General features: G+C 43.0%; 4 protein-coding genes and 2 long non-coding RNA genes across 14 annotated transcripts in view; 3 read left to right on the top strand and 3 right to left on the bottom strand.

Moving 5' to 3' along the window:
- Nucleotides 1-234, bottom strand: part of LOC115173136 (uncharacterized) — a 5,381-nt gene extending 5,147 nt beyond the window's left edge. The window contains exon 1 of the mRNA XM_029731071.1: nt 1-234. This exon is cut by the window's left edge and continues 349 nt beyond it. The gene's annotated coding sequence lies outside the window, so the exon portion shown is untranslated.
- Nucleotides 235-18,205: 17,971 nt separating this feature from the next.
- Nucleotides 18,206-24,660, bottom strand: LOC115173354 (uncharacterized). Of its 4 annotated transcripts, XM_029731357.1 has the most exons (9): nt 24,233-24,660; nt 23,925-24,029; nt 23,704-23,770; nt 23,340-23,493; nt 23,019-23,055; nt 22,601-22,911; nt 18,908-21,911; nt 18,639-18,720; nt 18,206-18,473 (listed from the first exon to the last, which is right to left on the bottom strand). In XM_029731357.1, exons 1-9 carry the CDS (start codon nt 24,248-24,250, stop codon nt 18,325-18,327), a joined length of 3,927 nt encoding a protein of 1,308 aa, XP_029587217.1. In that variant the 5' UTR covers nt 24,251-24,660; the 3' UTR covers nt 18,206-18,324. The 4 variants fall into 4 exon arrangements, with proteins under 4 accessions (XP_029587217.1, XP_029587214.1, XP_029587215.1 ...); XM_029731354.1 differs by having other exon boundaries at nt 23,925-24,660; XM_029731355.1 differs by having other exon boundaries at nt 23,710-23,770; nt 23,925-24,660.
- A 5,337-nt stretch (nt 24,661-29,997) lies between these two features.
- On the top strand, nt 29,998-30,535 carry LOC115173361 (uncharacterized). The gene is made up of 2 exons (XR_003871594.1): nt 29,998-30,054; nt 30,184-30,535. It is a non-coding gene; the product is annotated as an uncharacterized LOC115173361 (long non-coding RNA).
- Nucleotides 30,536-41,536: 11,001 nt separating this feature from the next.
- On the top strand, nt 41,537-47,564 carry LOC115173355 (uncharacterized). 6 transcript variants are annotated; one of them, XM_029731361.1, is made up of 7 exons: nt 41,537-41,880; nt 43,462-43,566; nt 43,721-43,787; nt 43,999-44,152; nt 44,437-44,473; nt 44,581-44,891; nt 46,175-47,564. In XM_029731361.1, the coding sequence occupies exons 1-7, from the start codon at nt 41,863-41,865 to the stop codon at nt 47,547-47,549; spliced, it is 2,067 nt and encodes a 688-aa protein (XP_029587221.1). In that variant the 5' UTR covers nt 41,537-41,862; the 3' UTR covers nt 47,550-47,564. The 6 variants fall into 6 exon arrangements, with proteins under 6 accessions (XP_029587221.1, XP_029587222.1, XP_029587220.1 ...); XM_029731362.1 differs by lacking the exon at nt 41,537-41,880 and adding an exon at nt 42,707-43,258; XM_029731360.1 differs by lacking the exon at nt 41,537-41,880 and having other exon boundaries at nt 42,707-43,566; nt 43,721-43,781.
- Nucleotides 47,565-49,025: 1,461 nt separating this feature from the next.
- Nucleotides 49,026-49,886, top strand: LOC115173359 (uncharacterized). Its single transcript, XR_003871592.1, has 3 exons — nt 49,026-49,158; nt 49,346-49,427; nt 49,619-49,886. It is a non-coding gene; the product is annotated as an uncharacterized LOC115173359 (long non-coding RNA).
- A 4,476-nt stretch (nt 49,887-54,362) lies between these two features.
- Nucleotides 54,363-63,965, bottom strand: LOC115173135 (uncharacterized). Its single transcript, XM_029731070.1, has 9 exons — nt 63,840-63,965; nt 62,153-62,257; nt 61,932-61,998; nt 61,567-61,720; nt 61,246-61,282; nt 60,828-61,138; nt 55,062-58,065; nt 54,793-54,874; nt 54,363-54,625 (listed from the first exon to the last, which is right to left on the bottom strand). Exons 1-9 carry the CDS (start codon nt 63,855-63,857, stop codon nt 54,477-54,479), a joined length of 3,927 nt encoding a protein of 1,308 aa, XP_029586930.1. The 5' UTR covers nt 63,858-63,965; the 3' UTR covers nt 54,363-54,476.
- Nucleotides 63,966-70,992: the final 7,027 nt, after the last annotated feature.

Here is a 70,992-nt window from a genome sequence, read left to right as displayed (position 1 = left end):
TCATTCATCACCATGCACAAAAACGTAACTCGCTGCAATCCATTAGCTATAATTCTGAGGTTGCAAAGCTGCAAAACTAGGACATGCAATAAATTATAACCACTTGCACTTAGAATAATTTAAAATCAATGACGTTCTAGGGGGCTTTAACTATTTCAGCATTATGGAGCTGTCCGCTGCATAGAGCTGACACGTTTCTAGGCGTCAGGGGAACGTGCCATGGTGCTGAAATGTTTCGAGCCTGGGCAGGACCTGGTGCTGAAATGGAGCAGGGCTCAGTTCTATGGGTATCTCATGCGGATTTTCTTGCTAGCCTATGTATAACGATACTATAATTACATTATTTTCATCCATCCGTCAACAAAAAGGGCATGTCAACGTTTCCCAAGCAATAATGCAATGAAGCCAAGCCGAGATGTATAGTTCTTCATCCAGAGGACGAAGTTCCACTGTATCATCTAAAACCTTCAGAGAGATCCCTTAAAACTGCAGAATAAATTCTCCACAGCTGTTATGGTAGCTAGGTTAATTTAGCGAGACATGGACAAATCCAACACATAGCGTTTCTACTGAGTCCTGCTTAGAGGTGACTGACTGTCATGTTGCTAGTTGGAGCGAGCAGTCGCACTTCGCTTCGCTCCACAGGTAATATTACACTTCTTTATATTACAACGGTTTGATTTGTTTGATCTGAGTAATTTTCCCTATTTAAAATGCAAATCAATTTATAACATTTTTGACATGCGTTTTTCTGGATATTTTTGTTGTTTTTCTGTCTCTCACTGTTCAAATAAACCTACTATTAAAATTATAGACCGATCATTTCTTTGTCAGTGGGCAAACGTACAAAATCAGCAGGGGATCAAATACTTTTTCCCTCACTGTAAATAGAGTTGGAGTCGAAGTGTGTGTGCACACAGCCACCTCTTTAACCACTCTTCAAAATATTTGGCAGCCTTTGAGATGGAGAGGCAGGAGAATGAGTGACAGAAGAAGAGTCTAATAAAAGCATGGCTTCTCTCCCACTCCTGCTCACAGCAGCAGTGCAGTGGAGTAGCTTCAACAGCCATAGGCCCAGGGGTTTCACATCACATTCCATGATGCAATGCAGAATACGGCTTCACACAGAACAATCACCAAACCCATTAGATAACACTTCGCACATCACAGCCAAACATCATGTATCACATGAAGAGGCATGTGTGTTCTCCGGACGTGATACTTTGTCATGGACCTTCAGTTTCGATCTTCGCTCTCTCTCTTTCCCTCTCCCCCACCTCTCTCTCTCCCTCTCTCTCTCTCTACCAAACCTGCTGTCTCGACCTCTGAATGTTCGGCTATGAAAAGCCAACTGACATTTACTCCTGAGGTGCTGACCTATTTTACCCTCTATAACCACATTATTATTTGACCCTGCTGGTCATCTATGAAGAACGTTTGAACTACAGTACTTGAAGAACAATCTGGCCTTAATGGCCATGTACCCTTATAATCTCCACCGACACAGCCAGAAGAGGACTAGCCACCCCTCAGAGCCTGGTTCCTCTCTAGGTTTCATCCTAGGTTCCTGCCTTTCTAGGGAGTTTTTCCTAGCCACCGTGCTTCTAAATCTGCATTGCATGCTATTTGGGGTTTTAGGCTGGGTGTCTAAATAAGCACTTTGTGACATGTGCTGATGTAAAAAGGGCTTTATAAATAAATTGTACTGATTGATTGACGATTGATTGTATGAAATGGAGTAGCATATATCCATCATGTAAAATGAACAATGAGCACTGTCTCCATGGAGTATAGCACTGCAGCCTTAGGCAATGTATATTTGCGTGGTGCATAACATTATCTCATATCACATGCATGGCAAGACATGATTGATGTAATTAGATGCTCTGGAGAGATCCCACCCTCCTTCCCCAACACATGTAGAATGCTTAGAAACCACCAGAAACCTGTGAAATGGATCAACAGATGTTGTTTTATCTCCTCTCAAGGTCTGTTGATTTACAGTATCTCAGAATCAGGAACTGTCATATCCCATGTGATATGTCAAAACAAGTTGATGCATGTATTATCATGGTGCATTGGGTTTGTATTTGTATTTATAATGGATCCCCTTTAGCTGCAGCAGCTACTCTTCATGGGGTCCAGTAAAATGAATGCAGTTATACAATTGTAAAAACATTACTATACATTCACAACAGATTTCAGGGGCTAGGCTGTCAACAGCACGTACTGTGACACTATGATATGTATTCTGATTAAGTCAACAATACCTCTAGGCATATCTGACGTCATGTATTTGATATCTTATGTGAAGGTTAATGTCCATATTGACATCAGTTCATTGTGTTTGAGGACGGTTCACTGACGGGTTTTCAACGGATAAGATTAGATTAGACTAGTTTAACAGTTACAGAGCAGCTACAGTAGCCTATCAGAACAGCTGCAGTATCAGAGGCGCATAGCCTTAATTAACGGGCTACACATAATGGCTGACGACAGCCAGGTAAGGTTCATTTTAGCCTACGTTTAACGAGCGTTAGAGTTTTCCTAATTCCATCTTGTTCTAATTGCAGGTCTGCCTTAAGTGCAGAAACTATGGTTGATATTAGAAAATAAGTGTGATTGGAAGTTTAGGCAAGTAATTCCAATTGTGGAATTGTTGTGGGATGTTAGCATACCATACTGCGCGTGTAACATTAGTGCCATGGAGGATTGTGCAGGTCGGCAGGTTGCTACAGTAGCCTAGTAGCATGTATTTTATAGGGATCAGATCTGGCTGACTTTTTCACCTGAGCTGCTCATTGGCTGTCCATAATGAGCCCAGCGAGCAGGATGTGTAGCTGGACTCTGCAATAATTAGCTCCCAGAGCAATTACAAATAACTATTCTTGTTTTAAAAGCGTCATTACAACTAGCAACATGACATTCAGTCACCTCTAAGCAGGACTCAGTAGAAACGCTATGTGTTGGATTTGTCCATGTCTCGCTAAATTAACCTAGCTACCATAACAGCTGTGGAGAATTTATTCTGCAGTTTTAAGGGATCTCTCTGAAGGTTTTAGATGATACAGTGGAACTTCGTCCTCTGGATGAAGAACTATACATCTCGGCTTGGCTTCATTGCATTATTGCTTGGGAAACGTTGACATGCCCTTTTTGTTGACGGATGGATGAAAATAATGTAATTATAGTATCGTTATACATAGGCTAGCAGGAAAATCCGCATGAGATACCCATAGAACTGAGCCCTGCTCCATTTCAGCACCATGCCGCAGTCTCAGGTGCTGCCCAGACTCGAAACATTTCAGCACCATGGCACATTCCCGACGCCTAGAATGGTGTCAGCTCTATGCAGCGGACAGCTCCATAATGCTGAAATAGTTAAAGCCCCCTAGAACGTCATTGATTTTAAATTATTCTAAGTGCAAGTGGTTATAATTTATTGCATGTCCTAGTTTTGCAGCTTTGCAACCTCAGAATTATAGCTAATGGATTGCAGCGAGTTACGTTTTTGTGCATGGTGATGAATGAGGATGCTTGATAAACCATAAATTAAACGCAAAAACGTGCACTTACAAATATTTTCGTTTGGCAGAACTTTGACAAGCTATGATCTGTTTTCTAATGACATTGACAATTCATATAGACATTAGACTTAGACCTAATTGTGACATCATGTGTGTAGGACATCTCTGAGGAATGCCCTTGCTTCAGCCAATCGGAATCGAGTATTCAACAAAGCTTTGGCATAATTCAAGGACGTTCATATTCATGTAACCCTCTCACCAGGCTCGAATATGACTCTCACAATATTAACCTCTATAGGGTCGGCGGGACGAAATCGTCCCACCTACTCAACAGCCAGTGGAATCCCGTGGCGCGTTATTCAAATTCCTTAGAAATGCTATTACTTCAATTTCTCAAACATATGACTATTTTACACCATTTTAAAGACAAGACTCTCGTTAATCTAACCACACTGTCCAATTTCAAAAAGGCTTTACAACGAAAGCAAAACATTAGATTATGTCAGCAGAGTACCCAGCCAGAAATAATCAGACACCCATTTTTCAAGCTAGCATATAATGTCACATAAACCCAAACCACAGCTAAATGCAGCACTAACCTTTGATGATCTTCATCAGATGACAACCCTAGGACATTATGTTATACAATACATGCTTGTTTTGTTCAATCAAGTTCATATTTATATCAAAAACCAGCTTTTTACATTAGCATGTGACGTTCAGAACTAGCATACCCCCCGCAAAATTCCGGTGAATTTACTAAATTACTCACGATAAACGTTCACAAAAAACATAACAATTATTTTAAGAATTATAGATACAGAACTCCTCTATGCACTCGCTATGTCCGATTTTAAAATAGCTTTTCGGTGAAAGCACATTTTGCAATATTCTGAGTAGATAGCCCGGCATCACAGGGCTAGCTATTTAGACACCCACCAAGTTTAGCCCTGACCAGTCAGATTTACTATAAGAAAAATGTTATTACCTTTGCTGTTCTTCATCAGAATGCCCTCCCAGGACTTCTACTTCAATAACAAATGTTGGTTTGGTTCAAAATAATCCATAGTTATGTTCAAATATCCTCTGTTTTGTTCGTGCGTTCAAGACACTATCCGAATGGTAAAAAAGGGTGACGCGTATGACGCATTTCGTGACAAAAAAATTCTAAATATTCCATTACCGTACTTCGAAGCATGTCAACCGCTGTTTAAAATCAATTTTTATGCCATTTTTCTCGTAAAAAAGCGATAATATTCCGACCGGGAAAGCGTGTTTACGTTCAAAGAGAGAGAAAATAAAAACATGGGATCCCCTCGTGCACGAGCCTCAGTCTGATGGTACTCTGACCGGCCACTATCCAAACGTGCTAATGTTTTTCAGCCAGAGGCTGGAATTACATCATTCAGCTTTTTCCCGGGTTCTGAGAGCCTATGGGAGCCGTAGGAAGTGTCACGTTACAGCAAAGATCCTCAGTTTTCAATAAACAGAGCCAAGAAGAACAAGAACTTGTCAGACAGGCCACTTCCTGTAAGGAATCTTCTCAGGTTTTTGCCTGCCATATGAGTTCTGTCACAGACACCATTCAAACAGTTTTAGAAACTTTAGGGTGTTTTCTATCCAAAGCCAATAATTATATGCATATTCTAGTTACTGGGCAGGAGTAGTAACCAGATTAAATCGGGTACGTTTTTTATCCGGCCGTGCAAATACTGCCCCCTATCCCCAACAGGTTAACTTATGCAAATTATCTCAGTAGTATGAGATGTTAGGTGAGAAGGACATCTCCAATAAGAATTCCTATTGTAAACTATCTAGGGTTATGACAATAGGGTATTACTTCAGATTAAATGATTATAGGTTTCTGTTATTGAATCAGGATAAACCATCCCATGCATTAAATGAAATTGAAACAATCAATGACTCCACCAAGACAATATACATAATGTTCCATATGTGTATTAAAACATTTTTACACACAAATACATTTTCAGACACATCAAAAGAAAAAAAAAATAAACCCCAATGAGTCCAAATTATTTCAAGTTTGCTTAAATCGGGGGTCGGCAACCCGCGGCTCTAGAGCCGCTTGCGGCTCTTTAGCGCCGCCCTAGTGGCTCCCTGGAGCTTTTTCAAAAATATGAAAATGGAAAAAGATGGTGTGAATTTATTTTTTGTTTTAATATAATTTATTATCCAATGCTGTAAAAATGTGTATAATAAATATTTAATTTCAACATTTCTGTCAACGAAGATTTACGTCATAGCCTGCGACACACGTTTCTTTCAGCTCGGCGTAGTGCCAGACAGGTGGCTGTTGCAAACAAACCGGCGGGTGTGTCATGGGCCATGGATCCCAAAGGGAAAAAGAGAAAGATAGCTGTGGAGAACAGAGGATTCCACAATTATTGGACCGAATCATTTGCTTTCATTGCCAATGCGGAAGGATTGCCTGCATGTTTGCTTTGTAATGAGAAGTTGTCAAATAACAAAAAGAGTAACGTGGAAAGACATTTCCATTCTTCCTGACAGTTATAGGAACATGAAGAAATATGCATTTGGAGTATTATCCATCTTTGGATCAACATACCTGTGCGAGCAGATATTCTCAAACATGAACTACATAAAATCCAAATACCGCACCCGCCTCACAGATGAGAGCTTGCAGTCCTGCGTGAAGATTAAAGTTACATTTTACATGCCCGATGTTGAGAAGCTGTCCAGTGATGTCCGAAAACAGAAGTCACATTAAACGGGTAAGAACACAATCCTGTCATAGGCACATATTTAGTAACAAAGTGGCTGTTTTTATAAAGTGATTTCTAATTTTTGTCAGTATATATTTGGAATGACACATAGGGATATTATTGTGTTTTGTTGCTCAGGTCTGAGGATGGCTGCATTGTATTGTGCGTGTCAAAAGAGAAGAGGGTGCTGCTGCATTTTACCCTTGCACATTTGCACAAAACTAAAGAGAAGAGGATAATGCACAGAAATCGAACTTAAACTGTATTATTTTAATTTTATATACTTTACCTTTTCAAAAGGATGCTGTTTTATTGCACTCTGTCTGTTGCCCAGATAAGGGGGAAAAGAGAAGAGGATTGTATCGTATTATTGAGGATTGAAAAGGACTGCATTTTATTTCCATGGGGAGGTCTGAAATTACAGGAGGTCTATTATGCACGTTGCACATTTTGTTGTTGTTTTTTCGAATCCTAAAATAAAAATGACATCAAAAATCTGATTTATCTATTGTATTTCTATAATTTCATCAATGCAACGAAACATAATACATTAATATTATAATGGAAGTTAAACTTAAAGCACCATCGTACAGCAGAGTAGTCACGTGGTGCGTCATTCTCTCCAGGATGCGCTGCAGGTAAAATAAACGTTTAATCATGAATGCTCATTATGTATTTATAGCCTACTTATCATTTTGATAGTAGGCTAATATAGACACTTACAGCATGTGTTGCCTTCATTATAAGGCTTATATAAGGCTTTTCATTTTTTGCGGCTCCAGACAGATTTTTTTGTTTTTTTTGGTCCAATATGGCTCTTTCAACATTTTGGGTTGCCGACCCATGGCTTAAATGAACCGTTGGCGCGCGTTGGAGCTCAAAAAAAATGACGACACCCAAAAATATCCTGAAGCACCTCACGTTGTGGTTACTCACTGCTTGGTTGATATTCCCTCAGCGAAGTATGGCAGTTCCGTGCAGGTTTCCTCACAAAGTCCAAGGCAAGCACAGCTACCCATGCAGACAGTACTCCTTAGCCGTAACCGATTACGCATGGGAACACGAACTCGTTAAGTTTCCCAAGCAATTATCTCCCGGTGTCACGCGATGCTAGGCTAACCTCAATGCTTGCAAATACCTCCACGACGAGACGGTAGCTTCAGTCTTTACTAAGTTTTAACAAAATTATAACAACTCTTTTATAAAATAAAACATGTCTTAGTAAGTATGGGTTTTGTTCTAGTTCTGTCGTCTTCTTTTATAACTTTTCTTTACCAACCGTTGTAAGGTAAAAACGTCCATCCTTTCATCAACGTCTTTTTCCCTCTCCTTTCTTCCCAGGCCTCCCGCTCACCAGGTCAACTCCCATTGGCCACAACTTAACAGGCGACCTTATTGGTCAAAACTTACACTTCAAAGTAAAACGAACTATACACTTATACATTAAATAAATATTTCTACAAAAAACATAATGCATTAACAACATTACAGTTTAGGAGCAATTCAATCATCTTTTAAATATATTACCAATTAATTATAACAAATAAACTCAATACCTGCTTCAAACAAGGGTATTACATTCACTTCAGTTGTCTACCGATGATTCACTGACGTTTTTTCAAAGGAGATATTAGTATTACCTATAAATAGCCTACAACAATAAGCTACACATCATGTCAGACAACAGCAAGGTATGGTTCATTTAGCCTATTTTGAGTTTAGAGGAGAAATTATTAACAGTATAGTAGGTCACTACCACAGCAATAGGTCTCACTGGTTTGATCCATGGACTGAAATCTGACCACTATTGCCATTTTGTTTAAAATAGGAGCGAATAAGTTGTTTTATGAAGTCACAACCTAAGACTGCTATTGACCTCTCATTTATCCACCAGAGCGTGAAATGGGAGGATTCCCCGGATGATCAAAATAAAGTTGTGGAGAATATGAAGGATGAAACAGAGACACATGAGAACAACAAGAACAGGACTGGAGGCAAGGTAAGAAATATGCTGTCCTTTACACATCCTCTGCCTACTTAGGCACAGATCTAGGATTAGTTTACTATCACTAAATCCTAACCTTAAAGCATTAGGAGGAGACGCTACACTGACCTTAGATCTGCTATGAGACCTATAATCTGTTGTCATGTAGGCTAAACGTAAGTCCAGTGGCAGTGCCAAGAAGACTTCCGTGGAGGAGGACAGCAGCATTGGTGCAGGTCCGAGATTACTTCATGTTGGGTGCAGGTTGTGTTCAAATTCATCAGCACTGATCTGAGAAGATAGTATCTATATAGGTGAAAGCAATATAGTGGAGGCCCGCAGAGAGATGTGCTTTTACCTGTCCAGTGCAATCAAATCACTAAAGGTGAAGGAAATTAGATATAAAGTTCAGATTCAACTTTAGATTTCTCTTTGCGGATTCCCAGAGTCTTCTCAGACACCCGGGTGTGGTTTCCGGGAAAGGGGATCTATCATTGAGCAGCTGGAGAAGGAGGCTCAGAGGACTCTAATGCCTTCTCTCAAGATTGGGACATGCTGTGCCCCAATCCTCCTCTCCTTCCTGAGGAGTCTAACTGATGAGCAAGTCCCATGTCTTTCTCCAACCTCACATACAACAACTCTGAATTTATAGTCATAGTGCACCTTCTAACCACAAATGCGATTTCAAACACTACACCTAACCCTAACATCACCGTAACCACACCCCTAACTCTTCCTGTAAATCAAGAACAAAATGGCTCATGTACTTGCTAATAGCTTAATTAAATACACTTTTATTTTCCCTAACATGGCTATCTAGTGACTCCACTAACTCAACACCAGTGTGCAGCTAAAATATGTTTCCTTTCTTATCTTTTCTCTAGCCAATGGAGAGTGATTCAGCATGGCATGAAAAATAACGTAAGTCTCTCCACATAAGGTTCTGGTCAAAAGTAGTGCGCTATATAGGGAATGGTGTCATGGAATTGCTTGATTGACAAAAACATTACTCTGTTTGTTGGCCATAGCTCACATTCGAGCAGCTCTCCATGCTGTGTCTGAAGATTGTTAAGGTCGTGACCCAGACAGCCCTCCGCATTCTCCTACCAGCGCTAGCTCGTATCATGGGTGTGGACCTGAGGAGTGGGGCAGCCTCCCCAGAATCCCAGTGCTCTCTGACAGGGTCTGAGGATTCCTTAGGCAGTCTGGATGAGCGAGAGAAAAGGCTGCTGATCAGTGAGATGAACTACTGGACTAAGGAGAGGAGGAGGAATGGCAGTGCAGGGTGCCTCCAAAAATCCACTCGCAGAACCTCATCACCATGCTGGTCGCCTAAGAGGTATGTTCACAGCAATATTTCAACTTAATAATTGCAAGACCTGACCCATACTTATCATAAATTATTAAACTTGGAATTCATACCTTGTAGTTTGAAGTTCTGGTCAGAAATGTTGCCCTTGAGGGGGTGGGTCCAGGTGAAAGTAATTTTTAACTGGGTTAGCCATAAAAGTAATCTATGAATAAATAGTGTCAGTTGGCTTTAGGCTTCTAGAACTACGGTGGTATGAGAAGTAAACCATCATTGCTCTCATTTGATTTTCAAGCTCACTAATGACCCAGATTAGATACCAGCTGGCTGGTCACATTTGCATGGCATAAGTGGTGATTGTGTGTTTATCTTCAAGTTCCCAGACCTCATTGCAGAGTTTGCCAGCAACTAGAGAGGCTCCCCTCATGGAGGAGCCTCTGAAAGCTCTCTTTGGGGTAACGGAAGAGAGCCTCCTGATATCCCTGGTTGAGGGTCACTCCAACCCCACCTCCTCCAGCTCTTCCGAGTTGAGCTATGCTATCGCGGGGGAGGTAGTACACCAGCTTAACTCTGGCCTCTCAGTGGCCATTCAGGCCAGCTCGGGGAGTTGCCCCCCTATGGACAGTCAAGACATAGCAGCAGGCAAGGAGGTCATTCGGGTAGCCTCGGTGCAGATCCTGGCCGAGCTACAGAGCCAAACGTCTGAGCCAGAGTGGGTAGGGTTTATCGAGCCCCTCATGGACCCTGTGACCGATGATGTGCTGAATGCCATTGTCGGCACAATGGACAAAATGGCACAGGACTACAACATCCTATTGGATCTGGCCAAGAAGATGACAATCTTGGGGTCTAAATTTCTGACCAATCTTCAATGTGACCTTGATGTTGAGTGTCCATCTGGGAAAGAAGGGACCACTCACTTTCTCAAAGAGACTGGATCCTCTAGCAGTGTGGTGTCCAGAAAGCTTCAGACCCTCTCTAGCCCCGACTTTCAGTCTAAAGCCCTCAAGGCGGTGAGCACCATCCTTACAAGGAAAGTCAGCAACTCTTCTGGCGTGGCTCCTTCCTCTAGGCCTTCTAGTGCTGCTCCTAGCCTTACTGAAGCTCCCCTGAATACCAGCTGCACAGCCCTGACATCTGTAAGCTCCACTGCCACAGTGATTGTTAAGGCATTTGTGGGAGGCATGGAGACGATAGCATCATTTGAAGGCAAATGTGAAGCAGTTGATTGGCCAGTTCCTGTAAATGACCACAAAACAGGGTTTTCACAGAAGATAACCTTCTCTCCAGCCCGCACACTCTATGGCCTTATACGAGCAAAGCTGAGGGACCTTTTAACTCTATCCGCTCGAGAAGAAGGTGTGGCTAAGGATGCTTCTCTTCAGGAGTCTTCAGACACCCTGGAAAAGGCAACTGTTTCAACTGTTGAGGTCCAGTTACCCAGCACCAAACTTAGTAGAGTTCCCAGTGAGAGCCAACCAATACCAGCTCTCTGTCTCTCCAATCTGGATAACAGCACTCAAGAAGTTCTTAGCAGTGTTTTTTCCATCTACAAGTCAGAGTTATCAAAAGTGGAGAGTAAATGCTTGGCCGTTGTCAGTTCATCTGATGAGTCCCTAGATGCTTGTTGGCTTGTTGATGGTGTCCTATCAAAGCTTGATGACTATACTATTTCCCAGTCACCCTCACCCAATGAAGACTTGAGTGTGAGTACTCAATGTTCTCAACTGAGCTCAGAAGAGAGTGTCAGAATCACACAGTCCTCTACTAGTCTGATTCAGAGCATTAAGAAGCTCTCTAGCAATGACTTTCAGACTCAGGCAGAAGAGGCAGTGAGTAAAGTGCTGATGAGATCCAGTCATTCCTTTATCACACAGATCAGCCATACTGGTCTTCAGAAAAGTCTGCAGGCTGGCTTATCATCTAGCTCGCCATCAGAGATTGCCTCCATGTCCTCTCAGAATACAGCCCCTGGATTAGTGGAAACCTTTGTCAAAGGAATGGCGACTATTTTCCAGAAAAATGAGTCCACTGACACTGTGCTCCTGGAAAGAAGTGGGAGAGTTTTGCAGTGCTCCCACGGGGGCTCCCAACTGGATGATACTGAATTGAGTGTTCAAATATCAGAAGAGAAGCTTTGGTCAACAGCTAAGACCATCTGCGTCAATATGAAGAACATACTTAAGGATTTCTTCACAGGGCTGAAGCCATCCGGATCCGAAAGGACAGAAAATGCTTCTTCCAAAGAGACCCTTGGGGAAATCCTGGTTGCTATCCAGAGTGAAATCTCAAACTTAGGGCGAATTAAGGATTCCAGGGAGCTCCTTCAGATCAACGATATGGTAGGAACTATGCTGAAGGAGGTTGAGAAAAGTGAGGATGACAGTGAACAAGTCTGCCAAGACATCCCTAGAACCTGTTCATCTTTGTCCACTTCTTTAAAGGGTCGTAGTTCCTTGTCTAGCTCTTCAAAGGGTCCTAGGTCAGAGTGTGAGTTAGAGATCAACCTCCCTGGCACTCCCATCCCTGACGAAGTGCCTTTTGATCTGACCTGCCCCATCGTCAGGAGCTCCTGCATCGACACCAGGGACTCTAAAATGCCAGAGATTTCTACAAGTGACCTAAGGACAAAGATGATGGCACACACAGATGAACCCCTGCATCGTAACAGTCCAATGACTGACAGCAGCCGACCACCGAGTGCTAAAGCCTCTTTTCGATCCTCCACTACTCCATCTTTCACCAGCAAGGGAACCTCTTTGGTACCAAAGGGAGATGGGATTGACATTGAAGAGAAGGAGGTGAGCATCCCCAGCAGCTCTGGCCATCTGAGGGAGCTCTTAATCAGCCCAGACATCAGCAGTGCCACTGCATTCCCACTGCAGTACTTGATGGACTCCAGCAAAGATGATGTCATCTGTTTGGTCACCGTACTGGTGATAAGGTTGCTATCGAAGATCAGACCCTCAGCCCTAGATGGACCCTTCCAACAGGCACCAGACATGACAGAAACATCTCAGCAACTCATCAGACAAGTCCTGTCTGAGTTCTGTGCTGCATCCAGATTCTCCAGGACACAGGAATATTCCCAGAACCTGCACATCCACAGGGTGTTCAGAGGTGTACATAAAAACTTGATGGAGGAGTTTGGCTCTTATAACACCCTGCAAGCAGCTATTTCCTCCCAGGGCCCTGCATTTGACAGAGTCCTGGTAAAGTCCTTGACCCAGCAGCTGGTACAGGGACGCAAGGAGGCGTCAAGACCAGCTTCTGCTGCAACAAGCCCAGCAGACCAGGCTGAGACAGAGAGGGGGGCTGAGCAGAAAGCAAGAAGGAGCTTCCTTTGCTTTTCAATGACCAAACTCAGGATCAACTTCAAGGTATAGCAGGGAGTTAGCATTTGTTTTTTGTTCCAGTTAGGTGCTGATGTTATTGATGTGGCTATGATAAGACAAATATATGAGATAAATATGTTTTTATTCATCACTAAATTGATGCCTTGGATTCAGAAGTGTTCCATTTATTTATTATTCATTCTCTGTACCATTCTCTTTACCTTTCTCCTGTTAGCGTTCCAAGAGAAGAAACAAAAAGGACTGCCATTCAGTCCAGGAACAGAATGAGATTCCTTCTACTGATGGACATTGCATAGGTAAGGATGTTTTAGAGCTCTGCTATAGCTTGTAGTTTTGTTTAGGTGTGTGCTAGAAACATAGACTATGCCTACCAAACTCATTGCACTGTTATTTATCAAAGTTATTGTACTGTATTTCTCTCTCTCTCTATCTCTCTCCCCATCCATTTCTCTTGTGTTTCTAGCTCCACACATTGAGGCTCATGGTGCTGAATCTCCAGTTGGAGAGGTTTCTCCCTCCATATCTCAGCCTATCAAAAAACAATCCTTGATTGTCAGGGTCTTTTCAGCAATGATGAAGCCATTCAGGCGCTTCACCAAGAAGAACCTGTAACCTGTTACGCTGCATGAAGAACTACTTTTGTAACAGCAAGACTTTTGACAAGAGGAATTTCTGCATGTCTACCCTTTCAAAGTCTATTTGATCAAATAAATGCAAATTGTTTTACAAGTGTTTTGGATGATTGGTAGCACTGAAGCAGCTTTTCTCAGAGAAATGCACTAGTTCCCCCTTGGTTACACATTTATTGTGCAGTTTTTGAGTTGGCAGGACTTGGGGCGGCAGATAGCCTTGTGGTTAGAGTGTTGGGTTAGCAACCGAGAGGTTGCTAGATCAAATCCCTGAGCTGACAAGGTAAAAATCTGTTGTTCTGCCCCTGAACAAGGCAGTTAACCCGCTGTTCCTAGGCTACCACTGTAAATAAGAATTTGTTCTTAACAACTTGTCTTGTAAAATAAATCAAATAACCAGAGCTTGTCTCTAATACAATAGTTGCTGCATAGAATGTCAGATAACCAGATGTTCTCTATTAATTTAGTTAGATTGATAAGGGCTTATTAGCAGCAAGGGGAAAACACATAGAGGAGAATTAGCTATCTGCAGCTAGATCAACCCCTGAGATGTTTTCTGTATGTTGAATATATAAGCTCCAGCAGTTGAGAGTGTATGTCAGAGCAAAAACCAAGCCATGAAGTCGAAGGAATTGTCCGTAGTGCTCAGAGACATGATTGTGTCAAGGCACAGATCTGGTGAAGGGAACCAAAACATTTCTGCAATATTGAAGGTCCCCAAGAATACAGTGGCCTCCATCATTCTTAATCGGAAGAAGTTTGGAACCACCAAGACTCTTCCTAGAGCTGGCCGCCATGCCAAACTGAGCAATTGGGGGAGAAGGGCTTTGGTCTGAGAGGTGACCAAGAACTTGATGGTCACTCTGAGCTCCGGACTTCCTCTGTGGAGGTGTGAGAACCTTCCAGAAGGACAACCATCTCTACAGCACTCCACCAATCAGGCCTTTATGGTAGAGCGGTCAAACAAAGCCACTCATGCTATAATGTGGATAAACAGTTACTTGTCTAACAGAAAACATAGGGTGTTCTTTAATGGAAGCCTCTCAAACATAATCAAGGTAGAATCAGGAATTTCCCAGGGTAGCTGTTTAGGCCCCTTACCTTTTTCAATCTTTACTGACGACATGCCACTGGCTTTGCACTGTAAATGTACTCTATAAAATATAAGAATACTACATTTCCTGAACGTATTCTTCTGGTAACATGTTGTAGCCTGCATAGGAACTAGAGGCCCAAGTAGCACAACACTCCACAGCAGCTCAATCTGCCATGCTTTAGATCTTGATGCATGCCCCTTATATTACATAATAACAAACATAATTAGCAATTCAAAAATGCTCTATTCTGAGAACTACTTTTAATCACAGAGTGGAAAACATAGAACCCTACTGTGTGGATCACAATTATGGGTGTATTCTGGAATAAGACAAACCTATACAGTGAGGGGAAAAAGTATTTGATCCCCTGCTGATTTTGTACGTTTGCCCACTGACAAAGAAATGATCAGTCTATAATTTTAATAGTAGGTTTATTTGAACAGTGAGAGACAGAATAACAACAAAAATATCCAGGAAAACGCATGTCAAAAATTTTATAAATTGATTTGCATTTTAAATAGGGAAATAAGTATTTCACCCCCTCTCAGTCAGAAAGATTTCTGGCTACCAGGTGTCTTTTATACAGGTAACGAGCTGAGATTAGGAGCACACTCTTAAAGGGAGTGCTCCTAATCTCACCTTGTTACCTGTATAAAAGACACCTGTCCACAGAAGCAATCAATCAATCAGATTCCAAACTCTCCACCATGGCCAAGACCAAAGAGCTCTCCAAGGATGTCAGGGACAAGATTGTAGACCTACACAAGGCTGGAATGGGCTACAAGACCATCGTCAAGCAGCTTGGTGAGAATGTGACAACAGTTGGTGCGATTATTCGCAAATGGAAGAAACACAAAAGAACTGTCAATCTCCCTCGGCCTGGGGCTCCATGCAAGATCTCACCTCGTGGAGTTGCAATGATCATGAGAACGGTGAGGAATCAGCCCAGAACTACACGGAAGGATCTTGTCAATGATCTCAAGGCAGCTGGGACCATAGTCACCAAGAAAACAATTGGTAACACACTACGCCGTGAAGGACTGAAATCCTGCAGCGCCCGCAAGGTCCCCCTGCTCAAGAAAGCACATATACATGCCCGTCTGAAGTTTGCCAATGAACATCTGAATGATTCAGAGGACAACTGGGTGAAAGTGTTGTGGTCAGATGAGACCAAAATGGAGCTCTTTGGCATCAACTCAACTCGCCGTGTTTGGAGGAGGAGGAATGCTGCCTATGACCCCAAGAACACCATCCCCACCATCAAACATGGAGGTGGAAACATTATGCTTTGGGGGTGTTTTTCTGCTAAGGGGACAGGACAACTTCACCGCATCAAAGGGACGATGGACGGGGCCACGTACCGCCAAATCTTGGGTGAGAACCTCCTTCCCTGAAAATAGTTTGTGGATGGGTATTCCAGCATGACAATGACCCAGAACACACGGCCAAGGCAACAAAGGAGTGGCTCAAGAAGAAGCACATTAAGGTCCTGGAGTGGCCTAGCCAGTCTCCAGACCTTAATCCCATAGAAAATCTGTGGAAGGAGCTGAAGGTCCGAGTTGCCAAACGTCAGCCTCGAAACCTTAATGACTTGGAGAAGATCTGCAAAGAGGAGTGGGACAAAATCCCTCCTGAGATGTGTGCAAACCTGGTGGCCAACTACAAGAAAGGTCAGACCTCTGTGATTGCCAACAAGGGTTTTGCCACCAAGTACTAAGTCATGTTTTGCAGAGGGGTCAAATACTTATTTCCCTCATTAAAATGCAAATCAATTTATAACATTTTTGACATGCGTTTTCCTGGATTTTTGTTGTTGTTGCTCTGTCTCTCACTGTTCAAATAAACCTACCATTAAAATTATAGACTGATCATTTCTTTGTCAGTGGGTAAACGTACAAAATCAGCAGGGGATCAAATCCTTTTCACTGTAAATAGAGTTGGAGTCTAGGTGTGTATGCACAAAGCCACCTCTTTAACCACTCTTCAAAATATTTGGCAGCCTTTGAGATGGAGAGCCAGGAGAATGAGTGACAGAAGAAGAGTCTAATAAAAGCATGGCTTCTCTCCCACTCCTGCTCACAGCAGCAGTGCAGTGGAGTAGCTTCAACAGCCATAGGCCCAGGGATTTCACATCACATTCCATGATGCAATGCAGAATACGGCTTCACACAGAACAATCACCAAACCCATTAGATAACACTTCGCACATCACAGCCAAACATCATGTATCACATGAAGAGGCATGTGTGTTCTCCGGACGTGATACTTTGTCATGGACCTTCAGTTTCGATCTTCGCTCTCTCTCTCTCTCTCCCTCAGCTCTCTCTCCCTCTCCCCCACCTCTCTCTCTCTCTCTCCCACCTCTCTCTCTCTCTCTCTCCCACCTCTCTCTCTTTCTCTCCTCCACCTCTCTCTCTCCCTCTCCCCCACCTCTCTCTCTCTCTCTCTCTCTCTACCACACCTGCTGTCTCGACCTCTGAATGTTCGGCTATGAAAAGCCAACTGACATTTACTCCTGAGGTGCTGACCTGTTTCACCCTCTATAACCACATTATTATTTGACCCTGCTGGTCATCTATGAAGAACGTTTGAACTACAGTACTTGAAGAACAATCTGGCCTTAATGGTCATGTACGCTTATAATCTCCACCGGCACAGCCAGAAGAGGACTAGCCACCCCTCAGAGCCTGGTTCCTCTCTAGGTTTCTTCCTAGGTTCCTGCTTTTCTAGGGAGTTTTTCCTAGCCACCGTGCTTCTAAATCTGCATTGCATGCTATTTGGGGTTTTAGGCTGGGTGTCTAAATAAGCACTTTGTGACAACTGCTGATGAAAAAGGACTTTATAAATAAATTGTACTGATTGATTGATGATTGATTGTATGAAATGGAGTAGCATATATCCATCATGTAAAATGAACAATGAGCACTGTCTCCATGGAGTATAGCACTGCAGCCTTAGGTAATATATATTTGTGTGCTGCATAACATTATCTCACATCACATGCATGGCAAGACATGATTGACGTAATTAGATGCTCTGGAGAGATCCCACCCTCCTTCCCCAACACATGTAGAATGCTTAGAAACCACCAGAAACCAGTGAAATGGATCAACAGATGTGGTTTTATCTCCTCTCAAGGTCTGTTGATTTACAGTATCTCAGAATCAGGAACTGTCATCTAACTAAATTAATAGAGAACATCTGGTTATCTGACGGTCTATGCAGAAACTATTGTATTAGAGACAAGCTCTGGTTATTTTTCTTTTTTTACAAGACAAGTTGTTAAGAACAAATTCTTATTTACAGTGGCAGCCTAGGAACAGTGGGTTAACTGCCTTGTTCAGGGGCAGAACAACAGATTTTTACCTTGTTAGCTCAGGGATTTGATCTAGCAACCTCTCGGTTGCTAACCCAACACTCTAACCACAAGGCTATCTGCCGCCCCAAGTCCTGCCAACTCAAAAACTGCACAATAAATGTGTAACCAAGGGGGAACTAGTGCATTTCTCTGAGAAAAGCTGCTTCGGTGCTACCAATCATCCAAAACACTTGAAACTCTTGTAAAATAATTTGCATTTATTTGATCAAATAGACTTTGAAAGGGTAGACATGCAGAAATTCCTCTTGTCAAAAGTCTTGCTGTTACAAAAGTAGTTCTTCATGCAGCGTAACAGGTTACAGGTTCTTCTTGGTGAAGCGCCTGAATGGCTTCATCATTGCTGAAAAGACCCTGACAATCAAGGATTGTTTTTTGATAGGCTGAGATATGGAGGGAGAAACCTCTCCAACTGGAGATTCAGCACCATGAGCCTCAATGTGTGGAGCTAGAAACACAAGAGAAATGGATGGGGAGAGAGATAGAGAGAGAGAAATACAGTATAATAACTTTGATAAATAACAGTGCAATGAGTTTGGTAGGCATACTCTATGTTTCTAACACACACCTAAACAAAACTACAAGCTATAGCAGAGCTCTAAAACATCCTTACCTATGCAATGTCCATCAGTAGAAGGAATCTCATTCTGTTCCTGGACTGAATGGCAGTCCTTTTTGTTTCCTCTCTTGGAACGCTAACAGGAGAAAGGTAAAGAAAATGGTACAGAGAATATATAAAGAAATGGAACACTTCTGAATCCAAGGCAACAATTTAGTGATGAATAAAAACATATTTATCTCATATATTTGTCTTATCATAGCCACATCAATAACATCAGCACCTAACTGGAACAAAAAACAAATGCTAACTCCCTGCTATACCTTGAAGTTGATCCTGAGTTTGGTCATTGAAAAGCAAAGGAAGCTCCTTCTTGCTTTCTGCTCAGCCCCCCTCTCTGTCTCAGCCTGGTCTGCTGGGTTTGTTGCAGCAGAAGCTGGTCTTGACGCCTCCTTGCGTCCCTGTACCAGCTGCTGGGTCAAGGACTTTACCAGGACTCTGTCAAATGCAGGGTCCTGGGAGGAAATAGCTGCTTGCAGGGTGTTATAAGAGCCAAACTCCTCCATCAAGTTTTTATGTACACCTCTGAACACCCTGTGGATGTGCAGGTTCTGGGAATATTCCTGTGTCCTGGAGAATCTGGATGCAGCACAGAACTCAGACAGGACTTGTCTGATGAGTTGCTGAGATGTTTCTGTCATGTCTGGTGCCTGTTGGAAGGGTCCATCTAGGGCTGAGGGTCTGATCTTCGATAGCAACCTTATCACCAGTACGGTGACCAAACAGATGACATCATCTTTGCTGGAGTCCATCAAGTACTGCAGTGGGAATGCAGTGGCACTGCTGATGTCTGGGCTGATTAAGAGCTCCCTCAGATGGCCAGAGCTGCTGGGGATGCTCACCTCCTTCTCTTCAATGTCAATCCCATCTCCCTTTGGTACCAAAGAGGTTCCCTTGCTGGTGAAAGATGGAGTAGTGGAGGATCGAAAAGAGGCTTTAGCACTCGGTGGTCGGCTGCTGTCAGTCATTGGACTGTTACGATGCAGGGGTTCATCTGTGTGTGCCATCATCTTTGTCCTTAGGTCACTTGTAGAAATCTCTGGCATTTTAGAGTCCCTGGTGTCGATGCAGGAGCTCCTGACGATGGGGCAGGTCAGATCAAAAGGCACTTCGTCAGGGATGGGAGTGCCAGGGAGGTTGATCTCTAACTCACACTCTGACCTAGGACCCTTTGAAGAGCTAGACAAGGAACTACGACCCTTTAAAGAAGTGGACAAAGATGAACAGGTTCTAGGGATGTCTTGGCAGACTTGTTCACTGTCATCCTCACTTTTCTCAACCTCCTTCAGCATAGTTCCTACCATATCGTTGATCTGAAGGAGCTCCCTGGAATCCTTAATTCGCCCTAAGTTTGAGATTTCACTCTGGATAGCAACCAGGATTTCCCCAAGGGTCTCTTTGGAAGAAGCATTTTCTGTCCTTTCGGATCCGGATGGCTTCAGCCCTGTGAAGAAATCCTTAAGTATGTTCTTCATATTGACGCAGATGGTCTTAGCTGTTGACCAAAGCTTCTCTTCTGATATTTGAACACTCAATTCAGTATCATCCAGTTGGGAGCCCCCGTGGGAGCACTGCAAAACTCTCCCACTTCTTTCCAGGAGCACAGTGTCAGTGGACTCATTTTTCTGGAAAATAGTCGCCATTCCTTTGACAAAGGTTTCCACTAATCCGGGGGCTGTATTCTGAGAGGACATGGAGGCAATCTCTGATGGCGAGCTAGATGATAAGCCAGCCTGCAGACTTTTCTGAAGACCAGTATGGCTGATCTGTGTGATAAAGGAATGACTGGATCTCATCAGCACTTTACTCACTGCCTCTTCTGCCTGAGTCTGAAAGTCATTGCTAGAGAGCTTCTTAATGCTCTGAATCAGACTAGTAGAGGACTGTGTGATTCTGACACTCTCTTCTGAGCTCAGTTGAGAACATTGAGTACTCACACTCAAGTCTTCATTGGGTGAGGGTGACTGGGAAATAGTATAGTCATCAAGCTTTGATAGGACACCATCAACAAGCCAACAAGCATCTAGGGACTCATCAGATGAACTGACAACGGCCAAGCATTTACTCTCCACTTTTGATAACTCTGACTTGTAGATGGAAAAAACACTGCTAAGAACTTCTTGAGTGCTGTTATCCAGATTGGAGAGACAGAGAGCTGGTATTGGTTGGCTCTCACTGGGAACTCTACTAAGTTTGGTGCTGGGTAACTGGACCTCAACAGTTGAAACAGTTGCCTTTTCCAGGGTGTCTGAAGACTCCTGAAGAGAAGCATCCTTAGCCACACCTTCTTCTCGAGCGGATAGAGTTAAAAGGTCCCTCAGCTTTGCTCGTATAAGGCCATAGAGTGTGCGGGCTGGAGAGAAGGTTATCTTCTGTGAAAACCCTGTTTTGTGGCCATTTACAGGAACTGGCCAATCAACTGCTTCACATTTGCCTTCAAATGATGCTATCGTCTCCATGCCTCCCACAAATGCCTTAACAATCACTGTGGCAGTGGAGCTTACAGATGTCAGGGCTGTGCAGCTGGTATTCAGGGGAGCTTCAGTAAGGCTAGGAGCAGCACTAGAAGGCCTAGAGGAAGGAGCCACGCCAGAAGAGCTGCTGACTTTCCTTGTAAGGATGGTGCTCACCGCCTTGAGGGCTTTAGACTGAAAGTCGGGGCTAGAGAGGGTCTGAAGCTTTCTGGACACCACACTGCTAGAGGATCCAGTCTCTTTGAGAAAGTGAGTGGTCCCTTCTTTCCCAGATGGACACTCAACATCAAGGTCACATTGAAGATTGGTCAGAAATTTAGACCCCAAGATTGTCATCTTCTTGGCCAGATCCAATAGGATGTTGTAGTCCTGTGCCATTTTGTCCATTGTGCCGACAATGGCATTCAGCACATCATCGGTCACAGGGTCCATGAGGGGCTCGATAAACCCTACCCACTCTGGCTCAGACGTTTGGCTCTGTAGCTCGGCCAGGATCTGCACCGAGGCTACCCGAATGACCTCCTTGCCTGCTGCTATGTCCTGACTGTCCATAGGGGGGCAACTCCCCGAGCTGGCCTGAATGGCCACTGAGAGGCCAGAGTTAAGCTGGTGTACTACCTCCCCCGCGATAGCATAGCTCAACTCGGAAGAGCTGGAGGAGGTGGGGTTGGAGTGACCCTCAACCAGGGATATCAGGAGGCTCTCTTCCGTTACCCCAAAGAGAGCTTTCAGAGGCTCCTCCATGAGGGGAGCCTCTCTAGTTGCTGGCAAACTCTGCAATGAGGTCTGGGAACTTGAAGATAAACACACAATCACCACTTATGCCATGCAAATGTGACCAGCCAGCTGGTATCTAATCTGGGTCATTAGTGAGCTTGAAAATCAAATGAGAGCAATGATGGTTTACTTCTCATACCACCGTAGTTCTAGAAGCCTAAAGCCAACTGACACGAGTTTTGCCAGATTTTGTTGTTTGTATGACATCAGAATATGATTAATTCTGAAAGGCATGTACCTACCTGATCTATGTATTCATAGATTACTTTACATTTACATTAGATTTAAGTCATTTAGCAGACGCTCTTATCCAGAGCGACTTACAAATTGGTGGAAAGGGGGATAACTAGTCAGTTGTAAAGGGAAAGGGGGATACCTAGTCAGTTGTAAAGGGGGATACCTAGTCAGTTGTAAAGGGAAAGGGGGATACCTAGTCAGTTGTATAAGGAAAGGGGGATACCTAGTCAGCTGTAAAGGGAAAGGGGGATACCTAGTCAGTTGTACATTTACATTTAAGTCATTTAGCATTTATTTTACTTCATGGCTAACCCAGTTAAAAATTACCTTCACCTGGACCCACCCCCTCAGTGGCAACATTTCTGACCAGAACTTCAAACTACAAGGTATGAATTCCAAGTTAATAATTTATGATAAGTATGGGTCAGGTCTTGCAATTATTAAGTTGAAATATTGCTGTGAACATACCTCTTAGGCGACCAGCATGGTGATGAGGTTCTGCGAGTGGATTTTTGGCGGCACCCTGCACTGCCATTCCTCCTCCTCTCCTTAGTCCAGTAGTTCATCTCACTGATCAGCAGCCTTTTCTCTCGCTCATCCAGACTGCCTAAGGAATCCTCAGACCCTGTCAGAGAGCACTGGGATTCTGGGGAGGCTGCCCCACTCCTCAGGTCCACACCCATGATACGAGCTAGCGCTGGTAGGAGAATGCGGAGGGCTGTCTGGGTCACGACCTTAACAATCTTCAGACACAGCATGGAGAGCTGCTCGAATGTGAGCTATGGCCAACAAACAGAGTAATGTTTCTGTCAATCAAGCAATTCCATGACACCATTCCCTATATAGCGCACTACTTTTGACCAGAACCTTATGTGGAGAGACTTACGTTATTTTTCATGCCATGCTGAATCACTCTCCATTGGCTAGAGAAAAGAAAAGAAAGGAAACATATTTTAGCTGCACACTGGTGTTGAGTTAGTGGAGTCACTAGATAGCCATGTTAGGGAAAATAAAAGTGTATTTAATTAAGCTATTAGCAAGTACATGAGCCATTTTGTTCTTGATTTACAGGAAGAGTTAGGGGTGTGGTTACGGTGATGTTAGGGTTAGGTGTAGTGTTTGAAATCGCATTTGTGGTTAGAAGGTGCACTATGACTATAAATTCAGAGTTGTTGTATGTGAGGTTGGAGAAAGACATGGGACTTGCTCATCAGTTAGACTCCTCAGGAAGGAGAGGAGGATTGGGGCACAGCATGTCCCAATCTTGAGAGAAGGCATTAGAGTCCTCTGAGCCTCCTTCTCCAGCTGCTCAATGATAGATCCCCTTTCCCGGAAACCACACCCGGGTGTCTGAGAAGACTCTGGGAATCCGCAAAGAGAAATCTAAAGTTGAATCTGAACTTTATATCTAATTTCCTTCACCTTTAGTGATTTGATTGCACTGGACAGGTAAAAGCACATCTCTCTGCGGGCCTCCACTATATTGCTTTCACCTATATAGATACTATCTTCTCAGATCAGTGCTGATGAATTTGAACACAACCTGCACCCAACATGAAGTAATCTCGGACCTGCACCAATGCTGCTGTCCTCCTCCACGGAAGTCTTCTTGGCACTGCCACTGGACTTACGTTTAGCCTACATGACAACAGATTATAGGTCTCATAGCAGATCTAAGGTCAGTGTAGCGTCTCCTCCTAATGCTTTAAGGTTAGGATTTAGTGATAGTAAACTAATCCTAGATCTGTGCCTAAGTAGGCAGAGGATGTGTAAAGGACAGCATATTTCTTACCTTGCCTCCAGTCCTGTTCTTGTTGTTCTCATGTGTCTCTGTTTCATCCTTCATATTCTCCACAACTTTATTTTGATCATCCGGGGAATCCTCCCATTTCACGCTCTGGTGGATAAATGAGAGGTCAATAGCAGTCTTAGGTTGTGACTTCATAAAACAACTTATTCGCTCCTATTTTAAACAAAATGGCAATAGTGGTCAGATTTCAGTCCATGGATCAAACCAGTGAGACCTATTGCTGTGGTAGTGACCTACTATACTGTTAGTAATTTCTCCTCTAAACTCAAAATAGGCTAAATGAACCATACCTTGCTGTTGTCTGACATGATGTGTAGCTTATTGTTGTAGGCTATTTATAGGTAATACTAATATCTCCTTTGAAAAAACGTCAGTGAACCATCGGCAGACAACTGAAGTGAATATGAACGTCCTTGAATTATGCCAAAGCATTGTTGAATACTCGATTCCGATTGGCTGAAGCAAGGGCATTCCTCAAAGATGTCATACACACATGATGTCACAATTAGGCCTAAGTCTAATGTCTATATGAATTGTCAATGTCATTAGAAAACAGATCATAGCTTGTCAAAGTTCTGCCAAACGAAAATATTTGTAAGTGCACGTTTTTGCGTTTAATTTATGGTTTATCAAGCATCCTCATTCATCACCATGCACAAAAACGTAACTCGCTGCAATCCATTAGCTATAATTCTGAGGTTGCAAAGCTGCAAAACTAGGACATGAAATAAATTATAACCACTTGCACTTAGAATAATTTACAATCAATGACGTTCTAGGGGGCTTTAACTATTTCAGCATTATGGAGCTGTCCGCTGCATAGAGCTGACACGTTTCTAGGCGTCAGGGGAACGTGCCATGGTGCTGAAATGTTTCGAGCCTGGGCAGCACCTGGTGCTGAAATGGAGCAGGGCTCAGTTCTATGGGTATCTCATGCGGATTTTCTTGCTAGCCTATGTATAACGATACTATAATTACATTATTTTCATCCATCCGTCAACAAAAAGGGCATGTCAACGTTTCCCAAGCAATAATGCAATGAAGCCAAGCCGAGATGTATAGTTCTTCATCCAGAGGACGAAGTTCCACTGTATCATCTAAAACCTTCAGAGAGATCCCTTAAAACTGCAGAATAAATTCTCCACAGCTGTTATTGTAGCTAGGTTAATTTAGCGAGACATGGACAAATCCAACACATAGCGTTTCTACTGAGTCCTGCTTAGAGGTGACTGACTGTCATGTTGCTAGTTGGAGCGAGCATTCGCACTTCGCTTCGCTCCACAGGTAATATTACACTTCATTATATTACAACGGTTTGATTTGTTTGATCTGAGTAATTTTCCCTATTTAAAATGCAAATCAATTTATAACATTTTTGACATGCTTTTTTCTGGATATTTTTGTTGTTTTTCTGTCTCTCACTGTTCAAATAAACCTACTATTAAAATTATAGACCGATCATTTCTTTGTCAGTGGGCAAACGTACAAAATCAGCAGGGGATCAAATACTTTTCCCTCACTGTAAATAGAGTTGGAGTCGAAGTGTGTGTGCACACAGCCACCTCTTTAACCACTCTTCAAAATATTTGGCAGCCTTTGAGATGGAGAGGCAGGAGAATGAGTGACAGAAGAAGAGTCTAATAAAAGCATGGCTTCTCTCCCACTCCTGCTCACAGCAGCAGTGCAGTGGAGTAGCTTCAACAGCCATAGGCCCAGGGATTTCACATCACATTCCATGATGCAATGCAGAATACGGCTTCACACAGAACAATCACCAAACCCATTAGATAACACTTCGCACATCACAGCCAAACATCATGTATCACATGAAGAGGCATGTGTGTTCTCCGGACGTGATACTTTGTCATGGACCTTCAGTTTCGATCTTCGCTCTCTCTCTCTCCCTCTCCCCCACCTCTCTCTCTCCCTCTCTCTCTCTCTACCAAACCTGCTGTCTCGACCTCTGAATGTTCGGCTATGAAAAGCCAACTGACATTTACTCCTGAGGTGCTGACCTATTTTACCCTCTATAACCACATTATTATTTGACCCTGCTGGTCATCTATGAAGAACGTTTGAACTACAGTACTTGAAGAACAATCTGGCCTTAATGGCCATGTACCCTTATAATCTCCACCGGCACAGCCAGAAGAGGACTAGCCACCCCTCAGAGCCTGGTTCCTCTCTAGGTTTCATCCTAGGTTCCTGCCTTTCTAGGGAGTTTTTCCTAGCCACCGTGCTTCTAAATCTGCATTGCATGCTATTTGGGGTTTTAGGCTGGGTGTCTAAATAAGCACTTTGTGACATCTGCTGATGTAAAAAGGGCTTTATAAATAAATTGTACTGATTGATTGACGATTGATTGTATGAAATGGAGTAGCATATATCCATCATGTAAAATGAACAATGAGCACTGTCTCCATGGAGTATAGCACTGCAGCCTTAGGCAATGTATATTTGCGTGGTGCATAACATTATCTCATATCACATGCATGGCAAGACATGATTGATGTAATTAGATGCTCTGGAGAGATCCCACCCTCCTTCCCCAACACATGTAGAATGCTTAGAAACCACCAGAAACCTGTGAAATGGATCAACAGATGTTGTTTTATCTCCTCTCAAGGTCTGTTGATTTACAGTATCTCAGAATCAGGAACTGTCATATCCCATGTGATATGTCAAAACAAGTTGATGCATGTATTATCATGGTGCATTGGGTTTGTATTTGTATTTATAATGGATCCCCTTTAGCTGCAGCAGCTACTCTTCATGGGGTCCAGTAAAATGAAGGCAGTTATACAATTGTAAAAACATTACTATACATTCACAACAGATTTCAGGGGCTAGGCTGTCAACAGCACGTACTGTGACACTATGATATGTATTCTGATTAAGTCAACAATACCTCTAGGCATATCTGACGTCATGTATTTGATATCTTATGTGAAGGTTAATGTCCATATTGACATCAGTTCATTGTGTTTGAGGACGGTTCACTGACGGGTTTTCAACGGATAAGATTAGATTAGACTAGTTTAACAGTTACAGAGCAGCTACAGTAGCCTATCAGAACAGCTGCAGTATCAGAGGCGCATAGACTTAATTAACGGGCTACACATAATGGCTGACGACAGCCAGGTAAGGTTCATTTTAGCCTACGTTTAACGAGCGTTAGAGTTTTCCTAATTCCATCTTGTTCTAATGGCAAGTCTGCCTTAAGTGCAGAAACTATGGTTGATATTAGAAAATAAGTATGATTGGACTTTTAGGCAAGTAATTCCAATTGTGGAATTGTTGTGGGATGTTAGCATACCATACTGCGCGTGTAACATTAGTGCCATGGAGGATTGTGCAGGTCGGCAGGTTGCTACAGGAGCCTAGTAGCATGTATTTTATAGGGATCAGATCTGGCTGACTTTTTCACCTGAGCTGCTCGTTGGCTGTCCATAATGAGCCCAGCGAGCAGGATGTGTAGCTGGACTCTGCAATAATTAGCTCCCAGAGCAATTACAAATAACTATTCTTGTTTTAAAAGCGTCATTACAACTAGCAACATGACAGTCATCACCTCTAAGCAGGACTCAGTAGAAACGCTATGTGTTGGATTTGTCCATGTCTCGCTAAATTAACCTAGCTACCATAACAGCTGTGGAGAATTTATTCTGCAGTTTTAACCTCTATGGGCTAGGTGGCACCAAATCGTCCCACCTACGTAACAGCCAGTTGAATCCTGTGGCGCGATTTTCAAAACGTTTGAAATGCTATTACTTCAATTTCTCAAACATATGACTATTTTACAGCTATTTAAAGACAAGACTCTCGTTAATCTAACCACACTGTCCGATTTCAAAAAGGCTATACAACGAAAGCAAAACATTAAATTCTGTCAGCAGAGTACCCAGCCAGAAATAATCAGACACCCATTTTTCAAGCTAGCATATAATGTCACAAGAACCCAAACCACAGCTAAATGCAGCACTAACCTTTGATGATCTTCATCAGATGACACACCTAGGACATTATGTTATACATTACATGCATGTCTGATCAATGAAGTTCATATTTATATCAAAAAACAGCTTTTTACATTAGCATGTGACGTTCAGAAAAAGCATACCCCCCGCAAACTTCCGGGGAATTTACTAACAATTTACTAAATTACTCACGATAAACGTTCACAAAAAACATAATTATTTTAAGAATTATAGATACAGAACTCCTCTATGCACTCGCTATGTGCAATATTCTGAGTAGATAGCCCGGCATCACAGGGCTAGCTATTTAGACACCCACCAAGTTTAGCCCTGACCAGTCAGATTTACTATAAGAAAAATGTTATTACCTTTGCTGTTCTTCATCAGAATGCCCTCCCAGGACTTCTACTTCAATAACAAATGTTGGTTTGGTTCAAAATAATCCATAGTTATGTTCAAATATCCTCTGTTTTGTTCGTGCGTTCAAGACACTATCCGAATGGTAAAAAAGGGTGACGCGTATGACGCATTTCGTGACAAAAAAATTCTAAATATTCCATTACCGTACTTCGAAGCATGTCAACCGCTGTTTAAAATCAATTTTTATGCCATTTTTCTCGTAAAAAAGCGATAATATTCCGACCGGGAAAGCGTGTTTACGTTCAAAGAGAGAGAAAATAAAAACATGGGATCCCCTCGTGCACGAGCCTCAGTCTGATGGTACTCTGACCGGCCACTATCCAAACGTGCTAATGTTTTTCAGCCAGAGGCTGGAATTACATCATTCAGCTTTTTCCCGGGTTCTGAGAGCCTATGGGAGCCGTAGGAAGTGTCACGTTACATCAAAGATCCTCAGTTTTCAATAAACAGAGCCAAGAAGAACAAGAACTTGTCAGACAGGCCACTTCCTGTAAGGAATCTTCTCAGGTTTTTGCCTGCCATATGAGTTCTGTCACAGACACCATTCAAACAGTTTTAGAAACTTTAGGGTGTTTTCTATCCAAAGCCAATAATTATATGCATATTCTAGTTACTGGGCAGGAGTAGTAACCAGATTAAATCGGGTACGTTTTTTATCCGGCCGTGCAAATACTGCCCCCTATCCCCAACAGGTTAACTTATGCAGAGTATCTCAGTAGCATGGGATGTTAGGTGAGAAGGACATCTCCAATAAGAATTCCTATTGTAAACTATCTAGGGTTATGACAATAGGGTATTACTTCAGATTAAATGATTATAGGTTTCTGTTATTGAATCAGGATAAACCATCCCATGCATTAAATGAAATTGAAACAATCAATGACTCCACCAAGACAATATACATAATGTTCCATATGTGTATTAAAACATTTTTAAACACAAATACATTTTCAGACACATCAAAAGAAAAAAAAATAAACCCCAATGAGTCCAAATTATTTCAAGTTTGCTTAAATCGGGGGTCGGCAACCCGCGGCTCTAGAGCCGCATGCGGCTCTTTAGCGCCGCCCTAGTGGCTCCCTGGAGCTTTTTCAAAAATATGAAAATGGAAAAAGATGGTGTGAATTTATTTTTTGTTTTAATATAATTTATTATCCAATGCTGTAAAAATGTGTATAATAAATATTTAATTTCAACATTTCTGTCAACGAAGATTTACGTCATAGCCTGCGACACACGTTTCTTTCAGCTCGGCGTAGTGCCAGACAGGTGGCTGTTGCAAACAAACCGGCGGGTGTGTCATGGGCCATGGATCCCAAAGGGAAAAAGAGAAAGATAGCTGTGGAGAACAGAGGATTCCACAATTATTGGACCGAATCATTTGCTTTCATTGCCAATGCGGAAGACTTGCCTGCATGTTTGCTTTGTAATGAGAAGTTGTCAAATAACAAAAAGAGTAACGTGGAAAGACATTTCCATTCTTCCTGACAGTTATAGGAACATGAAGAAATATGCATTTGGAGTATTATCCATCTTTGGATCAACATACCTGTGCGAGCAGATATTCTCAAACATGAACTACATAAAATCCAAATACCGCACCCGCCTCACAGATGAGAGCTTGCAGTCCTGCGTGAAGATTAAAGTTACATTTTACATGCCCGATGTTGAGAAGCTGTCCAGTGATGTCCGAAAACAGAAGTCACATTAAACGGGTAAGAACACAATCCTGTCATAGGCACATATTTAGTAACAAAGTGGCTGTTTTTATAAAGTGATTTCTAATTTTTGTCAGTATATATTTGGAATGACACATAGGGATATTATTGTGTTTTGTTGCTCAGGTCTGAGGATGGCTGCATTGTATTGTGCGTGTCAAAAGAGAAGAGGGTGCTGCTGCATTTTACCCTTGCACATTTGCACAAAACTAAAGAGAAGAGGATAATGCACAGAAATCGAACTTAAACTGTATTATTTTAATTTTATATACTTTACCTTTTCAAAAGGATGCTGTTTTATTGCACTCTGTCTGTTGCCCAGATAAGGGGGAAAAGAGAAGAGGATTGTATCGTATTATTGAGGATTGAAAAGGACTGCATTTTATTTCCATGAAATTACAGGAGGTCTATTATGCACGTTGCACATTTTGTTGTTGTTTTTTCGAATCCTAAAATAAAAATGACATCAAAAATCTGATTTATCTATTGTATTTCTATAATTTCATCAATGCAACGAAACATAATACATTAATATTATAATGGAAGTTAAACTTAAAGCACCATCGTACAGCAGAGTAGTCACGTGGTGCGTCATTCTCTCCAGGATGCGCTGCAGGTAAAATAAACGTTTAATCATGAATGCTCATTATGTATTTATAGCCTACTTATCATTTTGATAGTAGGCTAATATAGACACTTACAGCATGTGTTGCCTTCATTATAAGGCTTATATAAGGCTTTTCATTTTTTGCGGCTCCAGACAGATTTTTTTGTTTTTTTTGGTCCAATATGGCTCTTTCAACATTTTGGGTTGCCGACCCATGGCTTAAATGAACCGTTGGCGCGCGTTGGAGCTCAAAAAAAATGACGACACCCAAAAATATCCTGAAGCACCTCACGTTGTGGTTACTCACTGCTTGGTAGATATTCCCTCAGCGAAATATGGCAGTTCAGTGCAGGTTTCCTCACAAAGTCCAAGGCAAGCACAGCTACCCATGCAGACAGTACTCCTTAGCCGTAACCGATTACGCATGGGAACACGAACTCGTTAAGTTTCCCAAGCAATTATCTCCCGGTGTCACGCGATGCTAGGCTAACCTCAATGCTTGCAAATACCTCCACGACGAGACGGTAGCTTCAGTCTTTACTAAGTTTTAACAAAATTATAACAACTCTTTTATAAAATAAAATATGTCTTAGTAAGTATGGGTTTTGTTCTAGTTCTGTCGTCTTCTTTTATAACTTTTCTTTACCAACCGTTGTAAGGTAAAAACGTCCATCCTTTCATCAACGTCTTTTTCCCTCTCCTTTCTTCCCAGGCCTCCCGCTCACCAGGTCAACTCCCATTGGCCACAACTTAACAGGCGACCTTATTGGTCAAAACTTACACTTCAAAGTAAAACGAACTATACACTTATACATTAAATAAATATTTCTACAAAAAACATAATGCATTAACAACATTACAGTTTAGGAGCAATTCAATCATCTTTTAAATATATAACCAATTAATTATAACAAATAAACTCAATACCTGCTTCAAACAAGGGTATTACATTCACTTCAGTTGTCTACCGATGATTCACTGACGTTTTTTCAAAGGAGATTTTAGTATTACCTCTAAATAGCCTACAACAATAAGCTACACATCATGTCAGACAACAGCAAGGTATGGTTCATTTAGCCTATTTTGAGTTTAGAGGAGAAATTACTAACAGTATAGTAGGTCACTACCACAGCAATAGGTCTCACTGGTTTGATCCATGGACTGAAATCTGACCACTATTGCCATTTTGTTTAAAATAGGAGCGAATAAGTTGTTTTATGAAGTCACAACCTAAGACTGCTATTGACCTCTCATTTATCCACCAGAGCGTGAAATGGGAGGATTCCCCGGATGATCAAAATAAAGTTGTGGAGAATATGAAGGATGAAACAGAGACACATGAGAACAACAAGAACAGGACTGGAGGCAAGGTAAGAAATATGCTGTCCTTTACACATCCTCTGCCTACTTAGGCACAGATCTAGGATTAGTTTACTATCACTAAATCCTAACCTTAAAGCATTAGGAGGAGACGCTACACTGACCTAAGATCTGCTATGAGACCTATAATCTGTTGTCATGTTGGCTAAACGTAAGTCCAGTGGCAGTGCCAAGAAGACTTCCGTGGAGGAGGACAGCAGCATTGGTGCAGGTCCGAGATTACTTCATGTTGGGTGCAGGTTGTGTTCAAATTCATCAGCACTGATCTGAGAAGATAGTATCTATATAGGTGAAAGCAATATAGTGGAGGCCCGCAGAGAGATGTGCTTTTACCTGTCCAGTGCAATCAAATCACTTAAGGTGAAGGAAATTAGATATAAAGTTCAGATTCAACTTTAGATTTCTCTTTGCGGATTCCCAGAGTCTTCTCAGACACCCGGGTGTGGTTTCCGGGAAAGGGGATCTATCATTGAGCAGCTGGAGAAGGAGGCTCAGAGGACTCTAATGCCTTCTCTCAAGATTGGGACATGCTGTGCCCCAATCCTCCTCTTCTTCCTGAGGAGTCTAACTGATGAGCAAGTCCCATGTCTTTCTCCAACCTCACATACAACAACTCTGAATTTATAGTCATAGTGCACCTTCTAACCACAAATGCGATTTCAAACACTACACCTAACCCTAACATCACCGTAACCACACCCCTAACTCTTCCTGTAAATCAAGAACAAAATGGCTCATGTACTTGCTAATAGCTTAATTAAATACACTTTTATTTTCCCTAACATGGCTATCTAGTGACTCCACTAACTCAACACCAGTGTGCAGCTAAAATATGTTTCCTTTCTTTTCTTTTCTCTAGCCAATGGAGAGTGATTCAGCATGGCATGAAAAATAACGTAAGTCTCTCCACATAAGGGTCTGGTCAAAAGTAGTGCGCTATATAGGGAATGGTGTCATGGAATTGCTTGATTGACAAAAACATTACTCTGTTTGTTGGCCATAGCTCACATTCGAGCAGCTCTCCATGCTGTGTCTGAAGATTGTTAAGGTCGTGACCCAGACAGCCCTCCGCATTCTCCTACCAGCGCTAGCTCGTATCATGGGTGTGGACCTGAGGAGTGGGGCAGCCTCCCCAGAATCCCAGTGCTCTCTGACAGGGTCTGAGGATTCCTTAGGCAGTCTGGATGAGCGAGAGAAAAGGCTGCTGATCAGTGAGATGAACTACTGGACTAAGGAGAGGAGGAGGAATGGCAGTGCAGGGTGCCGCCAAAAATCCACTCGCAGAACCTCATCACCATGCTGGTCGCCTAAGAGGTATGTTCACAGCAATATTTCAACTTAATAATTGCAAGACCTGACCCATACTTATCATAAATTATTAAACTTGGAATTCATACCTTGTAGTTTGAAGTTCTGGTCAGAAATGTTGCCCCTGAGGGGGTGGGTCCAGGTGAAAGTAATTTTTAACTGGGTTAGCCATAAAGTAATCTATGAATAAATAGTGTCAGTTGGCTTTAGGCTTCTAGAACTACGGTGGTATGAGAAGTAAACCATCATTGCTCTCATTTGATTTTCAAGCTCACTAATGACCCAGATTAGATACCAGCTGGCTGGTCACATTTGCATGGCATAAGTGGTGATTGTGTGTTTATCTTCAAGTTCCCAGACCTCATTGCAGAGTTTGCCAGCAACTAGAGAGGCTCCCCTCATGGAGGAGCCTCTGAAAGCTCTCTTTGGGGTAACGGAAGAGAGCCTCCTGATATCCCTGGTTGAGGGTCACTCCAACCCCACCTCCTCCAGCTCTTCCGAGTTGAGCTATGCTATCGCGGGAGAGGTAGTACACCAGCTTAACTCTGGCCTCTCAGTGGCCATTCAGGCCAGCTCGGGGAGTTGCCCCCCTATGGACAGTCAGGACATAGCAGCAGGCAAGGAGGTCATTCGGGTAGCCTCGGTGCAGATCCTGGCCGAGCTACAGAGCCAAACGTCTGAGCCAGAGTGGGTAGGGTTTATCGAGCCCCTCATGGACCCTGTGACCGATGATGTGCTGAATGCCATTGTCGGCACAATGGACAAAATGGCACAGGACTACAACATCCTATTGGATCTGGCCAAGAAGATGACAATCTTGGGGTCTAAATTTCTGACCAATCTTCAATGTGACCTTGATGTTGAGTGTCCATCTGGGAAAGAAGGGACCACTCACTTTCTCAAAGAGACTGGATCCTCTAGCAGTGTGGTGTCCAGAAAGCTTCAGACCCTCTCTAGCCCTGACTTTCAGTCTAAAGCCCTCAAGGCGGTGAGCACCATCCTTACAAGGAAAGTCAGCAGCTCTTCTGGCGTGGCTCCTTCCTCTAGGCCTTCTAGTGCTGCTCCTAGCCTTACTGAAGCTCCCCTGAATACCAGCTGCACAGCCCTGACATCTGTAAGCTCCACTGCTACAGTGATTGTTAAGGCATTTGTGGGAGGCATGGAGACGATAGCATCATTTGAAGGCAAATGTGAAGCAGTTGATTGGCCAGTTCCTGTAAATGACCACAAAACAGGGTTTTCACAGAAGATAACCTTCTCTCCAGCCCGCACACTCTATGGCCTTATACGAGCAAAGCTGAGGGACCTTTTAACTCTATCCGCTCGAGAAGAAGGTGTGGCTAAGGATGCTTCTCTTCAGGAGTCTTCAGACACCCTGGAAAAGGCAACTGTTTCAACTGTTGAGGTCCAGTTACCCAGCACCAAACTTAGTAGAGTTCCCAGTGAGAGCCAACCAATACCAGCTCTCTGTCTCTCCAATCTGGATAACAGCACTCAAGAAGTTCTTAGCAGTGTTTTTTCCATCTACAAGTCAGAGTTATCAAAAGTGGAGAGTAAATGCTTGGCCGTTGTCAGTTCATCTGATGAGTCCCTAGATGCTTGTTGGCTTGTTGATGGTGTCCTATCAAAGCTTGATGACTATACTATTTCCCAGTCACCCTCACCCAATGAAGACTTGAGTGTGAGTACTCAATGTTCTCAACTGAGCTCAGAAGAGAGTGTCAGAATCACACAGTCCTCTACTAGTCTGATTCAGAGCATTAAGAAGCTCTCTAGCAATGACTTTCAGACTCAGGCAGAAGAGGCAGTGAGTAAAGTGCTGATGAGATCCAGTCATTCCTTTATCACACAGATCAGCCATACTGGTCTTCAGAAAAGTCTGCAGGCTGGCTTATCATCTAGCTCGCCATCAGAGATTGTCTCCATGTCCTCTCAGAATACAGCCCCTGGATTAGTGGAAACCTTTGTCAAAGGAATGGCGACTATTTTCCAGAAAAATGAGTCCACTGACACTGTGCTCCTGGAAAGAAGTGGGAGAGTTTTGCAGTGCTCCCACGGGGGCTCCCAACTGGATGATACTGAATTGAGTGTTCAAATATCAGAAGAGAAGCTTTGGTCAACAGCTAAGACCATCTGCGTCAATATGAAGAACATACTTAAGGATTTCTTCACAGGGCTGAAGCCATCCGGATCCGAAAGGACAGAAAATGCTTCTTCCAAAGAGACCCTTGGGGAAATCCTGGTTGCTATCCAGAGTGAAATCTCAAACTTAGGGCGAATTAAGGATTCCAGGGAGCTCCTTCAGATCAACGATATGGTAGGAACTATGCTGAAGGAGGTTGAGAAAAGTGAGGATGACAGTGAACAAGTCTGCCAAGACATCCCTAGAACCTGTTCATCTTTGTCCACTTCTTTGAAGGGTCGTAGTTCCTTGTCTAGCTCTTCAAAGGGTCCTAGGTCAGAGTGTGAGTTAGAGATCAACCTCCCTGGCACTCCCATCCCTGACGAAGTGCCTTTTGATCTGACCTGCCCCATCGTCAGGAGCTCCTGCATCGACACCAGGGACTCTAAAATGCCAGAGATTTCTACAAGTGACCTAAGGACAAAGATGATGGCACACACAGATGAACCCCTGCATCGTAACAGTCCAATGACTGACAGCAGCCGACCACCGAGTGCTAAAGCCTCTTTTCGATCCTCCACTACTCCATCTTTCACCAGCAAGGGAACCTCTTTGGTACCAAAGGGAGATGGGATTGACATTGAAGAGAAGGAGGTGAGCATCCCCAGCAGCTCTGGCCATCTGAGGGAGCTCTTAATCAGCCCAGACATCAGCAGTGCCACTGCATTCCCACTGCAGTACTTGATGGACTCCAGCAAAGATGATGTCATCTGTTTGGTCACCGTACTGGTGATAAGGTTGCTATCGAAGATCAGACCCTCAGCCCTAGATGGACCCTTCCAACAGGCACCAGACATGACAGAAACATCTCAGCAACTCATCAGACAAGTCCTGTCTGAGTTCTGTGCTGCATCCAGATTCTCCAGGACACAGGAATATTCCCAGAACCTGCACATCCACAGGGTGTTCAGAGGTGTACATAAAAACTTGATGGAGGAGTTTGGCTCTTATAACACCCTGCAAGCAGCTATTTCCTCCCAGGACCCTGCATTTGACAGAGTCCTGGTAAAGTCCTTGACCCAGCAGCTGGTACAGGGACGCAAGGAGGCGTCAAGACCAGCTTCTGCTGCAACAAACCCAGCAGACCAGGCTGAGACAGAGAGGGGGGCTGAGCAGAAAGCAAGAAGGAGCTTCCTTTGCTTTTCAATGACCAAACTCAGGATCAACTTCAAGGTATAGCAGGGAGTTAGCATTTGTTTTTTGTTCCAGTTAGGTGCTGATGTTATTGATGTGGCTATGATAAGACAAATATATGAGATAAATATGTTTTTATTCATCACTAAATTGTTGCCTTGGATTCAGAAGTGTTCCATTTCTTTATATATTCTCTGTACCATTTTCTTTACCTTTCTCCTGTTAGCGTTCCAAGAGAGGAAACAAAAAGGACTGCCATTCAGTCCAGGAACAGACTGAGATTTAGAGCTCTGCTATAGCTTGTAGTTTTGTTTAGGTGTGTGTTAGAAACATAGAGTATGCCTACCAAACTCATTGCACTGTTATTTATCAAAGTTTTTATACTGTATTTCTCTCTCTCTCTCTCCCCATCCATTTCTCTTGTGTTTCTAGCTCCACACATTGAGGCTCATGGTGCTGAATCTCCAGTTGGAGAGGTTTCTCCCTCCATATCTCAGCCTATCAAAAAACAATATTTGATTGTCAGGGTCTTTTCAGCAATGATGAAGCCATTCAGGCGCTTCACCAAGAAGAACCTGTAACCTGTTACGCAGCATGAAGAACTACTTTTGTAACAGCAAGACTTTTGACAAGAGGAATTTCTGCATGTCTACCCTTTCAAAGTCTATTTGATCAAATAAATGCAAATTATTTTACAAGAGTTTCAAGTGTTTTGGATGATTGGTAGCACCGAAGCAGCTTTTCTCAGAGAAATGCACTAGTTCCCCCTTGGTTACACATTTATTGTGCAGTTTTTGAGTTAGCAGGACTTGGGGCGGCAGATAGCCTTGTGGTTAGAGCGTTGGGTCAGCAACCGAGAGGTTGCTACATCAAATCCCTGAGCTGACAAGGTAAAAATCTATTGTTCTGCCCCTGAACAAGGCAGTTAACCCGCTGTTCCTAGGCTGCCACTGTAAATAAGAATTTGTTCTTTACAACTTGTCTTATAAAATAACCAGAGCATGTCTCAAATACAATAGTTGCTGCATAGACCGTCAGATAACCAGATGTTCTCTATTAATTTAGTTAGATTGATAAGAGCTTATTAGCAGCAAGGGGAAAGCACATAGAGGAGAATTAGCTATCTGCAGCTAGATCAACCCTCTGAGATGTTTTCTGTATGTTGAATATATAAGCTCCAGCAGTTGAGAGTGTATGTCAGAGCAAAAACCAAGCCATGAAGTCGAAGGAATTGTCCGTAGAGCTCAGAGACATGATTGTGTCAAGGCACAGATCTGGTGAAGGGTACCAAAACATTTCTGCAATATTGAAGGTCCCCAAGAACACAGTGGCCTCCATCATTCTTAAACGGAAGAAGTTTGGAACCACCAAGACTCTTCCTAGAGCTGGCCGCCAGACCAAACTGAGCAATTGGGGGAGAAGGGCTTTGGTCTGAGAGGTGACCAAGAACCTGATGGTCACTCTGAGCTCCGGACTTCCTCTGTGGAGGTGTGAGAACCTTCCAGAAGGACAACCATCTCTACAGCACTCCACCAATCAGGCCTTTATGGTAGAGCGGTCAAACAAAGCCACTCATGCTATAATGTGGATAAACAGTTACTTGTCTAACAGAAAACAGAGGGTGTTCTTTAATGGAAGCCTCTCAAACATAATCAAGGTAGAATCAGGAATTTCCCAGGGTAGCTGTGTAGGCCCCTTACCTTTTTCAATCTTTACTGACGACATGCCACTGGCTTTGCACTGTAAATGTACTCTATAAAATATAAGAATACTACATTTCCTGAACGTATTCTTGTGGTAACATGTTGTAGCCTGCATAGGAACTAGAGGCCCAAGTAGCACAACACTCCACAGCAGCTCAATCTGCCATGCTTTAGATCTTGATGCATGCCTCTTATATTACATAATAACAAACATAATTAGCAATTCAAAAATGCTCTATTCTGAGAACTACTTTTAATCACAGAGTGGAAAACATAGAACCCTACTGTGTGGATCACAATTATGGGTGTATTCTGGAATAAGACAAACCTATACAGTGAGGGGGAAAAGTATTTGATCCCCTGCTGATTTTGTACGTTTGCCCACTGACAAAGAAATGATCAGTCTATAATTTTAATAGTAGGTTTATTTGAACAGTGAGAGACAGAATAACAACAAAAATATCCAGAAAAACGCATGTCAAAAATGTTATAAATTGATTTGCATTTTAAATAGGGAAATAAGTATTTTCCCTCACTGTAAATAGAGTTGGAGTCTAAGTGTGTGTGCACACAGCCACCTCTTTAACCACTCTTCAAAATATTTGGCAGCCTTTGAGATGGAGAGGCAGGAGAATGAGTGACAGAAGAAGAGTCTAATAAAAGCATGGCTTCTCTCCCACTCCTGCTCACAGCAGCAGTGCAGTGGAGTAGCTTCAACAGCCATAGGCCCAGGGATTTCACATCACATTCCATGATGCAATGCAGAATACGGCTTCACACAGAACAATCACCAAACCCATTAGATAACACTTCGCACATCACAGCCAAACATCATGTATCACATGAAGAGGCATGTGTGTTCTCCGGACGTGATACTTTGTCATGGACCTTCAGTTTCGATCCTCTCTCTCTCTACCTCTCTACCTCTCTACCTCTGAATGTTCAGCTATGAAAAGCCAACTGACATTTACTCCTGAGGTGCTGACCTGTTTTACCCTGTATAACCACATTATTATTTGACCCTGCTGGTCATCTATGAAGAACGTTTGAACTACAGTACTTGAAGAACAATCTGGCCTTAACCTCTTGACGGTCGCCTAGGATAGGAGGCGCTACACCATTTTCAACGGCCTCCTACTCAAACTCAGAGGCTAGGATATGCATGTAATTAATATATGTGGATAGAAAACACCCTAAAGTTTCTAAAACTGTTTGAATGGTGTCTGTGAGTATAACAGAACTCATATGGCAGTCAAAACCCCGAGACCGATCGTAACAGGATGTGGAATTCTGAATTGCGGACTCAACTTCAGCGCTGTGCCTATAACTCACACTGTGAGCTATGGTTCATTGAGCACTTCCTATTGCTTCCACTAGATGTCCCCAGTCTTTACAAAGTGGTTTGGGTCTCCTACTGTGAAAAATGCCTGAAAGAGAGGCTATGGAACGCATTATGACGCCAGCGCCCCTGGCTACCCCCACCTTTCGAAACGTTTTGAAAGACAATGAAATTGTCCCCCTTGAATGTTATAGGATCTGTGGTTGTAAAAGGCCCGAAAGATTTATGTTATACAACGTTTGACATGTTTGAACGAACCTAAATGTAAAAAAAATCACTTTTGGTAAGAGAGGTTTCGCGCGCACAACAGTACTTTTGTTGCAGCCTTCAGGACGCCCTAACCAGAACAAGCTATTGGGACATAAAGGAATAACTTTTTCGAACAAAAATACATTTCTTGTGGACCTGGAATCCTGGAAGTGCATTCTGATGAAGATAATCAAAGGTAAGGAAATATTTTCAAAAATATACAAGATTAGATTTGATATGCGATTGTTCCAAGATGGCGCTGACCTGTAACGTTAGCCTATTTTTCAGGAGTATCGCATCCCCTTTCATCGCAAAGTATGATTACCCAGTAAAGTTATTTTTAAATCTGGCATTACAGGTGCTTTCAAGAGATATTCATCTATATATCTTAGAATGACAATATTACATTTTAAAAATGTTTTCGAATAGTAATTTAGTAAATTGTAGCGCTGTTTCACCTGATGCATTTGAGGAAAAATAGTTAGTCAACGTCACGCGCCGATGTAAAATGCTGTTTTCATATATTAATATGAACTTTATCGAACAAAAGAATGCATGTATTGTGTAACATGATGTCCTAGGTGTGTCATCTGATGAAGATTGTCAAAGGTTAGTGCTGCATTTAGCTGTTTTTTGGTTATTTGTGATGCATGTGGTTGGTCGGAAAATGGCTATGTGAATACTTTTACGATGTACTCCTCTAACATAATCTAATGTTGTGCTTTTGCTGTAAAGCCTTTTTGAAATCGGACAACGTGGGTCGATTCAGGAGAGGTGTATCTCTAAAACGATATAATATAGTCCTATATTTGAAAAAAAAAAAAAAGACATTTTGTTATGCAAATGGCGATAGGATTTTTCGCTGGATGTCCGTCCCCGACCAGGGGTTAATGGCCATGTACCCTTGTAATCTCCACCGGCACAGCCAGAAGAGGACTAGCCACCCCTCAGAGCCTGGTTCCTCTCTAGGTTTCTTCCTAGGTTCCTGCTTTTCTAGGGAGTTTTTCCTAGCCACCGTGCTTCTAAATCTGCATTGCATGCTATTTGGGGTTTTAGGCTGGGTGTCTAAATAAACACTTTGTGACATGTGCTGATGTAAAAAGGGCTTTATAAATAAATTGTACTGATTGATTGACGATTGATTGTATGAAATGGAGTAGCATATATCCATCATGTAAAATGAACAATGAGCACTGTCTCCATGGAGTATAGCACTGCAGCCTTAGGCAATGTATATTTGCGTGGTGCATAACATTATCTCATATCACATGCATGGCAAGACATGATTGATGTAATTAGATGCTCTGGAGAGATCCCACCCTCCTTCCCCAACACATGTAGAATGCTTAGAAACCACCAGAAACCTGTCAAATGGATCAACAGATGTTGTTTTATCTCCTCTCAAGGTCTGTTGATTTACAGTATCTCAGAATCAGGAACTGTCATATCCCATGTGATATGTCAAAACAAGTTGATGCATGTATTATCATGGTGCATTGGGTTTGTATTTGTATTTATAATGGATCCCCTTTAGCTGCAGCAGCTACTCTTCATGGGGTCCAGTAAAATGAAGGCAGTTATACAATTGTAAAAACATTACTATACATTCACAACAGATTTCAGGGGCTAGGCTGTCAACAGCACGTACTGTGACACTATGATATGTATTCTGATTAAGTCAACAATACCTCTAGGCATATCTGACGTCATGTATTTGATATCTTATGTGAAGGTTAATGTCCATATTGACATCAGTTCATTGTGTTTGAGGACGGTTCACTGACGGGTTTTCAACGGATAAGATTAGATTAGACTAGTTTAACAGTTACAGAGCAGCTACAGTAGCCTATCAGAACAGCTGCAGTATCAGAGGCGCATAGACTTAATTAACGGGCTACACATAATGGCTGACGACAGCCAGGTAAGGTTCATTTTAGCCTACGTTTAACGAGCGTTAGAGTTTTCCTAATTCCATCTTGTTCTAATGGCAAGTCTGCCTTAAGTGCAGAAACTATGGTTGATATTAGAAAATAAGTATGATTGGACTTTTAGGCAAGTAATTCCAATTGTGGAATTGTTGTGGGATGTTAGCATACCATACTGCGCGTGTAACATTATTGCCGTGGAGGATTGTGCAGGTCGGCAGGTTGCTACAGTAGCCTAGTAGCATGTATTTTATAGGGATCAGATCTGGCTGACTTTTTCACCTGAGCTGCTCGTTGGCTGTCCATAATGAGCCCAGCGAGCAGGATGTGTAGCTGGACTCTGCAATAATTAGCTCCCAGAGCAATTACAAATAACTATTCTTGTTTTAAAAGCGTCATTACAACTAGCAACATGACAGTCATCACCTCTAAGCAGGACTCAGTAGAAACGCTATGTGTTGGATTTGTCCATGCCTCGCTAAATTAACCTAGCTACCATAACAGCTGTGGAGAATTTATTCTGCAGTTTTAAGGGATCTCTCTGAAGGTTTTAGATGATACAGTGGAACTTCGTCCTCTGGATGAAGAACTATACATCTCGGCTTGGCTTCATTGCATTATTGCTTGGGAAACGTTGACATGCCCTTTTTGTTGACGGATGGATGAAAATAATGTAATTATAGTATCGTTATACATAGGCTAGCAAGAAAATCCGCATGAGATACCCATAGAACTGAGCCCTGCTCCATTTCAGCACCATGCCGCGGTCTCAGGTGCTGCCCAGACTCGAAACATTTCAGCACGATGGCACGTTCCCCTGACGCCTAGAAACGTGTCAGCTCTATGCAGCGGACAGCTCCATAATGCTGAAATAGTTAAAGCCCCCTAGAACGTCATTGATTTTAAATTATTCTAAGTGCAAGTGGTTATAATTTATTGCATGTCCTAGTTTTGCAGCTTTGCAACCTCAGAATTATAGCTAATGGATTGCAGCGAGTTACGTTTTTGTGCATGGTGATGAATGAGGATGCTTGATAAACCATAAATTAAACGCAAAAACGTGCACTTACAAATATTTTCCTTTGGCAGAACTTTGACAAGCTATGATCTGTTTTCTAATGACATTGACAATTCATATAGACATTAGACTTAGGCCTAATTGTGACATCATGTGTGTATGACATCTTTGAGGAATGCCCTTGCTTCAGCCAATCGGAATCGAGTACTCAACAATGCTTTGGCATAATTCAAGGACGTTCATATTCACTTCAGTTGTCTGCCGATGGTTCACTGACGTTTTTTCAAAGGAGATATTAGTATTAACTATAAATAGCCTACAACAATAAGCTACACATCATGTCAGACAACAGCAAGGTATGGTTCATTTAGCCTATTTTGAGTTTAGAGGAGAAATTACTAACAGTATAGTAGGTCACTACCACAGCAATAGGTCTCACTGGTTTGATCCATGGACTGAAATCTGACCACTATTGCCATTTTGTTTAAAATAGGAGCGAATAAGTTGTTTTATGAAGTCACAACCTAAGACTGCTATTGACCTCTCATTTATCCACCAGAGCGTGAAATGGGAGGATTCCCCGGATGATCAAAATAAAGTTGTGGAGAATATGAAGGATGAAACAGAGACACATGAGAACAACAAGAACAGGACTGGAGGCAAGGTAAGAAATATGCTGTCCTTTACACATCCTCTGCCTACTTAGGCACAGATCTAGGATTAGTTTACTATCACTAAATCCTAACCTTAAAGCATTAGGAGGAGACGCTACACTGACCTTAGATCTGCTATGAGACCTATAATCTGTTGTCATGTAGGCTAAACGTAAGTCCAGTGGCAGTGCCAAGAAGACTTCCGTGGAGGAGGACAGCAGCATTGGTGCAGGTCTGAGATTACTTCATGTTGGGTGCAGGTTGTGTTCAAATTCATCAGCACTGATCTGAGAAGAGAGGGATCTATATAGGTGAAAGCAATATAGTGGAGGCCCGCAGAGAGATGTGCTTTTACCTGTCCAGTGCAATCAAATCACTAAAGGTGAAGGAAATTAGATATAAAGTTCAGATTCAACTTTAGATTTCTCTTTGCGGATTCCCAGAGTCTTCTCAGACACCCGGGTGTGGTTTCCGGGAAAGGGGATCTATCATTGAGCAGCTGGAGAAGGAGGCTCAGAGGACTCTAATGCCTTCTCTCAAGATTGGGACATGCTGTGCCCCAATCCTCCTCTCCTTCCTGAGGAGTCTAACTGATGAGCAAGTCCCATGTCTTTCTCCAACCTCACATACAACAACTCTGAATTTATAGTCATAGTGCACCTTCTAACCACAAATGCGATTTCAAACACTACACCTAACCCTAACATCACCGTAACCACACCCCTAACTCTTCCTGTAAATCAAGAACAAAATGGCTCATGTACTTGCTAATAGCTTAATTAAATACACTTTTATTTTCCCTAACATGGCTATCTAGTGACTCCACTAACTCAACACCAGTGTGCAGCTAAAATATGTTTCCTTTCTTTTCTTTTCTCTAGCCAATGGAGAGTGATTCAGCATGGCATGAAAAATAACGTAAGTCTCTCCACATAAGGTTCTGGTCAAAAGTAGTGCGCTATATAGGGAATGGTGTCATGGAATTGCTTGATTGACAAAAACATTACTCTGTTTGTTGGCCATAGCTCACATTCGAGCAGCTCTCCATGCTGTGTCTGAAGATTGTTAAGGTCGTGACCCAGACAGCCCTCCGCATTCTCCTACCAGCGCTAGCTCGTATCATGGGTGTGGACCTGAGGAGTGGGGCAGCCTCCCCAGAATCCCAGTGCTCTCTGACAGGGTCTGAGGATTCCTTAGGCAGTCTGGATGAGCGAGAGAAAAGGCTGCTGATCAGTGAGATGAACTACTGGACTAAGGAGAGGAGGAGGAATGGCAGTGCAGGGTGCCGCCAAAAATCCACTCGCAGAACCTCATCACCATGCTGGTCGCCTAAGAGGTATTGTGGTGGCTAATTTCCGCATAACCAAATGAGGATTTACAAACACACCAGTCCGAGTTAAAACTACATCTTTAATACTTAAGATACTTTTGCAAAAGTTCTTGACCCCACCAATGCATTCTCTCGAATGAATCATTTAATGAGGTGCTTACAGAATGGCTCAGGGATCTTTTATAGCAACGATACAGCCCCTTCAACGTACATTGACAAACCACAGATACTTAGTAACAGTTCACAAAGGTCACGTTTTGTATGACAGATATCCATAAAACACATCAGACAGTAACTGCTATGTCAACCTGGTTCATTATATAGCCCAGTATCTGGTCTCCTTAGAACTGTCCCTCCCAGGTACGGTATAGAACGAAAATACCATTTCATCCGATGGCATATATCAATTGTCAACTCTAGATACTCCCATCTCAAGCAAACCCCCTCTTGACCCCACTCCTGGACAGGCTCACTGGAGGGAGTGAGCCTATAGGCCATATATTATCACAGGATAAGTGTGAGATCTAAGAGACCATGGTCCCAGCCACTGCCATAAACCTCCCCACAATAAGGAAAAGGAGGGTGTGACTTGCTCACCGACATTGTGGAGACAAGTCATTGGTTCCCCAGTAATCACACCATCCCTTCACATGGTTTAAGCATAGGTAAAGACACATTCCCATGACGACAAGTCTGACCTCTCTTCTCTCTGGGCCCCAAGTGTCTGAGCCCCAGCTAAGGTAGACGTGCAACTGAAAAGACACCAGAGTCCAATGGACACTTTCTAATGACAAGTACCTCAAATAAGCATATTATACTAATAAAACATCTTAATTATCTATGTTACCCAACTAATTCTCATTCGTCCACGACAGTATGTTCACAGCAATATTTCAACTTAATAATTGCAAGACCTGACCCATACTTATCATAAATTATTAACTTGGAATTCATACCTTGTAGTTTGAAGTTCTGGTCAGAAATGTTGCCCCTGAGGGGGTGGGTCCAGGTGAAAGTAATTTTTAACTGGGTTAGCCATAAAGTAATCTATGAATAAATAGATCAGGTAGATGCCTTTCAAAATTAATCATATTCTGATGTCGTACAAACATCAAAATCTGGCAAAAACTCGTGTCAGTTGGCTTTAGGCTTCTAGAACTACGGTGGTATGAGAAGTAAACCATCATTGCTCTCATTTGATTTTCAAGCTCACTAATGACCCAGATTAGATACCAGCTGGCTGGTCACATTTGCATGGCATAAGTGGTGATTGTGTGTTTATCTTCAAGTTCCCAGACCTCATTGCAGAGTTTGCCAGCAACTAGAGAGGCTCCCCTCATGGAGGAGCCTCTGAAAGCTCTCTTTGGGGTAACGGAAGAGAGCCTCCTGATATCCCTGGTTGAGGGTCACTCCAACCCCACCTCCTCCAGCTCTTCCGAGTTGAGCTATGCTATCGCGGGGGAGGTAGTACACCAGCTTAACTCTGGCCTCTCAGTGGCCATTCAGGCCAGCTCGGGGAGTTGCCCCCCTATGGACAGTCAGGACATAGCAGCAGGCAAGGAGGTCATTCGGGTAGCCTCGGTGCAGATCCTGGCCGAGCTACAGAGCCAAACGTCTGAGCCAGAGTGGGTAGGGTTTATCGAGCCCCTCATGGACCCTGTGACCGATGATGTGCTGAATGCCATTGTCGGCACAATGGACAAAATGGCACAGGACTACAACATCCTATTGGATCTGGCCAAGAAGATGACAATCTTGGGGTCTAAATTTCTGACCAATCTTCAATGTGACCTTGATGTTGAGTGTCCATCTGGGAAAGAAGGGACCACTCACTTTCTCAAAGAGACTGGATCCTCTAGCAGTGTGGTGTCCAGAAAGCTTCAGACCCTCTCTAGCCCCGACTTTCAGTCTAAAGCCCTCAAGGCGGTGAGCACCATCCTTACAAGGAAAGTCAGCAGCTCTTCTGGCGTGGCTCCTTCCTCTAGGCCTTCTAGTGCTGCTCCTAGCCTTACTGAAGCTCCCCTGAATACCAGCTGCACAGCCCTGACATCTGTAAGCTCCACTGCCACAGTGATTGTTAAGGCATTTGTGAGAGGCATGGAGACGATAGCATCATTTGAAGGCAAATGTGAAGCAGTTGATTGGCCAGTTCCTGTAAATGACCACAAAACAGGGTTTTCACAGAAGATAACCTTCTCTCCAGCCCGCACACTCTATGGCCTTATACGAGCAAAGCTGAGGGACCTTTTAACTCTATCCGCTCGAGAAGAAGGTGTGGCTAAGGATGCTTCTCTTCAGGAGTCTTCAGACACCCTGGAAAAGGCAACTGTTTCAACTGTTGAGGTCCAGTTACCCAGCACCAAACTTAGTAGAGTTCCCAGTGAGAGCCAACCAATACCAGCTCTCTGTCTCTCCAATCTGGATAACAGCACTCAAGAAGTTCTTAGCAGTGTTTTTTCCATCTACAAGTCAGAGTTATCAAAAGTGGAGAGTAAATGCTTGGCCGTTGTCAGTTCATCTGATGAGTCCCTAGATACTTGTTGGCTTGTTGATGGTGACTATGCTATTTCCCAGTCACCCTCACCCAATGAAGACTTGAGTGTGAGTACTCAATGTTCTCAACTGAGCTCAGAAGAGTGTCAGAATCACACAGTCCTCTACTAGTCTGATTCAGAGCATTAAGAAGCTCTCTAGCAATGACTTTCAGACTCAGGCAGAAGAGGCAGTGAGTAAAGTGCTGATGAGATCCAGTCATTCCTTTATCACACAGATCAGCCATACTGGTCTTCAGAAAAGTCTGCAGGCTGGCTTATCATCTAGCTCGCCATCAGAGATTGCCTCCATGTCCTCCCAGAATACAGCCCCTGGATTAGTGGAAACCTTTGTCAAAGGAATGGCGACTATTTTCCAGAAAAATGAGTCCACTGACACTGTGCTCCTGGAAAGAAGTGGGAGAGTTTTGCAGTGCTCCCACGGGGGCTCCCAACTGGATGATACTGAATTGAGTGTTAAAATATCAGAAGAGAAGCTTTGGTCAACAGCTAAGACCATCTGCGTCAATATGAAGAACATACTTAAGGATTTCTTCACAGGGCTGAAGCCATCCGGATCCGAAAGGACAGAAAATGCTTCTTCCAAAGAGACCCTTGGGGAAATCCTGGTTGCTATCCAGAGTGAAATCTCAAACTTAGGGCGAATTAAGGATTCCAGGGAGCTCCTTCAGATCAACGATATGGTAGGAACTATGCTGAAGGAGGTTGAGAAAAGTGAGGATGACAGTGAACAAGTCTGCCAAGACATCCCTAGAACCTGTTCATCTTTGTCCACTTCTTTGAAGGGTCGTAGTTCCTTGTCTAGCTCTTCAAAGGGTCCTAGGTCAGAGTGTGAGTTAGAGATCAACCTCCCTGGCACTCCCATCCCTGACGAAGTGCCTTTTGATCTGACCTGCCCCATCGTCAGGAGCTCCTGCATCGACACCAGGGACTCTAAAATGCCAGAGATTTCTACAAGTGACCTAAGGACAAAGATGATGGCACACACAGATGAACCCCTGCATCGTAACAGTCCAATGACTGACAGCAGCCGACCACCGAGTGCTAAAGCCTCTTTTCGATCCTCCACTACTCCATCTTTCACCAGCAAGGGAACCTCTTTGGTACCAAAGGGAGATGGGATTGACATTGAAGAGAAGGAGGTGAGCATCCCCAGCAGCTCTGGCCATCTGAGGGAGCTCTTAATCAGCCCAGACATCAGCAGTGCCACTGCATTCCCACTGCAGTACTTGATGGACTCCAGCAAAGATGATGTCATCTGTTTGGTCACCGTACTGGTGATAAGGTTGCTATCGAAGATCAGACCCTCAGCCCTAGATGGACCCTTCCAACAGGCACCAGACATGACAGAAACATCTCAGCAACTCATCAGACAAGTCCTGTCTGAGTTCTGTGCTGCATCCAGATTCTCCAGGACACAGGAATATTCCCAGAACCTGCACATCCACAGGGTGTTCAGAGGTGTACATAAAAACTTGATGGAGGAGTTTGGCTCTTATAACACCCTGCAAGCAGCTATTTCCTCCCAGGACCCTGCATTTGACAGAGTCCTGGTAAAGTCCTTGACCCAGCAGCTGGTACGGGGACGCAAGGAGGCGTCAAGACCAGCTTCTGCTGCAACAAACCCAGCAGACCAGGCTGAGACAGAGAGGGGGGCTGAGCAGAAAGCAAGAAGGAGCTTCCTTTGCTTTTCAATGACCAAACTCAGGATCAACTTCAAGGTATAGCAGGGAGTTAGCATTTGTTTTTTGTTCCAGTTAGGTGCTGATGTTATTGATGTGGCTATGATAAGACAAATATATGAGATAAATATGTTTTTATTCATCACTAAATTGTTGCCTTGGATTCATAAGTGTTCCATTTCTTTATATATTCTCTGTACCATTTTCTTTACCTTTCTCCTGTTAGCGTTCCAAGAGAGGAAACAAAAAGGACTGCCATTCAGTCCAGGAACAGACTGAGATTACCTCTACTGATGGACATTGCATAGGTAAGGATGTTTTAGAGCTCTGCTATAGCTTGTAGTTTTGTTTAGGTGTGTGTTAGAAACATAGAGTATGCCTACCAAACTCATTGCACTGTTATTTATCAAAGTTATTATACTGTATTTCTCTCTCTCTCTCTCTCTCTCTCTCTCTCTCTCTCTCTCTCTCTCCCCATCCATTTCTCTTGTGTTTCTAGCTCCACACATTGAGGCTCATGGTGCTGAATCTCCAGCTGGAGAGGTTTCTCCCTCCATATCTCAGCCTATCAAAAAACAATCCTTGATTGTCAGGGTCTTTTCAGCAATGATGAAGCCATTCAGGCGCTTCACCAAGAAGAACCTGTAACCAGTTACGCTGCATGAAGAACTACTTTTGTAACAGCAAGTGTTTTGACAAGAGGAATTTCTGCATGTCTACCCTTTCAAAGTCTATTTGATCAAATAAATGCAAATTATTTTACAAGAGTTTCAAGTGTTTTGGATGATTGGTAGCACCGAAGCAGCTTTTCTCAGAGAAATGCACTAGTTCCCCCTTGGTTACACATTTATTGTGCAGTTTTTGAGTTGGCAGGACTTGGGGCGGCAGATAGCCTTGTGGTTAGAGCTGCAACCGAGAGGTTGCTAGATCAAATCCCTGAGCTGACAAGGTAAAAATCTGTTGTTCTGCCACTGAACAAGGCAGTTAACCCACTGTTCCTAGGCTGCCACTGTAAATAAGAATTTGTTCTTAACAACTTGTCTTGTAAAATAAATCAAATAACCAGAGCTTGTCTCTAATACAATAGTTGCTGCATAGACCGTCAGATAACCAGATGTTCTCTATTAATTTACTTAGATTGATAAGAGCTTATTAGCAGCAAGGGGAAAACACATAGAGGAGAATTAGCTATCTGCAGCTAGATCAACCCTCTGAGATGTTTTCTGTATGTTGAATATATAAGCTCCAGCAGTTGAGAGTGTATGTCAGAGCAAAAACAAAGCCATGAAGTCGAAGGATTTGTCCGTAGAGCTCAGAGACATGATTGTGTCAAGGCACAGATCTGGTGAAGGGTACCAAAACATTTCTGCAATATTGAAGGTCCCCAAGAACACAGTGGCCTCCATCATTCTTAAACGGAAGAAGTTTGGAACCACCAAGACTCTTCCTAGAGCTGGCCGCCAGGCCAAACTGAGCAATTGGGGGAGAAGGGCTTTGGTCTGAGAGGTGACCAAGAACCTGATGGTCACTCTGAGCTCCGGACTTCCTCTGTGGAGGTGTGAGAACCTTCCAGAAGGACAACCATCTCTACAGCACTCCACCCATCAGGCCTTTATGGTAGAGCGGTCAAACAAAGCCACTCATGCTATAATGTGGATAAACAGTTACTTGTCTAACAGAAAACAGAGGGTGTTCTTTAATGGAAGCCTCTCAAACATAATCAAGGTAGAATCAGGAATTTCCCAGGGTAGCTGTTTAGGCCCCTTACCTTTTTCAATCTTTACTGACGACATGCCACTGGCTTTGCACTGTAAATGTACTCTATAAAATATAAGAATACTACATTTCCTGAACGTATTCTTCTGGTAACATGTTGTAGCCTGCATAGGAACTAGAGGCCCAAGTAGCACAACACTCCACAGCAGCTCAATCTGCCATGCTTTAGATCTTGATGCATGCCCCTTATATTACATAATAACAAACATAATTAGCAATTCAAAAATGCTCTATTCTGAGAACTACTTTTAATCACAGAGTGGAAAACATAGAACCCTACTGTGTGGATCACAATTATGGGTGTATTCTGGAATAAGACAAACCTAAACAGTGAGGGGAAAAAGTATTTGATCCCCTGCTGATTTTGTACGTTTGCCCACTGACAAAGAAATGATCAGTCTATAATTTTAATTTTTGAACAGTGAGAGACAGAATAACAACAAAAATATCCAGAAAAATGCATGTCAAAAATGTTATAAATTGATTTGCACTTTAAATAGGGAAATAAGTATTTGACCCCCTCTCAGTCAGAAAGATTTCTGGCTACCAGGTGTCTTTTATAAAGGTAACGAGCTGAGATTAGGAGCACACTCTTAAAGGGAGTGCTCTTAATCTCACCTTGTTACCTGTATAAAAGACACCTGTCCACAGAAGCAATCAATCAATCAGATTCCAAACTCTCCACCATGGCCAAGACCAAAGAGCTCTCCAAGGATGTCAGGGACAAGATTGTAGACCTACACAAGGCTGGAATGGGCTACAAGACCATCGTCAAGCAGCTTGGTGAGAATGTGACAACAGTTGGTGCGATTATTCGCAAATGGAAGAAACACAAAAGAACTGTCAATCTCCCTCGGCCTGGGGCTCCATGCAAGATCTCACCTCGTGGAGTTGCAATGATCATGAGAACGGTGAGGAATCAGCCCAGAACTACACGGGAGGATCTTGTCAATGATCTCAAGGCAGCTGGGACCATAGTCACCAAGAAAACAATTGGTAACACACTACGCCGTGAAGGACTGAAATCCTGCAGCGCCCGCAAGGTCCCCCTGCTCAAGAAAGCACATATACATGCCCGTCTGAAGTTTGCCAATGAACATCTGAATGATTCAGAGGACAACTTGGTGAAAGTGTTGTGGTCAGATGAGACCAAAATGGAGCTCTTTGGCATCAACTCAACTCGCAATGTTTGGAGGAGGAGGAATGCTGCCTATGACCCCAAGAACACCATCCCCACCATCAAACATGGAGGTGGAAACATTATGCTTTGGGGGTGTTTTTCTGCTAAGGGGACAGGACAACTTCACCGCATCAAAGGGACGATGGACGGGGCCACGTACCGCCAAATCTTGGGTGAGAACCTCCTTCCCTGAAAATAGGTCGGAGATGTGTATTCCAACATGACAATGACCCAGAACACACGGCCAAGGCAACAAAGGAGTGGCTCAAGAAGAAGCACATTAAGGTCCTGGAGTGGCCTAGCCAGTCTCCAGACCTTAATCCCATAGAAAATCTGTGGAAGGAGCTGAAGGTTCGAGTTGCCAAACGTCAGCCTCGAAACCTTAATGACTTGGAGAAGATCTGCAAAGAGGAGTGGGACAAAATCCCTCCTGAGATGTGTGCAAACCTGGTGGCCAACTACAAGAAAGGTCTGACCTCTGTGATTGCCAACAAGGGTTTTGCCACCAAGTACTAAGTCATGTTTTGCAGAGGGGTCAAATACTTATTTCCCTCATTAAAATGCAAATCAATTTATAACATTTTTGACATGCGTTTTCCCGGATTTTTGTTGTTGTTGCTCTGTCTCTCACTGTTCAAATAAACCTACCATTAAAATTATAGACTGATCATTTCTTTGTCAGTGGGCAAACGTACAAAATCAGCAGGGGATCAAATCCTTTTCACTGTAAATAGAGTTGGAGTCTAAGTGTGTATGCACAAAGCCACCTCTTTAACCACTCTTCAAAATATTTGGCAGCCTTTGAGATGGAGAGGCAGGAGAATGAGTGACAGAAGAAGAGTCTAATAAAAGCATGGCTTCTCTCCCACTCCTGCTCACAGCAGCAGTGCAGTGGAGTAGCTTCAACAGCCATAGGCCCAGGGATTTCACATCACATTCCATGATGCAATGCAGAATACGGCTTCACACAGAACAATCACCAAAGCCATTAGATAACACTTCGCACATCACAGCCAAACATCATGTATCACATGAAGATGCATGTGTGATCTCCGGACGTGATACTTTGTCATGGACCTTCAGTTTCGATCTTTGCTCTCTCTCTCTCTCTCTCCCTCAGCTCTCTCTCCCTCTCCCCCACCTCTCTCTCTCTCCCACCTCTCTCTCTCTCTCCCCACCTCTCTCTCTACCTCTCGACCTCTGAATGTTCGGCTATGAAAAGCCAACTGACATTTACTCCTGAGGTGCTGACCTGTTTCACCCTCTATAACCACATTATTATTTGACCCTGCTGGTCATCTATGAAGAACGTTTGAACTACAGTACTTGAAGAACAATCTGGCCTTAATGGTCATGTACGCTTATAATCTCCACCGGCACAGCCAGAAGAGGAATAGCCACCCCTCAGAGCCTGGTTCCTCTCTAGGTTTCTTCCTAGGTTCCTGCTTTTCTAGGGAGTTTTTCCTAGCCACCGTGCTTATAAATCTGCATTGCATGCTATTTGGGGTTTTAGGCTGGGTGTCTAAATAAGCACTTTGTGACAACTGCTGATATAAAAAGGACTTTATAAATAAATTGTACTGATTGATTGATGATTGATTGTATGAAATGGAGTAGCATATATCCATCATGTAAAATGAACAATGAGCACTGTTTCCATGGAGTATAGCACTGCAGCCTTAGGCAATATATATTTGTGTGGTGCATAACATTATCTCATATCACATGCATGGCAAGACATGATTGATGTAATTAGATGCTCTGGAGAGATCCCACCCTCCTTCACCAACACATGTAGAATGCTTAGAAACCACCAGAAACCTGTGAAATGGATCAACAGATGTGGTTGTATCTCCTCTCAAGGTCTGTTGATTTATAGTATCTCAGAATCAGGAACTGTCATCTAACTAAATTAATAGAGAACATCTGGTTATCTGACGGTCTATGCAGAAACTATTGTATTAGAGACAAGCTCTGGTTATTTTTATTTTTTTACAAGACAAGTTGTTAAGAACAAATTCTTATTTACAGTGGCAGCCTAGGAACAGTGGGTTAACTGCCTTGTTCAGGGGCAGAACAACAGATTTTTACCTTGTCAGCTCAGGGATTTGATCTAGCAACCTCTGCGGTTGCTGACCCAACACTCTAACCACAAGTCTATCTGCCGCCCCAAGTCCTGCCAACTCAAAAACTGCACAATAAATGTGTAACCAAGGGGGAACTAGTGCATTTCTCTGAGAAAAGCTGCTTCGGTGCTACCAATCATCCAAAACACTTGAAACTCTTGTAAAACAATTTGCATTTATTTGATGAAATATACTTTGAAAGGGTAGACATGCAGAAATTCCTCTTGTCAAAAGTCTTGCTGTTACAAAAGTAGTTCTTCATGCAGCGTAACAGGTTACAGGTTCTTCTTGGTGAAGCGCCTGAATGGCTTCATCATTGCTGAAAAGACCCTGACAATCAAGGATTGTTTTTTGATAGGCTGAGATATGGAGGGAGAAACCTCTCCAACTGGAGATTCAGCACCATGAGCCTCAATGTGTGGAGCTAGAAACACAAGAGAAATGGATGGGGAGAGAGAGAGAGAGAGAGAGAAATACAGTATAATAACTTTGATAAATAACTGTGCAATGAGTTTGGTAGGCATACTCTATGTTTCTAACACACACCTAAACAAAACTACAAGCTATAGCAGAGCTCTAAAACATCCTTACCTATGCAATGTCCATCAGTAGAGGTAATCTCAGTCTGTTCCTGGACTGAATGGCAGTCCTTTTTGTTTCCTCTCTTGGAACGCTAACAGGAGAAAGGTAAAGAAAATGGTACAGAGAATATATAAAGAAATGGAACACTTCTGAATCCAAGGCAACAATTTAGTGATGAATAAAAACATATTTATCTCATATATTTGTCTTATCATAGCCACATCAATAACATCAGCACCTAACTGGAACAAAAAACAAATGCTAACTCCCTGCTATACCTTGAAGTTGATCCTGAGTTTGGTCATTGAAAAGCAAAGGAAGCTCCTTCTTGCTTTCTGCTCAGCCCCCCTCTCTGTCTCAGCCTGGTCTGCTGGGTTTGTTGCAGCAGAAGCTGGTCTTGACGCCTCCTTGCGTCCCTGTACCAGCTGCTGGGTCAAGGACTTTACCAGGACTCTGTCAAATGCAGGGTCCTGGGAGGAAATAGCTGCTTGCAGGGTGTTATAAGAGCCAAACTCCTCCATCAAGTTTTTATGTACACCTCTGAACACCCTGTGGATGTGCAGGTTCTGGGAATATTCCTGTGTCCTGGAGAATCTGGATGCAGCACAGAACTCAGACAGGACTTGTCTGATGAGTTGCTGAGATGTTTCTGTCATGTCTGGTGCCTGTTGGAAGGGTCCATCTAGGGCTGAGGGTCTGATCTTCGATAGCAACCTTATCACCAGTACGGTGACCAAACAGATGACATCATCTTTGCTGGAGTCCATCAAGTACTGCAGTGGGAATGCAGTGGCACTGCTGATGTCTGGGCTGATTAAGAGCTCCCTCAGATGGCCAGAGCTGCTGGGGATGCTCACCTCCTTCTCTTCAATGTCAATCCCATCTCCCTTTGGTACCAAAGAGGTTCCCTTGCTGGTGAAAGATGGAGTAGTGGAGGATCGAAAAGAGGCTTTAGCACTCGGTGGTCGGCTGCTGTCAGTCATTGGACTGTTACGATGCAGGGGTTCATCTGTGTGTGCCATCATCTTTGTCCTTAGGTCACTTGTAGAAATCTCTGGCATTTTAGAGTCCCTGGTGTCGATGCAGGAGCTCCTGACGATGGGGCAGGTCAGATCAAAAGGCACTTCGTCAGGGATGGGAGTGCCAGGGAGGTTGATCTCTAACTCACACTCTGACCTAGGACCCTTTGAAGAGCTAGACAAGGAACTACGACCCTTCAAAGAAGTGGACAAAGATGAACAGGTTCTAGGGATGTCTTGGCAGACTTGTTCACTGTCATCCTCACTTTTCTCAACCTCCTTCAGCATAGTTCCTACCATATCGTTGATCTGAAGGAGCTCCCTGGAATCCTTAATTCGCCCTAAGTTTGAGATTTCACTCTGGATAGCAACCAGGATTTCCCCAAGGGTCTCTTTGGAAGAAGCATTTTCTGTCCTTTCGGATCCGGATGGCTTCAGCCCTGTGAAGAAATCCTTAAGTATGTTCTTCATATTGACACAGATGGTCTTAGCTGTTGACCAAAGCTTCTCTTCTGATATTTTAACACTCAATTCAGTATCATCCAGTTGGGAGCCCCCGTGGGAGCACTGCAAAACTCTCCCACTTCTTTCCAGGAGCACAGTGTCAGTGGACTCATTTTTCTGGAAAATAGTCGCCATTCCTTTGACAAAGGTTTCCACTAATCCAGGGGCTGTATTCTGAGAGGACATGGAGGCAATCTCTGATGGCGAGCTAGATGATAAGCCAGCCTGCAGACTTTTCTGAAGACCAGTATGGCTGATCTGTGTGATAAAGGAATGACTGGATCTCATCAGCACTTTACTCACTGCCTCTTCTGCCTGAGTCTGAAAGTCATTGCTAGAGAGCTTCTTAATGCTCTGAATCAGACTAGTAGAGGACTGTGTGATTCTGACACTCTCTTCTGAGCTCAGTTGAGAACATTGAGTACTCACACTCAAGTCTTCATTGGGTGAGGGTGACTGGGAAATAGTATAGTCATCAAGCTTTGATAGGACACCATCAACAAGCCAACAAGCATCTAGGGACTCATCAGATGAACTGACAACGGCCAAGCATTTACTCTCCACTTTTGATAACTCTGACTTGTAGATGGAAAAAACACTGCTAAGAACTTCTTGAGTGCTGTTATCCAGATTGGAGAGACAGAGAGCTGGTATTGGTTGGCTCTCACTGGGAACTCTACTAAGTTTGGTGCTGGGTAACTGGACCTCAACAGTTGAAACAGTTGCCTTTTCCAGGGTGTCTGAAGACTCCTGAAGAGAAGCATCCTTAGCCACACCTTCTTCTCGAGCGGATAGAGTTAAAAGGTCCCTCAGCTTTGCTCGTATAAGGCCATAGAGTGTGCGGGCTGGAGAGAAGGTTATCTTCTGTGAAAACCCTGTTTTGTGGTCATTTACAGGAACTGGCCAATCAACTGCTTCACATTTGCCTTCAAATGATGCTATCGTCTCCATGCCTCCCACAAATGCCTTAACAATCACTGTGGCAGTGGAGCTTACAGATGTCAGGGCTGTGCAGCTGGTATTCAGGGGAGCTTCAGTAAGGCTAGGAGCAGCACTAGAAGGCCTAGAGGAAGGAGCCACGCCAGAAGAGCTGCTGACTTTCCTTGTAAGGATGGTGCTCACCGCCTTGAGGGCTTTAGACTGAAAGTCGGGGCTAGAGAGGGTCTGAAGCTTTCTGGACACCACACTGCTAGAGGATCCAGTCTCTTTGAGAAAGTGAGTGGTCCCTTCTTTCCCAGATGGACACTCAACATCAAGGTCACATTGAAGATTGGTCAGAAATTTAGACCCCAAGATTGTCATCTTCTTGGCCAGATCCAATAGGATGTTGTAGTCCTGTGCCATTTTGTCCATTGTGCCGACAATGGCATTCAGCACATCATCGGTCACAGGGTCCATGAGGGGCTCGATAAACCCTACCCACTCTGGCTCAGACGTTTGGCTCTGTAGCTCGGCCAGGATCTGCACCGAGGCTACCCGAATGACCTCCTTGCCTGCTGCTATGTCCTGACTGTCCATAGGGGGGCAACTCCCCGAGCTGGCCTGAATGGCCACTGAGAGGCCAGAGTTAAGCTGGTGTACTACCTCCCCCGCGATAGCATAGCTCAACTCGGAAGAGCTGGAGGAGGTGGGGTTGGAGTGACCCTCAACCAGGGATATCAGGAGGCTCTCTTCCGTTACCCCAAAGAGAGCTTTCAGAGGCTCCTCCATGAGGGGAGCCTCTCTAGTTGCTGGCAAACTCTGCAATGAGGTCTGGGAACTTGAAGATAAACACACAATCACCACTTATGCCATGCAAATGTGACCAGCCAGCTGGTATCTAATCTGGGTCATTAGTGAGCTTGAAAATCAAATGAGAGCAATGATGGTTTACTTCTCATACCACCGTAGTTCTAGAAGCCTAAAGCCAACTGACACGAGTTTTTGCCAGATTTTGATGTTTGTACGACATCAGAATATGATTAATTCTGAAAGGCATGTACCTGATCTATTTATTCGTAGATTACTTTATGGCTAACCCAGTTAAAAATTACTTTCACCTGGACCCACCCCCTCAGGGGCAACATTTCTGACCAGAACTTCAAACTACAAGGTATGAATTCCAAGTTAATAATTTATGATAAGTATGGGTCAGGTCTTACAATTATTAAGTTGAAATATTGCTGTGAACATACTGTCGTGGACGAATGAGAATTAGTTGGGTAACATAGATAATTAAGATGTTTTATTAGTATAACCTCTACGGGCCACGGTGGCAGTATTGAGAATTTTGAAAAAAATACGTGCCCATTTTTAACTGCCTCCTACACCAACTCAGAAGCTAGGATATGCATATTATTAACACATTCGGATAGAAAACACTCTGAATTTTCTAAAACAGTTTGAATGGTGTCTGTAAGTATAACAAAACTCATATTGCAGGCAAAAACCTGAGAAAAATAGATTTAAAAAAAATGAGAATTTTGTGGCTGTACTATTTAGTGTCATTGTTTATTAGATACCATAGTGAGAAAGGATTCAGTTCGCAACTCCTACGGATTCCACTAGATGTCAGCGATCTTTATAAAGTTGTTTGAAGCTTCCATGATTAACAGGGAGCAAATTAGAATGCATTGAAGTTGACGTCCGTGGGATGTCGTCACTTCAATTATGGCCTGCACCTGCGCAATCATGAGACACGAGACATTTAAAAAAAAAAAAAATTCTAGACACAGGTGAAGTCGGGTTGAAACATTACTGATGTTTCACGTTAAAAATGGCTCTAAAGATTGATGCTAAACAACGTTTGACATGTTTGAACAAACATAAATAGATTATTTTTGTAACTTTTTTAACTTTTTGCCTTGACTTCACACACACCCCCCCCGCGCTACTTTTTAGTAGCCACCGAAGCGCTAACAACATGGAACAACTTGGAGTTATTTGGACATCAATTATGAACTTTGTCAAAAGAAACCACATTTGTTGTGGACCTGGAATTCCTGGAACTGCCAATGGATGAAGATAATCAAAGGTAATGGATTATTGACAATAGTATTATTGATATTACATGGTTACAAGATGATGCTAAGCTAATTAGGCTAGCTTATTGTTCTTAGCACAGCACCTGGTTTATTGCAACTTGTGATTTCCCAGTAAAGTTATTTTGAAATCTGGCAAGACTATCATTTACGAAATGTTAAACTATAATTATTTGAATGACAATATTATAATTTACCAATGTTTTCGAATAGTAATTTTGAAAATTGTAACGTTGTTCACCGGAAGCATTTCAGAGAAGAAAAAAATCAGAATTTCACCGCTACTGTAAAATGCGGTTTATGGATATAAATATGAACTTGATGGAACAAAAAATGCATGTCTTGTATAACATAATGTCCTAGGAGTGTCATCTGATGGAGATTGTCAAAGGTTGGTGCATAATTTTAGCTGGTTTCTGCTTTTGGTGACGCCTGACCTTGAATTGAAAATGGATGTTTGTACTTTTGTGGCTATGTACTGTCCTAACATAATCTAACTTTATGCTTTTGCCGTAAAGCCTCTTTGAAAATCGAACAATGTGGTTAGATTAAGGAGATGTTTATCTTTTAAATGGTGTAAAATAGTTGATTGTTTGAGAAATTGAAATTATTAGATTTTTGATGTTTTGAATTTCCAGCCTTGCTAGCAATCCCGTCTCAGGGTTCATTGCTAACCCGTGGCCTCAACAGGATAATATGCTTATTTGAGGTACTTGTCATTAGAAAGTGTCCATTGGACTCTGGTGTCTTTTCAGTTGCACGTCTACCTTAGCTGGGGCTCAGACACTTGGGGCCCAGAGAGAAGAGAGGTCAGACTTGTCGTCATGGGAATGTGTCTTTACCTATGCTTAAACCATGTGAAGGGATGGTGTGATTACTGGGGAACCAATGACTTGTCTCCACAATGTCTGTGAGCAAGTCACACCCTCCTTTTCCTTATTGTGGGGAGGTTTATGGCAGTGGCTGGGACCATGGTCTCTTAGATCTCACACGTATCCTGTGATAATATATGGCCTAGAGGCTCACTCCCTCCAGTGAGCCTGTCCAGGAGTGGGGTCAAGAGGGGGTTTGCTTGAGATGGGAGTATCTAGAGTTGACAATTGATATATGCCATCGGATGAAATGGTGTTTTCGTTCTATACCGTACCTGGGAGGGACAGTTCTAAGGAGACCAGATACTGGGTTATATAATGAACCAGGTTGACATAGCAGTTACTGTCTGATGTGTTTTATGGATATCTGTCATACAAAACGTAACCTTTGTGAACTGTTACTAAGTATCTGTGGTTTGTCAATGTACGTTGAAGGGGCTGTATCGTTGCTATAAAAGATCCCTGAGCCATTCTGTAAGCACCTCATTAAATGATTCATTCGAGAGAATGCATTGGTGGGGTCAAGAACTTTTGCAAAAGTATCTTAAGTATTAAAGATGTAGTTTTAACTCGGACTGGTGTGTTTGTAAATCCTCATTTGGTTATGCGGAAATTAGCCACCACAATACCTCTTAGGCGACCAGCATGGTGATGAGGTTCTGCGAGTGGATTTTTGGCGGCACCCTGCACTGCCATTCCTCCTCCTCTCCTTAGTCCAGTAGTTCATCTCACTGACCAGCAGCCTTTTCTCTCGCTCATCCAGACTGCCTAAGGAATCCTCAGACCCTGTCAGAGAGCACTGGGATTCTGGGGAGGCTGCCCCACTCCTCAGGTCCACACCCATGATACGAGCTAGCGCTGGTAGGAGAATGCGGAGGGCTGTCTGGGTCACGACCTTAACAATCTTCAGACACAGCATGGAGAGCTGCTCGAATGTGAGCTATGGCCAACAAACAGAGTAATGTTTTTGTCAATCAAGCAATTCCATGACACCATTCCCTATATAGCGCACTACTTTTGACCAGACCCTTATGTGGAGAGACTTACGTTATTTTTCATGCCATGCTGAATCACTCTCCATTGGCTAGAGAAAAGAAAAGAAAGGAAACATATTTTAGCTGCACACTGGTGTTGAGTTAGTGGAGTCACTAGATAGCCATGTTAGGGAAAATAAAAGTGTATTTAATTAAGCTATTAGCAAGTACATGAGCCATTTTGTTCTTGATTTACAGGAAGAGTTAGGGGTGTGGTTACGGTGATGTTAGGGTTAGGTGTAGTGTTTGAAATCGCATTTGTGGTTAGAAGGTGCACTATGACTATAAATTCAGAGTTGTTGTATGTGAGGTTGGAGAAAGACATGGGACTTGCTCATCAGTTAGACTCCTCAGGAAGGAGAGGAGGATTGGGGCACAGCATGTCCCAATCTTGAGAGAAGGCATTAGAGTCCTCTGAGCCTCCTTCTCCAGCTGCTCAATGATAGATCCCCTTTCCCGGAAACCACACCCGGGTGTCTGAGAAGACTCTGGGAATCCGCAAAGAGAAATCTAAAGTTGAATCTGAACTTTATATCTAATTTCCTTCACCTTTAGTGATTTGATTGCACTGGACAGGTAAAAGCACATCTCTCTGCGGGCCTCCACTATATTGCTTTCACCTATATAGATCCCTCTCTTCTCAGATCAGTGCTGATGAATTTGAACACAACCTGCACCCAACATGAAGTAATCTCGGACCTGCACCAATGCTGCTGTCCTCCTCCACGGAAGTCTTCTTGGCACTGCCACTGGACTTACGTTTAGCCTACATGACAACAGATTATAGGTCTCATAGAAGATCTAATGTCAGTGTAGCGTCTCCTCCTAATGCTTTAAGGTTAGGATTTAGTGATAGTAAACTAATCCTAGATCTGTGCCTAAGTAGGCAGAGGATGTGTAAAGGACAGCATATTTCTTACCTTGCCTCCAGTCCTGTTCTTGTTGTTCTCATGTGTCTCTGTTTCATCCTTCATATTCTCCACAACTTTATTTTGATCATCCGGGGAATCCTCCCATTTCACGCTCTGGTGGATAAATGAGAGGTCAATAGCAGTCTTAGGTTGTGACTTCATAAAACAACTTATTCGCTCCTATTTTAAACAAAATGGCAATAGTGGTCAGATTTCAGTCCATGGATCAAACCAGTGAGACCTATTGCTGTGGTAGTGACCTACTATACTGTTAGTAATTTCTCCTCTAAACTCAAAATAGGCTAAATGAACCATACCTTGCTGTTGTCTGACATGATGTGTAGCTTATTGTTGTAGGCTATTTATAGTTAATACTAATATCTCCTTTGAAAAAACGTCAGTGAACCATCGGCAGACAACTGAAGTGAATATGAACGTCCTTGAATTATGCCAAAGCATTGTTGAGTACTCGATTCCGATTGGCTGAAGCAAGGGCATTCCTCAAAGATGTCATACACACATGATGTCACAATTAGGCCTAAGTCTAATGTCTATATGAATTGTCAATGTCATTAGAAAACAGATCATAGCTTGTCAAAGTTCTGCCAAAGGAAAATATTTGTAAGTGCACGTTTTTGCGTTTAATTTATGGTTTATCAAGCATCCTCATTCATCACCATGCACAAAAACGTAACTCGCTGCAATCCATTAGCTATAATTCTGAGGTTGCAAAGCTGCAAAACTAGGACATGCAATAAATTATAACCACTTGCACTTAGAATAATTTAAAATCAATGACGTTCTAGGGGGCTTTAACTATTTCAGCATTATGGAGCTGTCCGCTGCATAGAGCTGACACGTTTCTAGGCGTCAGGGGAACGTGCCATCGTGCTGAAATGTTTCGAGTCTGGGCAGCACCTGAGACCGCGGCATGGTGCTGAAATGGAGCAGGGCTCAGTTCTATGGGTATCTCATGCGGATTTTCTTGCTAGCCTATGTATAACGATACTATAATTACATTATTTTCATCCATCCGTCAACAAAAAGGGCATGTCAACGTTTCCCAAGCAATAATGCAATGAAGCCAAGCCGAGATGTATAGTTCTTCATCCAGAGGACGAAGTTCCACTGTATCATCTAAAACCTTCAGAGAGATCCCTTAAAACTGCAGAATAAATTCTCCACAGCTGTTATGGTAGCTAGGTTAATTTAGCGAGGCATGGACAAATCCAACACATAGCGTTTCTACTGAGTCCTGCTTAGAGGTGACTGACTGTCATGTCGCTAGTTGTAATGACGCTTTTAAAACAAGAATAGTTATTTGTAATTGCTCTGGGAGCTAATTATTGCAGAGTCCAGCTACACATCCTGCTCGCTGGGCTCATTATGGACAGCCAACGAGCAGCTCAGGTGAAAAAGTCAGCCAGATCTGATCCCTATAAAATACATGCTACTAGGCTACTGTAGCAACCTGCCGACCTGCACAATCCTCCATGGCACTAATGTTACACGCGCAGTATGGTATGCTAACATCCCACAACAATTCCACAATTGGAATTACTTGCCTAAACGTCCAATCATACTTATTTTCTAATATCAACCATAGTTTCTGCACTTAAGGCAGACCTGCCATTAGAACAAGATGGAATTAGGAAAACTCTAACGCTCGTTAAACGTAGGCTAAAATGAACCTTACCTGGCTGTCGTCAGCCATTATGTGTAGCCCGTTAATTAAGTCTATGAGCCTCTGATACTGCAGCTGTTCTGATAGGCTACTGTAGCTGCTCTGTAACTGTTAAACTAGTCTAATCTAATCTTATCCGTTGAAAACCCCTCAGTGAACCGTCCTCGAACACAATGAACTGATGTCAATATGGACATTAACCTTCACATAAGATATCAAATACATGACGTCAGATATGCCTAGAGGTATTGTTGACTTAATCAGAAAACATATCATAGTGTCACAGTACGTGCTGTTGACAGCCTAGCCCCTGAAATCTGTTGTGAATGTATAGTAATGTTTTTACAATTGTATAACTGCCTTCATTTTACTGGACCCCATGAAGAGTAGCTGCTGCAGCTAAAGGGGATCCATTATAAATACAAATACAAACCCAATGCACCATGATAATACATGCATCAACTTGTTTTGACATATCACATGGGATATGACAGTTCCTGATTCTGAGATACTGTAAATCAACAGACCTTGAGAGGAGATAAAACAACATCTGTTGATCCATTTCACAGGTTTCTGGTGGTTTCTAAGCATTCTACATGTGTTGGGGAAGGAGGGTGGGATCTCTCCAGAGCATCTAATTACATCAATCATGTCTTGCCATGCATGTGATATGAGATAATGTTATGCACCACGCAAATATACATTGCCTAAGGCTGCAGTGCTATACTCCATGGAGACAGTGCTCATTGTTCATTTTACATGATGGATATATGCTACTCCATTTCATACAATCAATCGTCAATCAATCAGTACAATTTATTTATAAAGCCCTTTTTACATCAGCACATGTCACAAAGTGCTTATTTAGACACCCAGCCTAAAACCCCAAATAGCATGCAATGCAGATTTAGAAGCACGGTGGCTAGGAAAAACTCCCTAGAAAAGCAGGAACCTAGGAAGAAACCTAGAGAGGAACCAGGCTCTGAGGGGTGGCTAGTCCTCTTCTGGCTGTGCCGGTGGAGATTACAAGGGTACATGGCCATTAACCCCTGGTCGGGGACGGACATCCAGTGAAAATTCCTATCGCCATTTGCATAACAAAATGTCATTTTTTTTTTCAAATATAGGACTATATTATATCGTTTTAGAGATACACCTCTCCTGAATCGACCCACGTTGTCCGATTTCAAAAAGGCTTTACAGCAAAAGCACAACATTAGATTATGTTAGAGGAGTACATCGTAAAAGTATTCACATAGCCATTTTCCGACCAACCACATGCATCACAAATAACCAAAAAACAGCTAAATGCAGCACTAACCTTTGACAATCTTCATCAGATGACACACCTAGGACATCATGTTACACAATACATGCATTCTTTTGTTCGATAAAGTTCATATTAATATATAAAAACAACATTTTACATCGGCGCGTGACGTTGACTAACTATTTTTCCTCAAATGCTTCAGGTGAAACAGCGCTACAATTTACTAAATTATTATTCGAAAACATTTTTAAAATGTAATATTGTCATTCTAAGATTTATAGATGAATATCTCTTGAAAGCACCTGTAATGCCAGATTTAAAAATAACTTTACTGGGTAATCATACTTTGCGATGAAAGGGGACGCAATACTCTGAAAAATAGGCTAACGTTACAGGTCAGCGCCATCTTGGAACAATCGCATATCAAATCTAGTCTTGTATATTTTTTTAAATATTTCCTTACCTTTGATTATCTTCATCAGAATGCACTTCCAGGAATCCCAGGTCCACAAGAAATGTATTTTCGTTCGAAAAAGTTATTCCTTTATGTCCCAATAGCTTGTTCTGGTTAGGGCGTCCTGAAGGCTGCAACAAAAGTACCGTTGTGCGTGCGAAACCTCTTACCAAAAGTGATTTTTTTTTACATTTAGGTTCGTTCAAACATGTCAAACGTTGTATAACATAAATCTTTCGGGCCTTTTACAACCACAGATCCTATAACATTCAAGGGGGACGATTTCATTGTCTTTCAAAACGTTTTGAAAGGTGGGGGTAGCCAGGGGCGCCGGCGTCATAATGCGTTCCATAGCCTCTCTTTCAGGCATTTTTCACAGTAGGAGACCCAAACCACTTTGTAAAGACTGGGGACATCTAGTGGAAGCAATAGGAAGTGCTCAATGAACCATAGCTCACAGTGTGAGTGATAGGCACAGCGCTGAAGTTGAGTCCGCAATTCAGAATTCCACATCCTGTTACGATCGGTCTCGGGGTTTTGACTGCCATATGAGTTCTGTTATACTCACAGACACCATTCAAACAGTTTGAGGAACTTTAGGGTGTTTTCTATCCACATATATTAATTACATGCATATCCTAGCCTCTGAGTTTGAGTAGGAGGCCGTTGAAAATGGTGTAGCGCCCCCTATCCTAGGCGACCGTCAAGAGGTTAAGGCCAGATTGTTCTTCATCTACGTAACATTGCAAAAATCAGAAACTTTCTGTCCAAAAATGACGCAGAAAAATTAATCCATGCTTTTGTTACTTCTAGGCTGGACTACTGCAATGCTCTACTTTCCGGCTACCCGGATAAAGCACTAAACAAACTTCAGTTAGTGCTAAATACGGCTGCTAGAATCCTGACTAGAACCAAAAAATTTGATCATATTACTCCAGTGCTAGCCTCCCTACACTGGCTTCCTGTTAAGGCAAGGGCTGATTTCAAGGTTTTACTGCTAACCTACAAAGCATTACATGGGCTTGCTCCTAACTATCTTTCCGATTTGGTCCTGCCGTACATACCTATACGTACGCTACGGTCACAAGACGCAGGCCTCCTAATTGTCCCTAGAATTTCTAAGCAAACGGCTGGAGGTAGGGCTTTCTCCTATAGAGCTCCATTTTTATGGAATAGTCTGCCTACCCATGTGAGAGACGCAGACTCAGTCTCAACCTTTAAGTCTTTACTGAAGACTTATCTCTTCAGTAGGTCCTATGATTAAGTGTAGTCTGGCCCAGGAGTGTGAAGGTGAACGGAAAGGCTGGAGCAACGAACCGCCCTTGCTGTCTCTGCCTTGCCGGTTCCCCTCTTTCCACTGGGATTCTCTGCCTCTAACCCTATTACAGGGGCTGAGTCACTGACTTACTGGTGTTCTTCCATGCCGTCCATGGGAGGGGTGCGTCACTTGAGTGGGTTGAGTCACTGACGTGGTCTTCCTGTCTGGGTTGGCGCCCCCCCTTGGGTTATGCCATGGCGGAGATTTTGTGGGCTATACTCGGCCTTGTCTTCGGACGGTAAGTTGGTGGTTGTAGACATCCCTCTAGTGGTGTGGGGGCTGTGCTTTGGCAAAGTGGGTGGGGTTATATCCTTCCTGTTTGGCCCTGTCCGGGGGTATCATCGGATGGGGCCACAGTGTCTTCTGATCCCTCCTGTCTCAGCCTCCAGTATTTATGCTGCAGTAGTTTATGTGCCGGGGGGCTAGGGTCAGTCTGTTTCATCTGGAGTATTCTCTTGTCTTATCCGGTGTCCTGTGTGAATTTAAATATGCTCTCTCTAATTCTCTCTTTCTCTCTTTCTTTCTTTCTCTCGGAGGACCTGAGCCCTAGGACCATGCCTCGGGACTACCTGGCATGATGACTCCTTGCTGTCCCCAGTCCACCTGGCCATGCTGCTGCTCCAGTTTCAACTGTTCTGCCTGCGGCTACGGAACCCTGACCTGTTCACCGGACGTGCTTGTTGCACCCTCGACAACTACAATGATTATTATTATTTGACCATGCTGGTCATTTATGAACATTTTAACATCTTGACCATGTTCTGTTATAATATCCACCCGGCACAGCCAGAAGAGGACTGGCCACCCCTCATAGCCTGGTTCCTCTCTAGGTTTCTTCCTAGGTTTTTGGCCTTTCTCGGGAGTTTTTCCTAGGGAGTTTTTCCTAGCCACCGTGCCTCTTTCACATGCATTGCTTGCTGTTTGGGGTTTTAGGCTGGGTTTCTGTACAGCACTTTGAGATTTCAGCTGATATACGAAGGGCTATATAAATAAATTTGATTTGAAGTACTGTAGTTCAAACATTCTTCATAGATGACCAGCAGGGTCAAATAATAATGTGGTTATACAGGGTAAAACAGGTCAGCACCTCAGGAGTAAATGTCAGTTGGCTTTTCATAGCTGAACATTCAGAGGTAGAGAGGTAGAGAGGTAGAGAGAGAGAGGATCGAAACTGAAGGTCCATGACAAAGTATCACGTCCGGAGAACACACATGCCTCTTCATGTGATACATGATGTTTGGCTGTGATGTGCAAAGTGTTATCTAATGGGTTTGGTGATTGTTCTGTGTGAAGCCGTATTCTGCATTGCATCATGGAATGTGATGTGAAATCCCTGGGCCTATGGCTGTTGAAGCTACTCCACTGCACTGCTGCTGTGAGCAGGAGTGGGAGAGAAGCCATGCTTTTATTAGACTCTTCTTCTGTCACTCATTCTCCTGCCTCTCCAACTCAAAGGCTGCCAAATATTTTGAAGAGTGGTTAAAGAGGTGGCTGTGTGCACACACACTTAGACTCCAACTCTATTTACAGTGAAAAGGATTTGATCCCCTGCTGATTTTGTACGTTTGCCCACTGACAAAGAAATGATGTCTATAATTTTAATGGTAGGTTTATTTGAACAGTGAGAGACAGAATAACAACAACAAAAATCCGGGAAAACGCATGTCAAAAATGTAATAAATTGATTTGCATTTTAATGAGGGAAATAAGTATTTGACCCCTCTGCAAAACATGACTTAGTACTTGGTGGCAAAACCCTTGTTGGCAATCACAGAGGTCAGACCTTTCTTGTAGTTGGCCACCAGGTTTGCACACATCTCAGGAGGGATTTTGTCCCACTCCTCTTTGCAGATCTTCTCCAAGTCATTAAGGTTTCGAGGCTGACGTTTGGCAACTCGAACCTTCAGCTCCTTCCACAGATTTTCTATGGGATTAAGGTCTGGAGACTGGCTAGGCCACTCCAGGACCTTAATGTGCTTCTTCTTGAGCCACTCCTTTGTTGCCTTGGCCGTGTGTTTTGGGTCATTGTCATGCTGGAATACCCATCCACGACCTATTTTCAGGGAAGGAGGTTCTCACCCAAGATTTGGCGGTACGTGGCCCCGTCCATCGTCCCTTTGATGCGGTGAAGTTGTCCTGTCCCCTTAGCAGAAAAACACCCCCAAAGCATAATGTTTCCACCTCCATGTTTGATGGTGGGGATGGTGTTCTTGGGGTCATAGGCAGCATTCCTCCTCCTCCAAACACGGCGAGTTGAGTTGATGCCAAAAAGCTCCATTTTGGTCTCATCTGACCACAACACTTTCACACAGTTGTCCTCTGAATCATTCAGATCTTCATTGGCAAACTTCAGACGGGCATGTATATGTGCTTTCTTGAGCAGGGGGACCTTGCGGGCGCTGCAGGATTTCAGTCCTTCACGGCGTAGTGTGTTACCAATTGTTTTCTTGGTGACTATGGTCCCAGCTGCCTTGAGATCATTGACAAGATCCTCCCGTGTAGTTCTGGGCTGATTCCTCACCGTTCTCATGATCATTGCAACACCACGAGGTGAGACCTTGCATGGAGCCCCAAGCCGAGGGAGATTGACAGTTCTTTTGTGTTTCTTCCATTTGCGAATAATCGCACCAACTGTTGTCACATTCTCACCAAGCTGCTTGACGATGGTCTTGTAGCCCATTCCAGCCTTGTGTAGGTCTACAATCTTGTCCCTGACATCCTTGGAGAGCTCTTTGGTCTTGGCCATGGTGGAGAGTTTGGAATCTGATTGATTGATTGCTTCTGTGGACAGGTGTCTTTTATACAGGTAACAAGGTGAGATTAGGAGCACTCCCTTTAAGAGTGTGCTCCTAATCTCAGCTCGTTACCTGTATAAAAGACACCTGGTAGCCAGAAATCTTTCTGACTGAGAGGGGGTGAAATACTTATTTCCCTATTTAAAATGCAAATCAATTTATAACATTTTTGAAATGCGTTTTTCTGGATATTTTTGTTGTTATTCTGTCTCTCACTGTTCAAAAATTAAAATTATAGACTGATCATTTCTTTGTCAGTGGGCAAACGTACAAAATCAGCAGGGGATCAAATACTTTTTCCCCTCACTGTATAGGTTTGTCTTATTCCAGAATACACCCATAATTGTGATCCACACAGTAGGGTTCTATGTTTTCCACTCTGTGATTAAAAGTAGTTCTCAGAATAGAGCATTTTTCAATTGCTAATTATGTTTGTTATTATGTAATGTAAGGGGCAGGCATCAAGATCTAAAGCATGGCAGATTGAGCTGCTGTGGAGTGTTGTGCTACTTGGGCCTCTAGTTCCTATGCAGGCTACAACATGTTACCAGAAGAATACGTTCAGGAAATGTAGTATTCTTATATTTTATAGAGTACATTTACAGTGCAAAGCCAGTGGCATGTCGTCAGTAAAGATTGAAAAAGGTAAGGGGCCTAAACAGCTACCCTGGGAAATTCCTGATTCTACCTTGATTATGTTTGAGAGGCTTCCATTAAAGAACACACTCTGTTTTCTGTTAGACAAGTAACTGTTTATCCACATTATAGCATGAGTGGCTTTGTTTGACCGCTCTACCATAAAGGCCTGATTGTTGGAGTGCTGTAGAGATGGTTGTCCTTCTGGAAGGTTCTCACACCTCCACAGAGGAAGTCCGGAGCTCAGAGTGACCATCAGGTTCTTGGTCACCTCTCAGACCAAAGCCCTTCTCCCCCAATTGCTCAGTTTGGCCTGGCGGCCAGCTCTAGGAAGAGTCTTGGTGGTTCCAAACTTTTTCCGTTTAAGAATGATGGAGGCCACTGTGTTCTTGGGGACCTTCAATATTGCAGAAATGTTTTGGTACCCTTCACCAGATCTGTGCCTTGACACAATCATGTCTCTGAGCACTACGGACAATTCCTTCGACTTCATGGCTTGGTTTTTGCTCTGACATACACTCTCAACTGCTGGAGCTTATATATTCAACATACACAAAACATCTCAGAGGGTTGATCTAGCTGCAGATAGCTAATTCTCCTCTATGTGTTTTCCCCTTGCTGCTAATAAGCTCTTATCAATCTAACTAAATTAATAGAGAACATCTGGTTATCTGACAGTCTATGCAGCAACT

Source organism: Salmo trutta, chromosome 34 (genome assembly GCF_901001165.1).
Source record: "Salmo trutta chromosome 34, fSalTru1.1, whole genome shotgun sequence".
Lineage (NCBI taxonomy): Eukaryota > Metazoa > Chordata > Actinopteri > Salmoniformes > Salmonidae > Salmo > Salmo trutta.
This window is presented reverse-complemented; position numbering and strand designations above follow the sequence as displayed.

Bases quoted from the DNA above. Each gene is read 5' to 3' on its own strand.
- LOC115173354 (XM_029731354.1), bottom strand. From the start codon at position 24,077: ATGAAGTCACAACCTAAGACTGCTATTGACCTCTCATTTATCCACCAG. The intron at 23,494-23,703 runs GTCCGAGATTAC...GCGGATTCCCAG, and splicing joins GGACAGCAGCATTGGTGCAG to AGTCTTCTCAGACACCCGGG. The intron at 18,474-18,638 runs GTAAGGATGTTT...TTGTGTTTCTAG, and splicing joins TACTGATGGACATTGCATAG to CTCCACACATTGAGGCTCAT.
- LOC115173355 (XM_029731359.1), top strand. From the start codon at position 43,414: ATGAAGTCACAACCTAAGACTGCTATTGACCTCTCATTTATCCACCAG. The intron at 43,567-43,720 runs GTAAGAAATATG...GTTGTCATGTAG, and splicing joins AGAACAGGACTGGAGGCAAG to GCTAAACGTAAGTCCAGTGG. The intron at 44,153-44,436 runs GCAAGTCCCATG...TCTTTTCTCTAG, and splicing joins CTGAGGAGTCTAACTGATGA to CCAATGGAGAGTGATTCAGC.
- LOC115173135 (XM_029731070.1), bottom strand. The intron at 61,283-61,566 runs GCAAGTCCCATG...TCTTTTCTCTAG, and splicing joins CTGAGGAGTCTAACTGATGA to CCAATGGAGAGTGATTCAGC. The intron at 54,626-54,792 runs GTAAGGATGTTT...TTGTGTTTCTAG, and splicing joins TACTGATGGACATTGCATAG to CTCCACACATTGAGGCTCAT.